Source organism: Sarcophilus harrisii, chromosome 5 (genome assembly GCF_902635505.1).
Source record: "Sarcophilus harrisii chromosome 5, mSarHar1.11, whole genome shotgun sequence".
NCBI classification, from domain to species: domain Eukaryota; kingdom Metazoa; phylum Chordata; class Mammalia; order Dasyuromorphia; family Dasyuridae; genus Sarcophilus; species Sarcophilus harrisii.
In genome coordinates, this window is record NC_045430.1 from 91656661 (window position 1) to 91728749 (window position 72089).

The following is a 72089-nucleotide window of genomic DNA, read 5'->3' on the forward strand; positions in this document are numbered from 1 at the left end:
CATCAGTTGGGGAATGGCTGAATAAGTTATGAATGTTATGGAATATTATTATTCTATAAGAAATGATCAACAGGATGATTTTAGACAGGTCTGGAGAGACTTACATGAACTGATGCTGAGTGAAATGAATCTAACCAGGAGATCGTTGTTCAGGGCAACAAGAAGATTACATGATGATCAATTCTGATGGATGTGATTTTTTTTAACAATGAGATATTTGAAGGTAGTTTCAATGATCTTGTGATGAAGAGAGTCATCTACACCCAGAGAAAGGACTGTAGGAATTGAGTGTGGATCACCACATAGAATTGTTTTTCTTTTGTTGTTGTTTGCTTGAATTTTATTTTCTTTCTCATTTTTTCCCTCTTTGATCTGATTTTTTTTGTGCAGCAAGATACTTGTATAAATATATATACCTATATTGAATTTACCATGTTTAACATATATTGGATTACTTGCCATCCAGAGGAGGGAGTGAGGGGAAGAAGGGGAAAAATTGGAACACAAAGTTTTGCAAGAATCAATGTTGAAAAATTATCCTTGCATATGTTTTGAAGATAAAAAAACTTCAATAAAATTTTTTTTAAAAAGAATTTAGTGTAATGCTTAGTACATGGTAGGTACTTAATAAAATGAATAAAATGCTAGTTCCTTTCTCCACACCCACTCCCACAGGTTTTATTGGGATTGGATCTTTTTTCTTTTCTTTTTTCCTCCAGAGGGTGATATCAATGTTGTCCTATAGATAGAGTAGTGGCTTTATCTATTTATCTGTCTACCATTGGGTAAAGCATTTAAACTCTTTTAGCCCTAATTTCCTCGATCTCAAAATGAAAGGATTGGACTAAATTACCTGGAAGACTCTTGCATTCTTAAATATATGCTTCTGTGATTCCCTCCCTCTCTTGATGTTAGCAATAATAGTATTTTACCTGCCCTACTCATTTAATGTTGGAAAAAATAAATTAAATCTTTATAGCAGCCTTAGTGAAAATAATAAAGTGGTATTTGGGTCCTTAATTGTCTCTGCTTTTTTAGCAGTGGAAATCTAATCATCACTTCAAGATTAGCTATTTCTAAACCGTATGTGTTGGAATACACAGGAACCATCTGACAGTGGCTGCTGGAAATCCAACTCAGACCTGCAGAATGAATCTCCTCTTGTGAGAGGATGATACAAGGAGACTGAAAGGCAGTTGCTGTTCTCGGACCTGACTGAGAGGCCGTCGCATTGTCTGACCTCTCTTCTTTTCCCTTTGCCTACCAATTTATCTCATTCCCAGGTGACAGACACACCTGTGTCAGCAAAGGCAGCCTTGCAATTCAAGATGTTATGATCCACAGTTGTGGAAGCTCTCATAGAATCGATCTGTCCCTTAACAAATATGTTTGAAATAGACGCATAGTTTGAATAAAATACATATTATTGAACCACAAAAAAATAGAGAAAGAAGTGGATTCAGAATTGGCCTGAATCATTTCATTGTAAAACTTTATTTTCTATTTTCTAACAATGGGATGGTTCAGGTCAGTTCCAATAGACTGCATCCAGAGGGAGAACTGTGAGGACTGAATGTGGATCATAGCATAGTGTTTTCACCTTTTTTGTTAATGTTCGCTTACTTTTTGTTTTCTCTTTCATTTTCTTTCTGTTTTGATCTGATTTTTCTCATGCAGCATGGTGATTATGGAAATATGTGTGTAGGAATTGTACATATTTCACATATGTTGGATTGCTTGTTATTTAAGGGAGGGGTGGGGGAATTGAGGGAGACATAATTTGAAAATCGAGGTTTTGCAGGGGTGAATGTTGAGAATTATCTATGTATGTGTTTTGAAGATAAAAAGATAAAAAAATTGGATTCAGAGAAACCAGGTGAATTTATATAGAGTAAAGTGAAAGGAACTACAAGAACAATTTATAAGATATATAAGATCACCACAATATTGTAACAGAATGATAATCAATTCATTGATCAATCATGACTTCAGAAGAGGAGGATGATTCAAAAACCATCATAACCTAGCAGTTTTGTCCTAAGATTCCAGGCTTCTTACATCTTATACCCACCCTATTTCCTCTCTACTCCTCAGATGTGAGCATTTTCTCTAGCTGTTCTCTCAAGTCTCTTCTTCCTAAAACTTGATAACTGACCTCCCTTGCTTCCTTTAAATCCCAATTAAAAATCCCACAATGTCGGGAAGCAACTAGGTGGTTCAGTGAATAGAGCATTGGATATGGGATCAGGAAGACCTGAGTTCAAATGTGGCTTCAGACACTTACTGTATGACTTTGTGCAAGACTTGATCTGTTCATCCTTAATACACTGGAGAAAGAAATGACAAAGCATTATAATATTTTTGCCAAGAAAACCCCATATGGAATCATGAAGATTCAGAAATACCTGACCAACAAAATCCTACTTTCTACATGAAGCCATCCTAAACCCCTTCTAATTGCAGTGCCTTCCTTCTTTTAATTCTTTCTTATTTAGCTCACTTTGTATAAATTTGTATGTGTCTCCACTATTAGTTTGTAGGCTACTTGAAAGTACTTACTATCTTTTGCCTCTTTTTATATTCCTAGTGCTTAGCACAATGTTTGGCACATAGACAAATGTTACTGATTGATTAATTCTACCATCTTAACAGATGGACCAAGAAGTACAAAAGGAGATATACGTTTTCAGGCTCAGCCAAAGCTTAGATTTATTTCATGAGATCATACATATTTATTGCAAAGAAAGGCTTTTACATTTCTTTTGACAGTGAGGTGGGGGAAAGTTATGAAGAGAAATGCGAGAATAGTAAGAGTGGTACCAAAAAAAAAAGTAGAAAGAAAAAATATCAGTGAAAATTTTGTAAAAAAAAAAAAAAAAAAAAAACTAAAACTAAAAAGAGAGCAGAAGGAAGTTCAGAAGGATACATAGAGAAGAGGGACAATACTGGAACTTCTGAGTTAAATATATGCTTTTTTTTTTTTTTTTAAAGAAGCTATTTAAATAAAGAAATAAAGATTTATGGTGTCTTACACAATCCTCTTCTTCTTTATATAAGGAAGCATTTGTTATTGCAGATGTTTATCAAATTTTGTCAATAAAAGAAAAAAAAAAAAAGACTCACTAATTCCAAAGAATTCACAAATGTATGGATGCCTATGTACATATATACATAGATAAATACAAATACATATATACTGTAAGATTAATAAAGACCAAAAAAATGAATGAAAGAAAAAATGTCTTCTCTTTCTCTTTCCTTCCTCCCCCTCTTAGGACAAGATGAAATTCTTGTGAATTTTGAAAGGTTGGACTATCTGGAGTTCCCATTGAAATCAGTAGCAATGTCTATTGCCTCTGTAGCCTTGTGTCTGGATCAGGAGCAACCAATGGCAGTATCTGCATTGGAAATTAAGAAGCACATTGAGAACAAATTGGATACAGTAGGGAAAAGTAACTTCAGAACTTTTAGGGGCCTACTAGAGAGATAAGCAGAATTTCATTAGGACTCCATGAAATGGAAAAAGGACTTCTTGTAAAGAACATATGAATATATCCTTTAGTTATACCCGTTGCCTTAAAGAATAATATTTTAAGAACTATTTGTTGGATTGAATGAAGGACTGAATGAATGAATTGTAGTTCTTGTCTTGAACTAAATTTAATTAATTCATTAAACTGTCAGCACATACAAATTAGTTGAATTTGGTTTCCTGGTGTGAAATATTACTTGTGGGAAATCCAAAGAACAAAATCTTTCCCTACCAGGAGTGTCCTGACTGCCAATAGGCAGGTAAACCCAAAGATAATGGGAAAAGTATCACCTTCCAGATGCCCACAGCCTCCATAGTTGTAGTCTAGACCAAAATTCCTGGCATAGTAAAATCTGTTTTAACATCAGAAAATGAAAGCTTTGTATGGAAATGACATTAAAGAAGTTGTGTTAGCTTCTGTTTTGCCAATTCTTGCCTTAAGGACTGTGGGACTTTTCTAAGTGATTTGCAGCTGGGACTTCCTATCTATGTGTATTAGAAAAAAGCTCCTTGAAAATAAGGACTGTTTTGCTCTTTTTGTACTTTTCACTGCTTAGTTACTTTTTCACTTAGCAGCTTAAATGCGTTTTTATTCATTTATTCATTTGCATCTTCTCCCATTCCTAGAGTTAAGCTCTTTAAAAGGAAGGGCTGTTTTTCATATTATATCTCCTGTGTGGTACTTGACACAGTAAGAGTTTAATAAATGTTTTTTTCTCTTTCTTTATTAGGATATAAACAACTCATTCACTAATGTTTGCTAGCAATATTAATGAAAGTACAAGATAGAAATTAGTCACTTGTCAAAAAAGCACTAGACATGAGTTCTAAGGTATAGATTTGAATCCTGGCTTATTTATTTACTAGTTGTGAGACTAAGGCAAATTACATAATTTCTCTGAGGTCTCCTTATGTTAAATAAATAAATGTTAAAATGAAGTACAAAAAGATACAATTACATTTGCACTAGCTCATTTCATCAGCTTATTCTGAGGTGTTTTCATCTTTGAAAATTTTAAATCTCTATATAATTTAGAGATCTTTTGATGTCTTAAATGGCACTAAGAGTAATTTTTTTCCGTTTTAAAATAATGAATTTGCTAATCATTCTTCTTACAGAATTCTAGACATAATCTTTGATAGAAACATAGATGAAGAAAACCCAAATTACATGGAACACCCATATTGGTCCTAACATATTGGCTTATATTCAGAGAAAAATAAGTGACTGAGGGGAGGAGAAATGGGGTAGTTAGATGGTGATGATGTGGATTTCTTAACCAAAGACTGTAGAAACAAACTTTGAGCCTGGTTCAAAAAACAAGGAAATAACCATAATAGTGAAGAGTTGTTTTTATAAGATATGAAGTCATGAGCCTGGGAAGAAATAAAAAAAGATGGATGTAAATGTCCTTGTGAAGATGGCAAAGACACATAAGAGAAGGAAGCAGTGGGTGTGACAGATATTTTTCCATTATGACTAACCTATAGTTTCTCAAATATTGCTAAATTTCAACAGGCCCTTCCTTTTCCTCCTTGAGTTCTCATTTCACAAATGACATCACACAGATATCTATAAAGGGAACATTCCTTGGGAGAGAACATTCCCTGTTTGGTATGGCAAAGGTTCACTCCACCAGGATTCAGAAGACCATATGGGTGGTTGAAATGAGTAGGTCCCTGAGTTTAATGATTTAGAGAATTCTGCTGAATCCAGGGTACTTTATGGCAAACCGGGCAGGGAACAATAATAGCTGTTCCTGATTAGCATAACTTGTTTGATCACTAACTTGTAATTTATTGCAACAGTTCGTTGGGTATAGTACTTAAGGTAGTTAGATGGCACAGGATATACAGTTTTGGTCCTGGAGCCTAGAAAACCTTAGTTCAAATGGCAACACTTAATCTCTATTTGCCTCAGTTTCCTCAACGGTAAAATCCTTGAAGGGGCGTGGTGGGGATTTGTAAAGTGCTTTTGTTTTTTCCTAAGTCACTTACCTTTGGCTCATTCATAGCAAATTTTATCTTCTGACTTGTGATGAAAAGTGAGTCTGAATGCAGATTGGAGCATATTTTTCCATTACTTAATTTCCTTGTTTGTTTATTTTTTTCTTTTTGGGGGGGAGCATTTCTTTTTCACAGCATGACTTATATGGAAGTGTGTTTTACATCACTATATTGTTTGCCTTGTCAATGAAGAGGATGAGGGTGGGGGAAAGTAGAAAATCTGGAACTCAAAATTTGAAAAAAAAAAAAAGAATGTTATAATTGTTTTTACAAACAATTAGGTAAAAATTAAATATTAGATTGTTTAAAAAAATGTATATTCTGCTCTTCTTGATACTGGGGGAGGATGGGGAGAGAGACTAGGTTCGACAGGGGAATAACAGTTTCCTATCTGTCTTCTTTCTACAATTTGATTATTAAAAATCTGGGCTCTAGGTTTTAAATGGCCAGAGAGAAAGCTTTCAGATGAACTAAACTGATTCCTATTAGTTCTTCAGATCCAGAAAAAATGCAATTCATTAATGGAAAATGCAAGTAGAATATCTGAGATAAATTGTCCTCAACTAACCTTGGGGGAACAGAGGTGTATTAACAACCCCTGACACTAATGACAAACCTATCATACTTCAGTGAATTTAATGGGAGACTTGTTTCTAATCCATTGCTGTGATGATGGTGTGATTCAGAAGGAAAGCAGCCCTTAACTCCTGTCCCACTCCCCACCACGCACTAGTGAACACGTCCCATTTCAACTCTGACCAAATAGTACAGAAAATGACTTAAGAATAAAGATTTCCCTAACTAATTAATAGCTCATTAATATCTAGAACTGACAGATATATGATACCTATCTACTTTTCTATAACAGGTCAAAGATGAAATTTGATTGTCCTTGGGAGCCAAGGAGGGCGTGGGTCAAGTTTATGAATTCAAATCTTACATTTTTCTGCCTAGGGCTAGAATTTGACGTACTTTTTTACCTTATCAAAGAAGTCGGCTCAGGTCTTATATAGAGGGAGGAACACTCTCAGGAGAGAGCAAACCAGTTTTGCACCATGGGGAAGAAGCGGGCTGACACAGAGGCTGCTCCCAGCTGTGAGCTAAGTAAGTAGTTACAGAGCAGCCAAGCAGCAAAGACCTGCCTAGAGAAGCCGAAAGGATACTCCTTACTTAAGCAGGCAGCCGTGGAGGGGTAGAAACATTCAGCCTTTTTTCTGTTATCTCTTTGGGTTTTCCTTTCTACCTCAATCAGACATTTCTGAAGAAAAGTTTCCTATCTTGAGAAAAGTTGGGGGCAAATTCTTCCTGAATCTCAGATGTCTGCAAAGATTCAAAGTCTTTTCTGATTTCTGTTTTTTTCTTTCTCTCCAGGAGAAAACTATTTTGAGGCTTTCGGAGCCTTGAGGATAATGGCGGGGGTGATTCGATTTTGCTTCTCTGTATGTGTAAGCTTCTGTTCTGCTTTTTTTTTCCTGCCTTGCAGCTTCGTGTCCCTCCACTTCAAACTTTGAAGATTCGCTCTTAAAGATCTTTTTTTTCCCCCCCGAGCAGTTTGTGTAAGGCGTACCAAGCGGCATGAATAGGCAAAGGAGCAATTTGATTTTCCTGGCTGCTTCCAAGTTTTGTTTTTCCTTAAGTTGCCCCCATCCCCAACAAATAACCCTTAAAAAGAAACTTTAAAAGAAATCACGTTGTATGTAGTTTGTTTTTAAATTTTAATTGTATTTTATTAGATTATTTATTTGCGCTTCCTAAAAGATGACCCAGAAACCAGCTGATCCCTGCTTTTCCCTCAGTGCTTCTGGGGTCACTTCTCCAGCCAAGAAGAATCTGAGGTTAGTTATCTGTAGCCGAGTCTTGGAAAGTCACAAGAAAAGGAGAAACTGTAGGGGCGAGGTGAGCTCTACGAAGCGGAGGGAGCCCTGGCTCAGGGGCCCGGTGCGGTAGCAGTTGGTGGCTTGTGTTCCTCTCCGGGATGGAGAAGGATGCTACGAAGTGACAGCACAGGGGACCAGGGGAAACGGGGAGTTGTGTTTCCTCCCTTGGATGCAGCGTCAAGATGTGACGCCCGGAAGACATCCCTGTCCCCAAACGGCACCGAAGTGAGGGGGCAGCGAGAGCTCGCTCCTGCGGGAGGCTGCCTGTCTCCGGAGCGGATGCTCACCCGGGACACTTCCCGCTCCGCAGCCGGCTTTTAGAGTCGGACCACATTCACTTGCGCCTCTCTCCTCCAAACGCAGCGGGGCGCTGCTCCAGAGGACGTGCGCCTTGTCTCTTTGGCTTTGCCACGCGGCGTAGCTGGAGAGTCCGCCAATGAGAGTGCGCGGTCGCAGCATCGCCGACCAATCCCAGTGAGGCTCGGCGGGACGCGCGGGCTGGCGGAGGGGGGGGGAGGAAAGGAGGATGGTAAGGGGAAGGGAGGGGGAGTGCCCGCGATCTGAGAGCGCTGGCTCTAATGGCTATGCCGGGAGCGAGAAAACCTGTTTACCAAGGGCTGCCCCGCAGGTGAGCTTTCGGGCCCCAAGGCCGCCGCAAGGTCAGAGGTCAGGGCTAAACTGTCAGGCGGCCACAATCCTGTTATCTTTGTGCGTAGTGCGCGGCTCCTGAGGGCCGGGGTCCTTGCAGGAGCGGTGGTTCCTACGGAACTGGAGGTGGGGAAGGGAATGGAAGTACAAGTGGAGGGCTTCCCCCCCCCGCATATCCCGTGACCCGCGGCCTGGCGCCGCCGCAGTGGATCCCGGCCCAGGGCAAAGTCCCGCGTCCCAGAAGCCCCTCGCCCGGGCGAGCTGCGCAGGCGAGAGAAGCCGGCTCGCCTCGAGGAGGTGCGCGGGGGATTGTGGGGAGAGCGCGGGGCTGGGGTTGGTGGGCAAACCCCCTCTCCCTCGCCCCCGGCCTCCGCAAAATGCGCTAATTTCTCCCCTCCCCCCATAATAATATAAAGAGTGTTATAATATGATGTTTTGGAGACTGCCCAGCAATTTGCAAAACCATCTTTTTCTCCTAGAAGTAGGCGTAGAAGGCAGGGGCAGCTATCCTCGTTTGACAGAGGAGGAAACTGAGGCAGACAGCGGCGTTGAGGGCGCATTGGAGCCACCTGGGGGCTTTTGAGCTGGGATTCGCACTAGGGACAAAAGCGAGGGAACTGGTTTCTTAGTCATTGACAATAACGGGAGGCCCCCTACCTCAGTGTCCCTGTCCGTCCAATGGGAAATTCGAGGACGAGAAAGCCACTTTGAAAGTCTGTTTGTTTGTTTTAAAGAAATCTACAAAAGTTACCGATTTGTAGCAGGGCTAGGAAAGGGTTTGTTGGAAGAGAAGTTGACCGTTTATACCCAATAAAGGGAAAAGCTGATAAGCTTCCAAGAAGGACATGAGCTGTCCCGGGGAATGGTTGTTTCCTTGTCATTGAAGGCCTTATAGTAGAGCATGGGGGGACTTCCTGGAAGAGAGGGTTCTTGCTAAAGGTGGGGGGAGGGACTGCAAGAGGGACCTGCCAAGGCCATACCAGATTGCTGGATCTAGAGTTTGCCTTTGGAGAGTGTCAGGTTACTGACCCTTGCGGCATCCAGTTAGACCTGCTAGTTTAGGAATAATGCCCTTTCCTTTAAATCTAGTAAGTTTCTGAGCGAGACCTCGGGTGTGTGATTTTCCTGGCTGTTTGATTCCCTTTGTTCCCTGTCTTGAGTGTAACACCCTCTGAGATTTTCTGTAGATCTCTGTGATCTCCCATTTTCTCTCCTAGGTTTCTCTCCCCTCCCCTCCCCTGTGTGTTGGATAAAGCGTTTCTTGCTTCTGGCTTACACCATTTCTTAGGCTGTTTCTTTACTAGATAACATCTGTACTTGGTTCTGTTCTACAGGAGGGAAACGAATGTAGGAAGAAGAAATACTAGGATTTTGCAGGCTATTGTCTCCTATGTTCCTGGAACTACAGCTGGGAGTTGAGAAGGGGATTTCCTGAAGCAGTGAGACAACATTTCTTAGACTCTGTAGGGGGGAGACCTGGGAGAACTTGCATTGCAACCTTTGGATATTGTGAATGCTGATAGGTAGGCCCCAAGAGGATCAAAGGTCATAGTAGCTCAGTGGATGGCATCCCTCATGGAGGTGATGTCAGTTTACCCCTGTAGTTCCTCCTTTCTAGTTTAAAGAGCTCCTTGACTCATGTTATCTGTTTGATTTTCACAGTAACCCATAGGGCAAGCAGTATCATTTCTGTTTTCATTAATCAAGTGAGTGACTTGCCCAGGTTCACACAGTCTGTCTGAGACTAGATTTTAATTCAGATCCTCCTGACTTCAGGGATGGTGCTCTCTCCACTGGACTATCTAGTTACCCCAATAATTAGCATTTATATAGTGTGTTCAGGGTTGCAGATTGCTTTGTATATAATATCTCAGGACTTCTTAAAACTTTTTCCACTCGAGACCTGAGAAATTTTTACATTGTCCCAGGCATGTAAGTATACAAATCAAACATTTACTCTTAATAAATCATATTTCTGCTATCACCCACATTCAATTACGAGAGTCCTTATGGGATCAAAACCAGGGTTTAAGCAGCTAAGTATTATCTTACTTGATCCTTACAAATAAACCCAATGAGATAGATAAATATTTTAGGTATAAATAGACTAAAAGTAAAAGGAGTAGGATTTGGACCTGTGTTTCTGGAATTTTTGTTTACAATTTCCATCGTATAAGGGTAGAAGGGTGGGAAGTAAACCCCTGGGGCACACAATTGGAGACCATAGTGTCAGACTCAGGATGCCTATCATAGGAAGGGAGATTATTGGCTTGAGGTTTAGCATTGGGACAGATGCTCCCTTCCCAAAGAGACCCCTTCCTCCTGTCATGTCTTTAGACAGATGTTATACCTTCTTTGATGCTCAAAAGGCTCTCCTGCCTCAGGAAACTATTTGAGAGGCCATAATGAAAGACTTTTCTGTTGCCTGAATTTTTCTTCCCAGGGAAGTTGCTGTTTATATAGTTAACAGTCAGGAACTAATCCCTAAATGAGGAAGTTAGAATTTGCAGAAAAGGCATTGTTTATTACGGCAGTGCCGGGTTTCAGCTGCAATCCACACAACCACATGGAATTTAGTTACTTAACTCTCCAATAAGGCAGGGAAATTAAATTCTTATGACTAAAAGTCTGCTGATAGTATGATGAAATGGGAGAGCAGTCTCTTCCTGAAATGTTCAGATGAAGAAAAGGGACAAGATCTTTAAAGCAGATAATTCATTTGAGGTGAGGTGGGGATTAATTTAAGAGTGCCTTTTGGATTAATTTAAGACTGCCTTTTGGCATTTTCTTTTTTTTCCCCCTCAAACCTTTGTGGTTTGTGATAGAGGCATTTTGAAAAATGGTCTGCCGACAGAAGTCAAGAAACAAGACATTTCCCTCTCAGTTTCAAATCAGTCCTTTACTAAGCCTTCTTTGTCCAACTGTAAATTGGGATATTATAATGTAAAAGTGTTCCTTACCTTGTTAAACCTTTTAGTTTAATTAATTTGTAGTGGAAGTGGAAGATAAAGAGCAACTCACATCAGAATGTAGAAATAATTTCTGGACTTTTTTCTGCAAATGACAAAAATCCAATTTTAAAGCCCTTGTAAGTACAGAGTCAGACCATATTCAAAATGTCCATTTTCATTGACCATATTAAAAAATGTAACAAATGCATCTCACCCAGATGATCCTCCCATCTATAAGGAATTTTCTTTATAAATAAATAAATATGTGTATAAATAAATAAATATGTATCACATAAAAAAAGGCAACATGAAAGAAGAGGAATGGAGAATAGAAGGGGGGGGGAAGTGTTAGAGAAAGAGAAAAAGGAAGAATCTCTGGTAGGATTTGAACAGGGACCAGCTCCATTCTATCTGCTGTGCAGCCCAGCAACGTAGGAACTGGGAAGGAAGATGATGTTACTCCTGATTTCTTTGTGCTTCAGAAGATAGCCTCAGCATGTGGAGTTAGAAAGACCTGAGTTCAAAACCAGTCTCGGACACTTCCTAGCTATGTGACCTGGAGCAATTCAGTTCATTTCTGTTTGCCTCAATTTCTTCATCTATAGAATGGATACTTAACAGTGTTGTTGTATTAAATGAGATAAAGTATTGTTAAGTCCTTAGAACAAGGCCTAGCATGTAGTAAGCACTATCTGTGAGCTGTTTTTATTTCTGTTATTCATATTTGATAATGACAAACTCATTTTGATGGGTGAACTGATGATGAGAAGGTCATCTTATTTCTGAAGCCAAGGGAATGATTGGTCTAGGCAAGTAGTTTTTTGTTTTTAACCTTTTTTGTGGCCTGGATCCCTTCTTTGAGTGTGTTTAATGTATAAATAAGATACTTAGAAATACAAAGGAAACCAATTATATTAAAACAAAGATGTAATTTTTCCTCTATCCAAGTTCATGGATCCCTTGAAATCTATCCACTGACCCTTTTTAGGTTTGTGGATTCTAGGATATGAACATCTGGCCTAGCATTTACTGGTAATCTAAGGAATTTTGGGTTCCTTTGGGATGTGGAACACTATTGAATCAATCAGCCTTAGGTGAAGATATTTTCTGCAAGGATAGCTTAGTAAATAAGGATATTTTTTAGGAGAAAAATAGTTGTGGTTGGAATGAAAGTACAAGAGGAAATGCAAGCTCTGAGAGTCGGGGGTGAGCCAAATGATGGGCTTTAATCTATAAGAATGTGACTATTACCTTGGAAGTTTGGGGTGTGGTCAAGGGCTGGACTAGCCAACCAAGAACAAGAGTTTTGGACAGATACTAGGCCTTTTAATTTGAAGACTCCTGGTTGACAGGGGAGCTTCACTCCTTTTCTACTAGCCTGGCCCCTTTCCCTGATATTGCTAGAATCTTTATCAGTTGTCCTCTCTAGGCACATTGCTCTTACCACCAGCCCAAGTTCACTTTTTTTATTTTTTATTCTCACTGGATCAGAGATCCCTGTCAACAGCAATAGGATAGACGTGTCACTCAAATGAGAAAGTAGCCCAACTGTTGGAAGAAAGTTGTGTTTACCAGCCAGGCTGGTAACTCGTGTTTAGTGCAATGGCTGTAGAACTTAAGTTAGGAAACCTAAAGAAACTGGCAGTACTTGTATCCTAATGACCAAGTGTGGGAGAGATTGGCTGACTTCCAGCTGCTCTGGGAGGGATTGGCATTCTTAAGGACATTGTACAATAGCTGTATTGTACCTGGTCAACAGGGTATGTTTGTGTGGCTGTGGGTCTGCCCATTAATGCTCCTTCTTTGGAGCATTTTCAGAATGTGATTCTTAGCTTGAATAAATGAGAAAGTTCCTATCTATTCCTGCTTCCCCAGTAAGATGACAGTATGGAACCTTGTTAAGGGACAGGTCAATTCTCCAAGAGCCTCCACATCTGTGGATCATACCATCTGAAGGAATTGCAAGGCAGCTTTTGCTGACACAGGTGTTGACAACTGGAAATGAGATAAATTGAAAGCAGAGAGAAGAGAGGTCGGACAATGCAACAGTCTCTCACTCAGAGAGGTCAGAGAACAGTAACTGCTTCTCAGTCTCCTTGTATCAGTCTTTCACAAGAGGAAATCCATTCTCGGTTGGCTCTCCAGCAGCCACTGTCAGGTGGCTTCCATTCTGTTTTTCCAACAGCTCCCGTGTATTCCAACACAGCCTCTGCTTTCATTTAGCTATTTTGTATCAAGGCTTCTTGAAGGGAAGAGAACTACAAGTTTCAGAATTTAATGGACTTTATAACTGGACATTTCATGTGTTTTTTGGGGTTTTTTTTTGGAATTTTTGTGGGTAGTCAAATTTGGTTTTGGAAAATCTTAATCCAATTACCTCCACTGAGTAAAACCATGATAGAATCAAAAGGAGTAATTATTCCTAATAAAACTAGTTAAGTATTTCTATTTAACAATATGGGACAGAGAAAACCAGTAATTACCACTATTATTCCTTTGGACTATTAAAGTATCTCTGAAGGAGTTATTGAGCCCTTAAGCTCCTGGGAAATCAATCCTTTGTGAAAAACCCTTCAGCAGATGCTAAAAGCTTATAAAAGAATAGGATCTGTTTCTTTCTCAGAGAATAACATTTTAAAAGAGAAATGCAGAAAACACAGTGTGTTTTTTAAGGTCGGATAAATTTCTATCATCCTTTTACCAGCAATTCCTAGCATGGATCTGAGGCTTCATGGAGCCTCATTGGATAAATTACACAGTGGTAACAAGCATGTCAGCAAGGTGGCTTTTCCTAAAAGGTCCCTGAAATTCCTATCCTAATATCCAACTAATTTGTTTTATACATTATCCCCAAAATCTAAATGATCACCAAAGTTAAGGAGCCTTTCTTCTCTTTTTTTTTTTTTTTTTTTTTAATTTTTTTATTTAATAGCCTTTTATTTACAGGATATATACATGGGTAACTTTACAGCATTAACAATTGCCAAACCTCTTGTTCCAATTTTTCACCTCTTACCCCCCCACCCCCTCCCCTAGATGGCAGGATGACCAGTAGATGTTAAATATATTAAAATATAAATTAGATACACAATAAGTATACATGACCAAAACGTTATTTTGCTGTACAAAAAGAATCAGACTCTGAAATATTGTACAATTAGCTTGTGAAGGAAATCAAAAATGCAGGTGTGCATAAATATAGGGATTGGGAATTCAATGTAATGGTTTTTAGTCATCTCCCAGAGTTCTTTTTCTGGGTATAGCTAGTTCAGTTCATTACTGCTCCATTAGAAATGATTTGGTTGATCTCGTTGCTGAGGATGGCCTGATCCATCAGAACTGGTCATCATCTTAGTATTGTTGTTGAAGTATATAATGATCTCCTGGTCCTGCTCATTTCACTCAGCACTTCTGAAGTCTTCCAGGCCTTTCTGAAATCATCCTGTTGGTCATTTCTTACAGAACAGTAATATTCCATAATTTTCATATACCACAATTTATTCAGCCATTCTCCAACTGATGGACATCCATTCAGTTTCCAGTTTCTAGCCACTACAAAAAGGGCTGCCACAAACATTCGTGCACATACAGGTCCCTTTCCCTTCTTTATAATCTCTTTGGGATATAATCCCAGTAGTAACACTGCTGGATCAAAGGGTATGGAGCCTTTCTTCTCAAGTTGCTTTGGATTTATTTGTTTATGTGTTTATTTTAAGGTTTATGGAGAGATGAGGAATGAAAGAAAAAAAAAACAACAGATGAAGAGACTTTTATTCAGAATTCTATTCAGATTGTCACAGCTAAAATCAATAAGTCTTAAAATTAGATGCTACAATCTCTAGATTTAAAAAGAGCCTAATTTTGAACAGGATTCTAAGATCTGTGGTGATTTGGGACAATTCGTTTTTGACCAGTCACATGTATGATACAGTGGAATTGAGTTTTTAAAATATGTTATATAATATGTACTTTATAAACACCAAGGTGTCTTATGAAATTGGTTTTGTCCATTTAAAAAGATTCAGAGCGTAAGTTTTTTATTTATATTGTCATTTTAAACTTCCATTCTGGTTTGTTTTATAGAGATCTTCCTATGATTATTCATCATTATTCATAGATATCACTGCAGTTGGTTTAGCTGTTTCTACTTGATGGACTTTTTAAAAAAATTTTATTTTATTATATATTATATATTTATTATTATAGCTTTTTATTTACAAGATACATACATGGGTAATTTTTCAGCATTGACAATTGCAAAATCTTTAGTTACAATTTTTCCCCTCCTTCCTCTCACCCCCTCTCCCAGATGGCAGATTGACCAATACATGTTATATATGTTAAAGTATATGTTAAATACAATATATGTATACATGTCCATACAGTTATTTTGCTGTACAAAAAGAATCGGACTTTGAAATAGTGTACAATTAACCTGTAAAGGAAATAAAAAATGCATGTGGACAAAAATACAGGGATTGGGAATTTTATGTAGTGGTTCATGGTCATCTCCCAGAGTTCTTTCGCTGGATGTAGCTGGTTCAATTCATTACTGCTCTATTGGAACTGATTTGGTTCATCTCATTGTTGAAGAGGGCCACATGATGGACATGTCTCTTTCCAGTTCTTTGCTCTTTAAAATATTTTGAGCTTTTTAAATTTTTTATCTCAATGAAATCTGGAATATCTTGGTCAAAGGGCACGGTCATTTTAATCACATTCTTAGCACAATTCCAATTCGCATTCCAGAAAGTTTAGACAAACTCATAATTCCATCAGGAGTATATTGATGGGCCTTTCTTCTCACAATCATTTCATCATTGATCATTTCTGCTTTGTGTCATCTTGGGTAATTGCTAGGTGTGAGGATAAAAGCCCCGTGGATTTAATCTGTGTTTCTCTTATTAGTGGTTTGGAATAATTTTTATACGATTTGATAATATTTTGCTGTTATTTTAAGAGCTGTTTATTCATATCCATTGGGAGAATATATGTTTTTAGAGGGTTGGGTTTTTTTGTTGTTGTTTTGGAGAGGCAGTTGGGGTTAAATAACTTGTTTATAGTCTCACAGCTAGTAAGTGTCAAGTGTCTTGAGGGTTACATTTGAACTCAGATCCTCTTACTCTAGGCTGGTGCTATATCTGCTGCAACACCCAACTGCCCCCAAGCACGTTTTCTGTTTTAAATGATAGAAGTTTAGAGTACCAGCTTTTTAAATATATATAAGCAAAATTCCTCTCAGTATTATGTCCCCCTTTACCTTCCCAGAGAGCCATCCTATATAATAAATATTCATTTTATAGAGGGGGAAAAAAAATGGGGAGGGTGGAAATCAGTAAAACCAATTAAGGCATTGAAAAAAATCTGAAAGTATATGCTGTGCTCTCCTGTGGGCTTTTTACCTCTGCAAAGTAATGAGGGCAGGAAGGTCTCCTAATTTTTCTATGTACCCTTGTCTCTTCAGATTCTGTGGTCTTCACTTTTGTTTTGTGGTGATTTTCTCCATTTACATTTTTGTCTTTTACATTGTTGTATATATTGTTTTCATGGGTCTGCCTACTTCACTTTGCATTAGATCATGAACATCTTTTCATACTTCTATGTATTTATCATATTCATTATTTCTTAGGATATTCATATGCCTTGATTTGTTTAGTTACTCCTCAATTGATGAACATCCATGTTGTTTCCAATTCTTTGGCCAGCTTTGTATTAAATGACAGATTTTCCATTACATTTTAGACTTATGAAATCACTGATTACAAAATTGCCTTTCTGGGAAATAAAAACTAAATGTTTCTCACAAAGAAGAAAGAGTAGAATTTTTCTTAATCTATTCTAAATTTTCCTTAGAATTTTCACCAGCTATGTGAGGTGTATTAAATGACAAGAGCAAGTATGTCCTGAGAGTACTGGGTGTGTCCAAGTATGCATCTCTCTCTTCTCGCTACAGATAAATGGTTTCATTCACACCCATGGTCTTTCTGTGCAGCCAGATATATCAACTAGTTTTTCAACCGGCAGATGGGTGGGGAGACCATGAAAGTTCTTGGAATTCATTTTAACTATTCAGGCTAACACTGGACATCTGCTTTCTCTGCCCCTCTTGGGCTTTCTTGGTCTCTTTCTAACTCTATTTTTTTTTTTAAACATTATTCATTTCTGAATGTATCCCACTTCCTGATACCCTTTTCCTACCTAGGACCTTTGATTGGAATAATCATTTAAAAAAGGGGGGAGAGGGGGAGGAGCAGCTAAATAGCACAGTAAATAGAGCATCAGCCCTGAAGTCAGGAGGACCTGAGTTCAAATCCAGATTCAGACACTTAATACTTCCTAGCTGTGTGACCCGGGACAAGTCACTTAACCCCAATTGCCTCAGCAAAAAAAGAAGAGAAAGAAAAAAAGAGACAAATAGGGGTAGAGGGGAGGAGTGATTTTATGATGTGGAAGACAGAGATGACCCTGAAGTCCAAAAGCCTGGGGTCAGATCCTGACAAGGCAAGTCACTTTATCTCCCTGTCTCAATTTCCTCCTGCAAAATGAGAGATTTGTGCTAAATACTTTGTTAATGCCAAATCCAGTTGCAGCTGGATCTGAATATGTTCTGTGCCATGTTCTATGCCAGGACTTAACCTCAGCAGTGAAGAAAGAGGTTAATTTTCTCAGTTTTACTTTGGGGACAAGTGTGATTGTTATCACACATACCACTTCTGGCAGGCTTGTTTAATTCCCCTCCTCCCCCACACTATTACTTATTTTATCATTAAGTAAGTCAAGTTGGAAAAGCACTTATTAAGCACATACTATGTTCTGCACACTGTAGTAAATTCTATGGACCGTGCTGAGTGCTGGAGGTACAAAGGCAGGCAAAAACAACCCTGCTATCAAGGAAGAATAGGATCAGATCACATACATCTTCCCATATTTCCCTTTATTCTTCACATACATTGTAAATGGTACAATTACATTCATGTACCACATGAATATAAACTTTTGTTTAGCTATTTTCTTGTCATCTGGTACTTTATTTCTAATTATTGCAAACACATAAAATGCCACCTGTCTTATCTACAATAACTTTGGTGCAGCCTGCAGTAGGGGTCTGCCTTTTAGCTGTTTCTCTCTTCTCTGAAATGAAAATGTGTTCTTTTATCTGTTGAATTCCAGCATGAAATCTGTGTCAATAACAGCAGTCCTCACAGTGACTTCTTCCCTAAAAACAATACCATGTTGACTGTGGACTTCTACAAGGGGGTGAGTGTCTTCACATAAGGTCCAGGGTTCATAGGAGCAGATCTTTATTTTTAAAGTTTATTTTTAATACACATTGCTTTATAAATTATTTTGGGAGAGAAAAATAGGAGCAAAAGGGAAAAACCATGAGAGGGAGGGAAAAAAAAAAACCCAAAAAAAAAAAAAGAAATGAACATAGCATATAATTGGCCTTTATCAAATATTTGATACAAAGATATTTTTTTCTCTGACATCAGCTTCCCTTTACTAACTACATTGATATTTGTTTATGCAAACATTTTTCAATTTCCTGCAATTGGTTTATTTTTTTTTTTTTAACAAGAATCTTGTTAAAGGATTCTTCTAGCTATAGTTGTAAAAGATGCTTCCATTTTTTAAAATGAACTTTTAAATTTTTTTCAATTACCAAAAGACTGGCTCCTTTCCCTCCTATCCTTTCTTAGTTCTCACTGAGTAAGAAAGAAAAACAAAACTCCTATTACTTTTTGTCAAGCAAAATGACCACATTTAGTGATGTTTAAAAATTGTATGTGTGTGTAAAAGAGAGGAGGAAGGGAGAAAGGGGAAAAGAGGAGACTTGGAGAGACAGACAAACAGAGATAGATTGATTTAGCACTGAATCTTTCACCTCTCTCAGGAATCATAATTCATCATTATGCCATTAAAAGTTTCCAAGTCTTTCAGAGTTAATCTATAGAGCCTATTTTGCTTAAACTTAATCCCTCCCTTAATTTATTCTCCCTCAGATTCCCCTTTTCTCTTTTTCCCTTCCACTCCTATTTCTCTGCTGAATAAAATGTGTTTCTGTAATTGTGTGCACTTGTAAGTCTTCCCTCTTGATTAGTTGAATCTGTGAAATTCAAGTGTCAGCCTACCCTTTCCTCCATATTTGCATAGATGTACACTTGCTCATCTTGATTATATAAAATGATTTTCCCTAATCTTCACCCTTTCCATTCATTTAAGATCATTCCCAGTTCTTCTAATTAGACTTTTCTCTATGACCATTGGCCATAATAGAATTCAGAGGGGACATAAAGTACTATTTCCCTTTATTAGAATGTAAGGATTATCCTGGTTTAAGTTCCTTGTGATTGTTCATTCAACTTTACCTGTATTTCTCTTGACTTATTAAGAGTTTCTACATAAATAGGGTCTTTTCATTATGAATGCACATGTCATAAAAAATATATTCTCCCTCCACCTTATCCTAGGATTATATTCACTTCTACTAGGGTAGACAACCTTCAGGCCAAAAAAACTATTACCCTAGTGGCTACAAACCTGTCTCCCTGTCTTTTTTCTTGGATTTCTCATCAGAATTTCTGCTAATGTATCTTCAAAGTCCCCAAAGGGATTTGGGATGAGGGGTGGGAAGGGGTGGAGGGAGGAGCTTTCTGTAATTTGTTCCTTGCACTTATCTTGCCCCTTTATCCATTTTGCTTCATTTTTCTTTTTTTAGTTATGTGACCTTTTATATTTTATTTGATTGCCTTTTTGGAACTTATGGTAAAAAATGGGATAAGTAATGGTTTAAACCTATTTTTGGCCAAATTTCTTTCCAATATTCCTAGATGGTTTTTTTATGTTTTGTTTTGTTTTTTAAACAACAAGCACTCTTACCCCAAGTAATTTATATTTTGGAGTTTATTAAACACTGGGCTATTGACTTCATTTTCAAGGAACTTCATCAAGCATATGCAAAAAACACTATAAAATCAGAAAAATGGAATTTCCATAATCATATAACTTGAGATTATTGTCCTTGAATAAGCTTAGAACAGCAGATGTCTTCCATTTAGACAGTTTAAGAGCTTTACGTAGAGTGTTATTAGAAAGTTGACTTGATCTTCCCAAATGTTAGCCTAGAAGCTTTTGATGGGTTCCCAACAGTAAATACAAGCAAAGCTTTTGCAATCTTGAGAGTAAAGTGTAATGATCCTTCTTTCCCCACTTTTTATCTAAAATGAACAAATCACCTTTTAGGGTAATTTTTACACATAAGAGATAAACTAGTCCCATTAAACCTAACTTTAAATTGCTATGTTAAGGCTACTGGTTGCAGAATAATATTTTCTTTTAGGAGTAGAGATTAAAATGCATAGATATTGAGTCCAAAGATGGAAGTTTTGAAGAGCAAGAACTCTCTATTTGACAAAAAAAAATGGGAAAATTAGAAAGTAGTTTGACAGAAACTAATTATAGACCAACATCTCATACTGTCTACCAAGATAAGGTCAAATTGGGCACATGATTTAAACATAAAGGGTGATATAACCAAATTAGAGGGTTGGAATATTTTATGGGTAAGGGGGGAATTTATGACCAAAAAAGATATAGAGAATTTAGGAAAGGAAAATGGATAGTTTTGATTATATTAAGTTTAAAAGATTTTGTACAAACAAGACTAATACAGCCAATATTTGAAGGAAAACAGGAATCCAAGAGTAAGTTTTACTGATAAAAGCCTTCCTATTTATATGTAAGGATGATGTTGTTCAGTCCTTTCAATTGTGTTTGACTCTTCAGGACTCCATTTGGGATTTTCTTAGCAATGATACTAGAGTGATTTGCTATTTCCTTGTCTTGCTCATTTTACAGATAAGGAAATTGAGACAAATAGAGTTAAGTGACTTGCCTAGGCTCACACAACTCATAAGAGCTAATAAGCATCTGAGGCCAAATTTGAATTCAGGAAGATGAGTCTTCCTGACTCTAGGCTTGGCACTCTATCCATTGCACCGTCATTTATAAAAAGTAAGAGCCATTTTCCAATAATCCAATGATTATTTTATAATCGAGTTTATAAAGGGCCAATATTCTTGCCAAGAAAACTCTAAATGGATTTGTAAAGAGTTGGGCATGACTTAAAAAACCAGACTCAAAATTCATACATTATGGTAGTTCTCAGAAAAAGAAATCAAAGCTATCTGTAGTGACGTGGAATTCTGAGGTGTCACCTTACATCCATCCTATGGGCTAACATGATAGGAAAGGAAAATAACAAATGCTGAAAGGAATGTGGAAAAATAGATACACTAATGAACTGTTGATGGATTGTGAACTGATTCATCCATTAAGGAGAATCCATTTGGAACTATGCTAAAAGAGCAAAGAAAAATGAAAAAAATCTATGTGGGTAAAATTATAGAAGCTAATAATTGTAAATGATACAGCAGCAAATAATTGGTAATTGAGGAGATACTATGAGTTAAGAAATGGCAGAACTGATTTGATAGGTGATTGTGATGGAATTTTGTTGTAAGAAATGACAAAAAGGAGGGACAGCTAAGTGGCACAGTGGATAGAGCACCAGCCCTGAAGTCAGGAGGACCTGAGTTCAAATCTGGACTCAGACACTTAACACTTCCCAACTGTGCGACCCTGGGCAAGTCACTTAACACCAATTGCCTCAGCAAAAAAAGAAAAGAAATGACAAAAGGAATAGTTTTAGAAAAACTTGGAATGACTTTTGTTAATGAAAATGGACGGCTAAGAGGATATTATTTATAATAAACAGCAATATAATGATGACAAATTATGAAAGTCATATCTACCCTGATCAGTTCAGTGATCCAAGACAATTCTGAAGAAGTCATGATGAAAAGTGCTATCAATCTCCAGAGAATGAACTGAAAAACTCGTTTGAATATAGATTGAAAGATAGTTTTTTCACTATTTTTGTTTTCTTTTCCCTTTAAAAAATATTTTTTGCAATAAAACTAATATGGACATATGTTTTGCATAATTTGCATGATTTCACAGTGTTTCACATTGCCTTCTCAATGGGTAAAAGAAGGAAAGAATTTGGAACGAAAAATATTTTTGCTGAAAATGCAATTGTGTGTTGGCTGTTTAGTTATTTTATGTATATTCACCAATGCAAGAAGTGGATCTTGAATTGGTAGCTGGGTCTGTTGCCACTAAATAAAACTATGCAACATTCAATTACTATTAGTAACCAAATTTGATGGAGATTTAGGTAACATTTCTACTTGATACTTTCTTCAGAGCCCAAAGGAAATTATATCCAGTAAACAGTCTGTAGAACACATAATTGGAAGAATTAATGATTTTGGTTGTTTAAATTATGGTGCAATTTATTTTCTTTTCCTTCCTCTCCCTTTAAATATAAGTGTAGCTTTGAGGCTGAAGAGACCAATCTCTTTATATTCTCCTCTTTTCTGGTCATAATGTATCTTCTTGCAGTAGATTTTTAAAATTGCTATTTGCTAAGCAATTATGCTTTTCCAAATGCTATTTTTGCTTTCCAGATTACAGAAAAAACAAGAACCTCCGCTGTCCAGAAACTGCCATATTTATGTTGTTCCAGAAACACATGTTTTCCAGATAGCATATTAAAATTTTTGAAACTGATTTTGGAGACAGATCTTTCAAAAATTTATTATATACTTCCCTTTTAAAAAGAATATACTGATGTATCCATCCGTCTTTTCTTTATTGTCATTGTTCTTGTTTATAGCAGCTTCATTTTGCTATTTCTCAACTGCTTTAAGCTTGGAAACCATATTAGGAAATTTATTAGAACTATCTTTTGTAATAAAGATAATATATTTTGTCCGAGTGAGGGCCTGAAATTCCTTCTGAATAGAGCTTTCTGACTCATCTCTTCTGAGTGATCAGAATTTTTTTTTTTTTTTTTAAATTTCTTTTCTGGTTGTGGATTCTGTTTTAGATATGTGAGATTCCCACATGGTTGAACATAGATAGGTGAGCTGTTAACTTTAACAGACTTGAAGTGGATTGGATATTGTTGTTCTTTATAGCTTTTTAGAGTTCAAGTCAATTGACTGAGGAGTGCTATTGTTTGATAAATATGCACAGAACAGGAGATGCTTTCAGGAATGACCCTTCTTATGATTATCATTATTTGTAGTTATATTGGTGACATTCGAATGATAGCCCCATGTTGGGTTAACTCGGTCACAGAAAATTTAAATACTATAAAACTTTTTCTTGTGGCAAATTCAAGAACTTTCCTATCTTCTGATAACTTGAGAACTGTCCTTTAAAGAGCAACAGAATGTCAAGGTTGAAGAACAGAAACTGAGAGGTCAAAGTAATTTATTTAATCTGAAAAAGAAGGGACTAAAATGTGTTGAGAAGGACTCAGAGTAGAAAACTTAGCATTTCCTCGTGGCCCCACAGGGCTGAACAGAAGGCAGGAAAGCAAAAGTGACTTTAGATGTAGTGAGAACAGATGTAAAGACCTTGGCTGTTAAACATGATGGAGAGGAGGCAGCCAAAGTAGGATGCGTAATTTTTCTCTGGAGAACAGAAGAGACTGCCATCTCTATTTAGAGGGTTTGAGTTTAGAGAAAGATGGCAGGTATAACTGCTTTCCTATTTAAGCCCTTGACGAACTTTTTTAGACCTGTATTTTATATATGATGCATATGTTCCTAGTTTAATGGGTTTTTTTTTTTTTTGTAGCACTGCAATTGTATGATTCTGATACTTGTCCCTTTATACTTACTCTTTACTTCCCCAGATTATGAAATCTTGATTGCAGATATATTTCTTACAAATTGAAACTCTTCTCATTTGATTAGATATTGGTTTGATCAGACTCCAAAAAGGTTTTTTTCAAGCTATCTCATGATTGTTCATGATATTTTTCAGAAGTGGACATAGGGGTCACATAGACTTACAAAGCTGAAATGTTGACAAGTGTTGATCCCAGTGCTTGTTGATTTATTCTTATGCATTTTCTCTCCCCTTTCTAGAATCCTATACTAAATCTTTGGATGTACCGGCGTCCACCATGACGTTAAGTTCTAAAGAGAAGATGCCTGCTGGTAATTTGAAGCTTTGTGTTATTTATTGATGAAGTTCAAAATAGTTTTGTAAATCATGTCTTTTATCCCCTCCCAGCAATTTTTCTTCTAGATATAATAATGATGTCCACAGGTTTGTTTTTCTAAAAGGAGAGAGTTTTAGACAGTAAGTTAAAATGGATTGCCATCCTGCAGTCCTCTGAAGTAAGACATGGGGCAAAATGAGGTTACAGGCTTGCCAGGGAGCTGTAATAAATGCTCTGTTTGGGGTTATATCAGATTTTCTTTTCTGGACATGGCCCCCAAGGCACCAGAGTGTAATTGAAAGCCTTGTCTGCTCTCTGGCTAGAACTGTTGCATTCCTTATTGTTCTGGTTGCAAACAGTGAGGAGCCTTTAGGGGTTCTAAGAGATGTTTATGAATATGTAAAGAATGTCTCTTGCTTAGTACCCTCCTTCTAGCTGCTTGAGCTATGCTGAGCTGTAAAAGTTTCAACTCTGAATTCCTAGAGAATAGAATTCTATTCTCTTTTTCTAGATCATCCTAAATATACTGTTTTGAGGCCATCCTCTTAGCTTTTTAGTCATTCAAAGATGATGATGATGATGATGATGATACCTAATACTTACATAGCAGTCTTAAGATCTGAAAAGTGCTTTTTGTTATCTCACCTTTAAGGTAGGTGTTGAGGAAACTGAGTGAGAAGTGAAATGACTTGCCCATAGCTAGTAATTCCTGAGGAAGCATTCAGACTCAGGTCTCCTTGACTCATGTACTCAGTACTTTGTCCATTCTGCCATGCAGGTTCTCCTGTAAAATGAGAGTTTCTCCTGTCTCCCTTTCCCCCTTCTCCCCCTCAAACAAACAAGCAGAGAAACTTGAGTATAGGGTCACATGTTTCATCTATCTACTCTAAGCAAACATGTGGGCATAGTGGTGACTTTGGAAGCCTGGTTTTCATGAATGGAGTGAGCTGGTCTCCTCATCCCCCTAACTCTTCTTCTAGCCTCTGCTCCCTCCCTCTAAGATAATTGCTGAATGCGGAAGGAATACCTAAATAGTAGTCTGCTTTGAATCACTCTATCTTGAGGCCCTGATCAACATGTGAGTGGCCATTGCTGACTGAGGCAGGAATAAAGGGACACAGAACACATGAGAAAGTTCTGTACTCGTTGACTTTCTGTGTGTCAAGAGTTCTTTGGAAGTTTTATTTTCTGGGAAGCACCTGGAACCTGAGACATAATGGTCACGGAGTATCTCCAGCGTGAGTCCTGCCACTTTCCTGCTTTGATATTTCTTTTACTGTTGGGACTTTTCTGCTGAATTTGAGAGGAAAACTGCAAATACAGTTTTTCTTCTTTTTGGTTCTGGAGGAGGGCATAAGAAAGTTCTATGAGAACTGTTTTCATTGGTCTGGATGAGTTATATAGCTTGTCTGCTGCTTTGTCTTTTTATCTTGTATCTCTTTACATATAGAATCTTTGTACTGATAATAGTGATATGTCAGAGTATTAAGGGTTTTATGGGGGGGGGGGGGGGGTAAGATCCTTTGAATTTCTCCCTAAAGTGTTTCCATTTTTCATATGAATTTAGAAGATGGTTCTGGGGACCATGGGGACACTGCCAGCCTGAGTGCTGTCAACACCATCTACAGTAATCACTCCCCTTCTGAAGCCTCTGCATTTCAGGATGCACCCTTCACTACCTACTTTGATGAGAAGATCTTCATTCCTGAGGAAGAGGTTGGTAAACTTCTCTTTCACAGAGAGATGCAGAGAACTTAGGTATCCTTGGGTTTCTTACAGTTTCAGGTATAAAAGTTCAAAATAAATATTCAATAAAATTCAAAACAATTTTCACTCCTGTGAAGTTCTGAACTTTGGCAAACATAAAATTGAACTTTGGCTGTTAAGATTCTGCTGTATAGGATCCAGTCTGAAGAGGAAGGAGCAAGGTTGCTCCTTTCTATGAGCCTCAAAAAAAAAAAAAAAAAAAGCTCTTTCTTTCCCATTTCTGGTGGCTTTTGGGCTGTCTGACTTGTACTTGGGGATTGTTGGTCTTATAGGAGTGTTCAGGGTCTTCTGCCTGTTGTGTGACCTCCCCACTCCAAGGGAGCTGCTGCTGCAGTGGAAGGGCCACTTAGGGCCCTTCACCTCTGACACAGTTAAGAAGGTCATTAGTCCTCTTCTGTTATAATAATGGTTGTGTTTTCCATTGGGAGCAAAGCTGAATTTGTCCTCATGTCTTGTTTCTTGTATAGCATTCTTGTTTTAGCTTCCGGAAACTCTGGGCCTTTACAGGGCCAGGCTTCCTCATGAGCATCGCTTATCTGGATCCAGGGAACATAGAATCCGATTTGCAGTCTGGGGCCGTGGGCCAGTTTAAGGTGAGTCTCCAGCCTCTCCCCTTTCTCTGGGGCTCATGGCTTCTCAGGTTTGAAGACCCTTGGCAGTCTTTGACCAGCACTGTGAGGTACAAGTCTTAGAGAATGGGTCTCCACCACAGGAAGGCCTGGCTTCAGGTACTGATTGACACATGCTGGCTAGGTGGCAGTGACCCTCTGGGCGGTCATCTCTCTAACAGCAGAAGTTTCAGGGAAGGTGTGCCTGTGTGGAAGGGGTAATGTCCTCATCTTGGAGTTCCCTGTGCCAGTGAAATCTCGAGTCAGGCCCTAGTCCTAAGCCTAGCCTGGTCTTTCAGTATTTCAGAGCCTAGCATTTTGGGGGATCCCCAAAAAACCCTGTACTTTCAAAAGCAAAACACTTCTCATCAGGTTCCTGTAACAAAAGAAGGGATTGTATTAAAATCGGGAAAATGGAGCTGCACAATATGACAGGGATTTTCTCAGGCCAGGGGTGGGCCAAGGCTAGCTAGAGCCAAGGTCTCCCACTTGTCCAAGTCTGAGGATATCAGGTCCTACAATTGTCTAATGAGTAGGGAATTGATTCTTCCTAGTTGCTCTGGGTTCTCCTCCTGGCCACCCTCGTGGGGCTCCTGCTGCAGCGCCTGGCAGCCAGGCTGGGCGTGGTCACGGGCCTGCACCTTGCTGAAGTGTGTCACCAGCAGTATCCCAAGGTCAGTGCCAAGCCACCTTCCTCCCTCCCCTCCTCTAGAATCCTGCAGTGAGCTGCAGGAACATCTCTCAGCCCAACTGCTTTCTGGCAGTCCTTCCTCCCTTTGTCCTTTTCACCTTTGCTGTCTGTTCTTTCATGTGAACAGCTACAAGTTCCTTCCACATTTTCCCTTAAATGGTCCTATAATCTCATTGATCCAGGAATTGTTTTGGGGTTTTTAAAAATTTGCTTTTTAAGTTATGGAATGTAAGCATTTCTATAACAATACAATTTTAAAAAGATGATTGGATATGAAACTGTAAATCTACTCTGCACAACTTGCTGTCCTTTGAAATAGATAACAAAATTATCATGTAAATTTTTTTTTTCTCCTTCTCCCCCCCATGGCTACGATTACCTACAAATAGTCTATGTATACAGATATATCTACATAGATATATCATATATACATAAAAGACATATGAAAAAAGAAAGAACTGATAAGTAGGCATATACTTATCAATTCTTTTTTCATATGTCTTTTAGACATATGACATTATATAGTTCATATTTTTTGGTCTTTATTTTTGAGGTTCCAGTGACTTGTCCCAGGTCACACAGCTTGTAAGTGTTAAAGGACTGAGACCAGGTTTAAATTCAGATCCTCCCTATTCCAGGCCTGGTGCTCTATTCCACTGTACCATCTAGCTGCCCCATTAATTTAGCTTTTTATAATAGTCAAAAGTTGTTCTGAAAAAGAGTTCTCTTGATGAATATTAATAACTTAACATTTATGTAGCACCTTATAGAGTTTACAGAACCACCGTATAAAGATTAAGTCATTTGTCATAGTAATCCCTTCTATCCCTGTGCTTTGGGGAGTGCAAATACTGTTATTTTCATTTGATAGAGAAGGCAGCAGGCCTTCTGAGATAGGTCTGGGTTTTGACCCAGAGCTGGGACAGCAGACCCAGGCCTTGTGCTTGTATCCCATGGCCTAGCTGCCTGCGATCCCACTGAGGGTTGGAGAGCAATCCCTGGGCTTCTTTTTAATTTCTCTGCTCCAATGCTCCAATACAGACATGGCCCTGGGTCTTTGCTTCACATCTAATGATGATGGATGCTCTCCCCTCTTGTCCAGCTTCCCCGGCCCCTGCCCCTATTCCTTTGTGGGCCCTGCCTTCCTGAGCTCTCGCACTTGCCCACCTACCTTCAGATGGCTCCTTTCCTCTTGTTGTATTTCTAGGATGTGGAAGAAGAAAGCCCTTTTTCTGTCCTTTGAGGCTGGCGTGGGCCATAAATGTCTCCTCCTTCATTCTAGCTCCCATTACCCATTCTTCTCTGTGCCAGCTAGAATGGATTCCTCTTTATCTGCTGCTCTTCCCCTTCTGCCTCTGTGAGCCCTTTTCCCTGTGCCCAGAATGTTGTCCTCCTTTGCCTATTTAATGTCCATCTACCCTTTAAATCTCAGATCAGATGCTGGCTCCTCCAGATATTTCCCTGACAGACCCTCTGCATCTTCCTTCGGAGGCAGCTGGACTCAGGAGGCCCTTAAGTGTGGGGGGGGAAGGTGGGGGGAGGAGATGGTATTTTTGAGCAGCCGGCTTCTGTCTGGGCTGTGAGCTCATTGAGCTGGCCTGTCCTGGTCCTCTGGACTGTTCCTCCCTGGGGCCCTAGTATGCCTGTAGGCTTATTTGCTTGCCTGTAGACTTCTGTTACATTGTCCTTGGGTGTTTTCCACCTTGTTTACTTAGAGGAGACCCCTTTTTTTCTGCTGTAATCCTGTCATTTGCTGTCCTTCTTCCCCCTTTGAAATGGGGCTCTGCACTTAACAAGTACTTAATATATTTTCATCCCTTAAATATAAATCCCTCAGCCCCTCAGGATATTTTCATCTGGGCAGGATGGTAAGGGGTCCTAAGGAGTGCCACGGAATGAATAAAAATAGCAGCTTCCTTGTCCTTGTCTCTCTTCCTACAATCCCCTGATGCCCCAATGAAGGAAGCACAATTGCCTCTCTGTAGCTGAGTCTGTTTAAGGAGAGGTGTGAGGAGGGGACAGATGGAGCCAGAGATGTGGTGTTTGGCTTCATGTAGCTGGGTAACTTGTCATTTTGCACATGGGCCTGTATAGGGTATCCCTCAAGCCCTAGTGCAGCTGTTCAGCTTTAAAGGATTTAAGAAGTTCAAATGGCACTAAGGTTTTGGGGACAAATTGTATATATGTGCAAAAATCCAAGGCCCTTCAAGGAAACATTCTCTGAAATATCAACACAACTTGATCTCTCCACTGTTTGTATTAAGGTCCCCCGAATTATTCTGTGGTTGATGGTGGAGGCGGCCATTATAGGCTCCGATATGCAAGAAGTCATAGGGTCAGCTATTGCGATCAGTCTCCTGTCTGCTGGGAGGTGAGTTTTTTCCCCTAGAAGTTTGAGTCACCCTCAATATTGCAAGCCTTTTACTGAGCCCCCCAGTGAAGAAAGGTTGTGGGACAAATTGAGCCTCATGGGGAAATGTAAGTGAAATTGTTGTGAACAGGGCCGGGCCAGCCTGTGAATGCCAGGAGAAGGGCTCTTGAGCCTCTCCCTGCAGTGGCTTCTGTTGTGAAAACGGAGGGGAGGCCGTTGGCTTTTCTTGTTAGTGGGCGCTGTCCTATTCCCACTGGAAGAGGCCCAGCCACGGCCACTGGGTACCTCCAGAATTTGGCCCCCCGTGATTTGCAGGGGCAGGCTCTCCCACTCTCTGTCCCCCCTTCCCTTCATCTTCATTTCTGATCTCTGGCCTAGGGTTCCTCTGTGGGGTGGAGTTCTCATCACCATTGCAGATACCTTTGTATTTCTCTTTCTGGACAAATATGGTAAGGAGCAGTTGTGGGGTCAGGGAGGAAGCAGTACTGGAGGAAAGTTCAAATTTTGCCGTAGAAGCAGTCTCCTTAAGGAAATCTTTCCATGTTTTTTTCCATAGGTTTGCGAAAACTGGAAGCATTCTTTGGCTTACTCATCACCATCATGGCTCTCACATTTGGATATGAAGTAGGTTTCACAGATTGTTTCTTAGCTTCTGAAACCAGTTAGTTTTTAGAAATGGGAAATGAGCTTTGGATGACTCAGTACCACACATGGAAAGCAAAAACCATCCTTATACGTGGCTTCCCAGATCCATCAGGAGGAGAGCAGACTTCTGAGGTTGTTCTAGATCCCTTGGAATCTGCTTGGGATCTGTCCTGCAAAACTTGGACTGCTCTGACCCTGGATCAGGCCTTGGGCAAGGGAAGTCAATGGATAGGGTTTGACCTGTATAGCAACCTGGCAGATTTCCTTAGCTTCCTGAGTGATTCTTGTCATTTCCTCACAAAATGCATCCCAAATCAATGCTATATCAGGAGGTGGGAGAGGCTTCCTTGTATTTGTGCCAGAAAACAGATTCATGGAGCTTTCAAACATTCATTCATGGAACCCATGGCTGGGCAGGGCAGGCATGGATATGTAGGAAAGAACAAAACGGCCTCTTCCTTCTGAATCCTTCTTACAGATTGATTTTGCCTAGTTGGCTGGGCAGAACTGAGCTTTTGAGCTGTCTGTAGCTCTAATTGCATGTAGACTAAACCTCAGGTTCTGAGGTAGATTTAAATGATTTTTTTAGATTAGATTTTAACCCTGTGAGGCTATGAGGTGCTGGGCGCCCTCCTGTCTCCCATGCTGTGCTCCTCTTCCTTCGGGATGGTACCCAGGGCCCAGGCTCGAAGGCCTGCTAGCCCTACTAGCCCTACTGTCCTGGAGAGCAGAGCTTCATTCATGTCAGAGTAGCCAGGAATAATGGGTACTGTAAGTTCCTCTGTAGCCTGGGGCTGGAGCACCTGTTGGGTGATGGGTACCTGACCTTGTCCAGGATAGAGATGCTAACCACTCTGGTATTGATGTTCAGTATGTTACAGTGAAGCCCAACCAGGTTGAGGTGCTGAAGGGTATGTTCATTCCTTCTTGCCCGGGCTGTGGCACCCCGCAGATTGAGAAGGCCGTGGGCATTGTGGGAGCTGTCATTATGCCCCACAACATGTACCTGCACTCCGCACTAGTCAAGGTAAGTGAGATCAGACCCTGAGGGTCCTGTAACTCGGAGTTCTTTCCCTCCAATAACAAGGGAAACAGATTTAAGTAAATTATCTGTTTCCTCTTAAAAGATCAGCTTTGGAGGTTTTGAAAAGAGCCAGGGTCTCTCTTCCTGGGCTGGAGGTTTTTTTTGACATGATTGAGCCGTGTTCCATGAGACTGCCCAGTGGCACTAGAGGTTTCCAAACTGAGGTTTAAGGGCATTGTAGAAAGGCCGAGTGCCTCCTGAAGCAGTTTTCTTGTCCTCTCTGAGATCTCGGGGGAGGGGGGGATTAGGATGCCAGAAGCCATCAGGGCCTATCATATGTCCTTCATATGCTCTTCATGCCCTAAACACTTAGCCAAGAACAGGGTCCCCAACTGGGGTTTCCTGGTATCTTTTGCCTCCATACCCTTTAGCAGAGTCAGGTGAAGGTGCTAGTAACCTTGTCAACCGGCCAGGGGAGGCAACCTTCAATGACCCACCAGCGTGAGGGGGCCTGGTGATGGGGCAGGCGATCCAACAGCTTCCTCCTCCTGTTGGGGGTGAAGATGGGCTTGGTGCAGAGGGGAGGAGGGATGGGCAAGATTATAAAGGAGAAGCCAGAAGTCAATTTGTGGTGGAAAAGAAAGTGAGAGGGCTGCCTCGTGGCCACTCCTGAGAGCCAGGCACAGACAGCCACTTGGCTGCAGACAAGGGCTCTGATTAGGATCTCCATAGAGCTGGAAAGGAGAGAGAATGATTGTACCCTAGCAAGTCATAGAGCAGAGAAGGAGAAGAGAATGTCCTCTTGCTGGTCCACATAATTCTATTAAAATTTTTCCCCTAAAAATGCATTTATTTCAGTTCTTCAGTGCTGCGGAACAGTAGAGACAGTTGAGTTGAGATCCAGTACAGGATAGCCATTGTCCCCAGTCACTTAGCCTCTTACACTTTCCTCACTATAAAATCGAGATAGTAACTGCACCTTTGAATTTATAGAGCACAGGGTGATTTCTCTCCTTCCTGCCTTCTGGCCTTGTCTTTTGTCAGAGGAGAGACCTTCTGGTTGGTTGATTGAAATCAGAAATGTCAAAGTCACATAGGAAATGCTGAATATCAGCTGAGTGGACCCGGATTCGAATTTGGCCACAGTTTGTCTGCTGTGGGCCATGTGACCCTGGGCAATTATTTGTTTCCATTTTACAGATGAGGAGATGTCTTAGTTTCCTCATCTGTAAAATGAGAGCAAATAATTGCACCTACCTCACTGGATTCTTGGGGTAAAGTGAGCATTTTGCAAACCTTAAAGCCATATGTAAGTGACAGCTATAGTACTGTTGTATTGAAATACAATTATCAAAATGAATATTTTAAAAATTATTTTTTAACTCCAAGTTAAGCCTTCTTTTGGTGACGTCTGCACTGATAATTACCTTTTATTTCTGTATTTTATCTGCACTCTATTGGATACCTGTTTTTCTTCCTGATGACATAGAAGCAGATTTTACACAGGAACTGTTTGTTCGCGTTTGTCTCTGTCCTTCTAGTCTAGCACATGAGAGGTGCTTGTTAATTGTTAGATCACCTGCCCATCACCAGGTTTCCCCCTCAGGTTGGTGGGTTACTGAATGAAAGCTGCCTCCCCTGGACTGAGCTCACCACTGCCTCTCTCTGCCTTTCCAGTCCAGGCAGGTGAACAGGGCCAACAAACGGGAGATCCGGGAAGCCAACAAGTACTTCTTCATTGAGTCCTGCATTGCCCTCTTTGTCTCCTTTATCATCAACGTCTTTGTCGTCTCGGTCTTTGCCGAGGCCTTTTTTAATCAAACCAACATGCAAGTGGTGAGTGAGTGTGAGACACAGAGGCCGAGGGCTGAGGGAGACCTCACCTGGGGAGCGAGGGGCCAGCCTCCCAGAGAGACGGAGGGAGCAGGCCAACACCCTGCTTCTGGGGGTGGGGGCTCCTGAGGGAGACTCCGGTCCAGCCTTTGTCCAAGCAGGTCCTTTGATTAGCTGTCTTATCTGCAACAGCTTTGCTGGAGCCTGCTGTAGGGGTCTGCCTTTTAGCTGTGTCTCTTTTCTTCTGAAATGAAAGCATGCTCTTTTATCTATTGAATTCCAGCGTGAAATCTGCCTCAATAGCAGCAGTCCTCACAGTAACCTGTTTCCTGAAAGTAATACCACGCTGACTGTGGACCTCTACAAGGGGGTGAGTGTCTTCACATAAGGTTGTGGGCCCACAGGAGCAGGTCTTTATTTTTAAAATTTATTTTTTAGGAAACATTGCTTTATCAATTGTTTTGGGAGAGAGAAATCATAGCAAAGGGGTAAAACCGTGGGAAAGATGTGTTGATTTACATTCATTCTCCTTAGTTCTTTTCCTAGGTGTAGATGGCATTTTCGGTCCAAAGTGCATTCCCATATTCCCAAAGTACAGGTGTCAGGCTGATCAGACAGCTATAGGCACTTGTAAAAAGTAAGATCAAAATTAGGTCAAAAAAGGGCCGGAAGAGTCTAGAGTTGGGTGGGAAGGCTTAAGGATAGGAAGGTTAGTTTCCCATCAAAAACTTCTTTAAATTTCTAAGTCCCCAGCCTCTTGCTTTGTGTGGGTGGGGTCCATTATGATGACCATGCAGAGAAGAAGAAACCAGGAAAGGCGTTTTTCAGTTGGAGAAGTGGGACTTGGACTCCACCTCACATTTACCTTTTCCCTCCTTCTCTTTCTCCAGGGTGTGGTTCTAGGATGTTACTTTGGGCCTGCAGCACTCTACATCTGGGCAGTGGGCATCTTGGCTGCAGGCCAGAGCTCTACCATGACCGGGACCTATTCTGGCCAGTTTGTTATGGAGGTACATGCTGTTCCTATTGGATTAGGCAGGAGAGCGGAGGAGGGAGGAGGGAGGTGAGATAGGAAAAAGAGGCTTACAGCTTTCTTTTTTGGGGAGGAGGGAGGATGCCAGGCAATTGGGATTAAGTGAGTAACCTGAAGTCACACATCTAGGAAGTATCAAGGATATGGATTTGAACTCCAATCCTCCTGACTCTAGGGCCAGTTCTCTATCCACCACACTACCCAGTTCTCCTTTTTTTCCCCTTAATTAAAAAAAAATTTATTTAGAACAAATTACAAAAGAAGAAAAAATGAAATAGAAAAAGGGGAAAAAATGTTTTCATGGGCTTAGCAGAACATCAGGGAGGATTCACATTATGTAACAGTCTCAAAATTTACTTCCTTCTAATTTATTCTTCTGTTCTGCTGGTTTTTTTTTACTTTATTCTATTTTTACTCCTTCCACCCCATCTCTCCCAAGCAGACTTCAGTTAAGCACGGATTTATTTATGTCTACATACACATACACAGATCCATATACACAGATACACATACTTACAAGCATATATTCCCACATATTGCCCCATATGTATGCTCATATACATAAACATGCTTCTAAACCTATATTAAACTGACTGACATTAAAGGTGGATTTCGCACTTGACTAAATCTTAAGTTTGGCTTTGTCTGATATCAATAATTATTAACTCAATTATTTTTTTCTAATAAATTTTACTCCCGATTATTTTTATAGTGTTTGTGCATAACTCCTATTTCCTATTCCTTCCAACTCCTCTACTTGAATTGTGTTCATTCACTTGTCTTGCTGCTGCTCATCCTCACCCCAGTCATGAATCCTAAACTTTTCCTTCCCTCTTTAGGGATTCTTGTTAATCAACACGCCTTATCCTGCTCCCCTTACTATGCACTTCTATGTCCCCACATTGTCCTCTTATTTTCATCTTATAGATTTTGGAAGTTGTTATACCCTTAATGAGCTATTTTTCCCTATTACCCTCTATTCCTGATATGAGTAGGTTTTCAGAACTACCATCTCTCCTCCCTGCTCTGATGCCTCTGTATTTTATAGCTTACCACTTACATTTGTTCTCACCTCCTCCCCCCTCCCTGAGATTTCCATCTGCTCCTGATTAAACTGGGATGGGAGGTGTTTAGCTCTACCTGTTGTTCCTTTCTCCAGGGATTCCTGAACCTGAAATGGTCACGGTTTGCGAGAGTGATCTTGACACGTTCTATTGCCATCATTCCCACACTATTGGTTGCAGTCTTCCAGGATGTGCAGCATCTGACTGGGATGAATGACTTCCTGAATGTGCTGCAGAGCTTACAGGTGAAGAGGCAGCGTCCTGGACTCTGGATTTTGGGAACCCCCTGGGTATAGTTAGGACCCTGTTAAAGGCAAGGAAGGCTGAATGAGAATCAGCATATCAGCTCCCTTCCTTGGCAGTGGGGAAAGCCTGAATGCCCTGCCTTGGCTCCCTGTCAGACACCACCTCCTTGGCTGTAACTTTTCAGTGGTTGCCCATCTTTGATTGTGTTTCAGCTCTCTGACCTTCAATTTCTTCATCTGTTAAATGGAAATGATAATACTTAGGCTGCCTCAGAGACTTCTTTGAAAAATGTTTTGAGGCCTTTGTTTCTTACATTTTCCATCTTCTCCAGAAGCTATCCCTTGTAAGAAAGAAGAAACATGTTAATCAGTTTAGCAAATGATCAAATCAGTATGACCATGTTCCACACTCTTACTTCTCTGTGGGATTGTTCAAGGAAAGTATTTTTTAGATGAAAAGGTGCACAATTATAATCTAGAGGACAACCTGGAATAAGCATGGGAAAAAAGAGATCAAATATGTAAAAACATCAGCATGAACTAACAGATGACCATATTAACCAATCTTTATTGAGCATTTTCTGTATGCTTAATGGGGAGTGACATAATTTACTAATGTCATTAAGAGTTCTGAGGCTCCAAATAGCTGCTGATCTGCCTGATCCTCTGTGGCAGAGATACTCATCTAAAGATAGGACAGGCCATACTTTGTGGCAGACTCAGTCTCTGCTTTGCTCCATTGCTTTTCTTTGTCTTTTGCTCCAGGGGCTCCTCCATCCCTTGTATCAGTACAGAGTCTCCAGGTGGGCTTTTAGGACCAGTCTTTATCACCCTCCATCTCCAGCCTTATTGCCCCTCTCTGTCCCTACACATTCTGCATCCCAACTATGCTGGTCCCTAGCCTTCCTTCTCTGGTTCCCTAAACCCCCTAAGTACTGTTGCCTACAGGAGACTTAAGCTGTTCCTTCCACTTACTCACAACCCCCTGGAAAAAGTAATTTTTATTTATCTTGTAGCCCAAACTCCTTGAAGGAACACTTTTTTATTTTCAGTTTTTTATGCTGTTTGGCACATAGTTGGCAATGAATACATTTGGTCCTTGAATTGAATGAATACTCATTCTGCAGAGATGGAGAAGGACTGTGTTGTAAAGATAAGGTTGAGTAAAACATTTCTTTACACGATCAGTGCTAAGTGGCAGTGCTGGCTGTTCTGGGGAGTAGAGCCAGGGTATATGTCAGACCAATAGGAGTAATTATGTGTAACTGGCATGGTAATTGGGTAGGGTTTTGGGAAATGGGAAAGAGGCTAGAGATAGAGATGGTCTGAGTATGTTTTCTCTTGCTTTTGACTCCCCGGTGCCTGTCACTTGTGGAATGATTCAGATACATAGGGCTCCTCTCTTTTTTTTATTTAATAGCCTTTTATTTACAAGTTATATGTATGGGTAACTTTATAGCAATGACAATTGCCAAACCTCTTGTTCCAGTTTTTCCCTCTTTCCCCACCTCCTCCCCAGATGGCAAGATGACCAGTAGATGTTAAATATATTAAAATATAAATTAGATACACAATAAGTATATATGACCAAACCGTTATTTTGCTGTACAAAAAGATTCAGACTCTGAAATATTGTACAATTAGCCTGTGAAGGAAATCAAAAATGCAGGTGGACATATGGGGATTGGGAATTCAATGTAATGGTTTTTAGTCATCTCCCAGAGTTCTTTCGCTGGGTGTAGCTGGTTCAATTCATTACTGCTCCATTGGAAATGATTTGGTTAATCTCCTTGCTGAGGATGGCCAAGTCCATCAGAATTGGTCATCATATAGTATCGTTGTTGAAGTATATGATGATCTCTTGGCCCTGCTTTTTTCACTCAGCATCAGTTTGTGTAAGTCTCTCCAGGCCTTTCTGAAATCTTCCTGTTGGTCATTTATTACAGAACAATAATATTCCATAATATTCATATACCACAATTCATTCAGCCATTCTCCAACTGATGGGCATCCACTCATTTTCCAGTTTGTAGCCACTACAAAGAGACCTGCCACAAATATTCATGCACATACAGGTCCCTTTCCCTTCTTTATGATGTCTTTGGGGATATAAGCCCAGTAGTAACACTGCTGGATCAAAGGGTATGCATAGTTTGAAAACTTTTTGAGCATAGTTCCAAATTGCTCTCCAGAATGGCTGGATGTATTCACAATTCCACCAACAATGTATTAGTTTTCCCACATCCCCTCCAACATTCTGCATTATCTTTCCCTATCATTCTAGCCAATCTGACAGGTGTGTAGCGGTATCTCAGAGTTGTCTTAATTTGCATTTCTCTGATTAATAATGACTTGGAGAATCTTTTCATATGACTAGAAATAGTTTCAATTTTTTCATCTGAGAATTGTCTGTTCATATCCTTTGACCATTTAGCAATTGGAGAATGGCTTGATTTTTTTATAAATTAAAGTCAGTTGTCTATATATTTTGGAAATGAGGCCTTCATCAGAACCTTTGACTGTAAAAATATTTTCCCAGTTTATTGCTTGTAGGGCTCCTCTCTCATGAGAGTTCTCTCTTTTTCAGCTTCCCTTTGCTCTCATCCCCGTCCTCACGTTTACCAGTTTGCGCCCAGTGATGAATGACTTTGCCAATGGACTGTGAGTATGCCATAGATACTGCTCTCCAACTCCCCATCAGAGGTGCCAGTGTCCTTGAGGAAGTAGAATCTTAGTGACCTAGTGACCCTAACAAGGGATCATTCTGGGAATCAAAGACCTTTTGGAGGGCACTATTTAAAATGTGGAGAGTATTTTTCCCCTCGGGGATCTATTGTAGTGGTGTTGTGTCATTATAGTAGTGGTGATGTGGGAGAAATTTTATTTAAGGACCTACTGTGTGTAGGGCAGAACACTTTGCTGGGTGGAAAAGATAAAAATAATTGAGACTTTGTTCTCAAGGACTCTATAGTTTTTACTGTGCAAAAATATAAGTAATACAATTAACACAAGGAGAAAATGTCCTACAACCAAGTGAGATAGCCAGACATAGGACTATTTGAGGAAAATTACTTTCAGTTGGGAAATCCAAGGGACGTTTCATGCAGGAAGAGGGATTTGATTTGCACTTTGAGGGAAAAGTGATTACAACATGCAGGATTGGGGCCAGGATCACCTATTCCTAGCATGAGAAATGGCTTGAATCGAGATGAAGAGGCTCAAAGAGATAAGGCAAGAAGAGTAGAGTGTGGTTGCCTGGAATAGAAAGTATGTGAAAGAATAAAGTGGGAAGTGTGGATGGAGAAGATAAAGCAGAACCCTGTTCAAGTAAGTCTGTGACCCTAGTGTTAGGTCTTTTTGACTTGTTTCAATTGTAGTGGGAACCACTGAAGTCCTTTTTTTCTTTTTTTTAATAGTAAAAGAGTTATGTGATTAGTGCTGCATCTCAGGGGGGTCTTGTAAAAAATGGATCTAAAAGTAATAAATTAAAGGCAAGAGAGGAATGGTTCTGTTCAGACAGTTTTATGAAAAAGAGATAGGGGAGTTTTGAGATGGAAAGATGGAAAGGAAAGAATCCCAGCAGATATTATAAAGATAGAATTGAGAGCTTGTTAATTGATGAGGTGATGGCGTGTAAAAATTCAGGATTCTGAGCTACCATTATGGGTGACTAGGAGGAGCAAGTTTGGGGAGAGTGGGATGAGTTGATTTTTAGACATGTTGAGTTTGAAGAACTTGTGAGCTATCCCCAAATGTGGTCAGTAATTGAAAATTTGGGGCTGGAGCTCTGATGATTGAGCACAGAGACATAAAATTGGAAGTCACCTTCAAAGAGGTAAAGAGTGGATGAGATTTCTCAAAGGAGACTGGAACAAGAAGAGAACAAGAACTTGGGAATATTCCTCTTTAAGGAGAGGAGATCATGGAGTCAACAAAAGAGCCTGAGATCAGAAGGAAACCCCGGGAATTCCCTTCTGTGGAAGCCAAAAGGGATCAGACTTAGGGAGGTGTGCCCAAGGCTGAGACAAGAAGATGAGGTCATTATTAGATTTACTGAGTGGTGATGGTGGAAAAGTTGACCTGAGTGGCTGAGGTCCTAACAAAAGAATCTCTGCAGGCTCTGCCCAGGAAATTCACTTATCCTCTCTGCCTTCCCCAGCAGAATTCTTTCTTGGTCTAAAGGGCTTCCTCCTTACTTCATGATGCCAGCCAGGGAGCTGAGCATCCTCTGACTGACTTCTATATTCAGAGGTTGTAGGGATAGGTGGAAAGTTGCTTCTTTTAGTCCTGTTGACTTTAAGACACTTAAATCTCAAGGTGTCTCATTGGCTTCTCCATGGAAAGCCTGTGTGAGAGTTTAATGCAGAGCTTTGCTACATTTTCATACCAAAAGAACACAATCACAGCATTGTAGCTTCAGAAAGGACTTCAGGCCAGTCTAGTCTAACACATCTGTAAAAGGAGCCCTCTGTCCCATTAGCCTCCGGACAAGAAAAGGGATTGTCTGGCTTCTGCCTACAGACACCATCCCTTCCCTACCCATTTTTGGGCAGCTTGAGTTCTTAGGAAGTGTTTCCTGACATCATCAAGCCAAATTGTACCTTCCATACTTTCTTCCTGGTTCTATTTCAAATTCTTAAACTGCCGTCATGTGCCATGTCTTTTCTGCATGCCCATTTCCTTCAGTATTGCTTTTGCTTCCCCTGAACTTAAACTCTGTGACAGTTTTCTCCACAGCAGGCTGCTTTCTCATTTATAAGGGCAAACTCACAGTGTTGGAGCTGAGAAAATCCTGAGACATCATCAGATTCAGGGTCCTTGTGCTTATAGAAGGGAAACTGTCCATTGAACTAGGGGCAGAGAAAGCCAGCCTTGACGACTAGATTTCTGACTCCCAAGTCCAGGGTTCTTTCTGCCATAGCTGCCCGGGCATCAAGCGCTCGGTTTGGCCTCTTTCTGGTTTCCACAGGTCATTTCTTGCCTAGCCCCAGGAGCCTCTGCATCTACCTTGGCCAGTGGAAAAAGGCTCTAAAAGACTGCTGAACCCCTCTTTTTGATTTTTATGTCTGCTGCACTCTAGGGAGGCATATTGCAGCAGGACACAATGTCAAAGGGGGAAACTACATAGGTAATGGAGTTTCCCAGGACTCCTAGTTCTCCATCTATACTCACTGCGAATTAAGCCTTGTTCTTTCATTGGCCAACAGTTCCATCTGGTCAAAGATGCTAGATTTGTTTATATTTAGATCTAATGGTTCTGTGATGGACTAAGTTTGGCAAAAGTTTGTCTCAATGCTTCTACAGGCTGTTCCTCATACTTATACTTAAGGTAATTTCTTACTTTCTGCCTCTAGTTTGATTCATGCTTGCCCATGGGTACCAAAAGACCTCTCAGGCCAGAAGTGAAATGAGCTCTCTGAGGTCCCTTAGAGTGGCTATGTCTAAGAGAGAGACTTAGGCTTTCAGAGGAGCCAGGAGAGAAGTTGACCGGGATTTCATGTGAAAGGCACTAGCTTTAGTCATATACTTCTATGATAGAAACTTAATTACTGGAGAGTATTAATGTATTTGAGGGCATCCTCAATATACCCAATCGCTAGGTAATTTCTGGCACATTAAAAATAATTATCTTTTTTTTTTTTTTTTTTTTTTTTTTTTTTTTTTTTTTTTGGTGAAGCTTTATTGACTGTAAGATACTGTGTAAATCTGGTTTGTAATTAAAATTTCTCCTCATTTTTTTTTAAAGCTTTTTATTTACAAAGCATATGCATGGGTAATTTTTCCAACATTGACTCTTGCAAAACTTTTTGTTTCAAATTTTCCTCTCCTTCCTCTCATCTCCTCCCCTAGCTGGCAGGTAGTTCAAATATATGTTAAATATGTTGAAATACATGTTAGATCCAATATATATATATAGTTATCTTGCTGAACAAGAAAAATGAGATCAAGGAGGAAGAAAAAGAAAAACTGAGAAAGAAAATATATGCAAGCAAATAATAACCAAAAGAGTGAAAATGCTATGTTGTATTCCACACTCAGTTCCCACAGTCCTCTCTCTGGGTGTAGATGGTTCTCTTCATCACTGAGCAAGTGGAACTGGTTTGAACTGTCTTATTGTTGAAGAAAGTCATGTCCATCAGAAATGATCATTGTATAGTCTTGTTGTTGCCACGTACAATGATCTCCTGGTTCTGCTCATTTCACTTAGCATCAGTTCTTGTAGGTCTCCCCAAGCCTCTCTGAAATCATCCTGCTAGTCATTTCTTACAGAATAATATCATTGTTATGGAATATTATTTTTCTATATTGGATCTAACATGTATTTCGACAAAAATAGGAAACAAGAAAGAGACCTGCATATGCCAAAATATTTGTGACAGCCCTTTTCATAGTGGCTAGAAACAGGAAACTGAGTGGATGCCCATAAATCAGAGAATGGCTGAATAAATTGTGGTATATGAATGCTAGGCCCAGTAGAAACACTAGGTGGGTCAAAGGATATGCACAGTTTGATAACTTTTTGAGCATAGTTCCAAATTGTTCTCCAGAATGCATCAGTTTTCCCACATTCCCTCCAACATTCATCATTATTTTTTCCTGTCATCTTATTCTCCCTAATTTTGAAAACTCGCAGATCTTTGACTATTGTGGAACAACTATTTCTGCAGTGATATTAATCAACTCTTTTTTTTTTTTTTTTTTTTTTTGCAGGGGCTGGAGGATTGCAGGTGGAATCTTTGTTCTTCTTATCTGTAGCATCAACATGTATTTTGTGGTTGTCTATGTTGAAGACCTGGGGAACATGGCATTATATGTGGTGGCTGCTGTAATCTCTGTGGCCTATCTCTGCTTTGTGTTTTATCTGGTGAGTGATTCCCAAGGAGTATTGGGGGAAGGGACCACAGCTAGCAGGATTGTGGAGACTTCCATTGTATTATTGGATGGGGTTAACATTTAGAAACAGAGACAATGATACAGTGTTGCATGTTTCTCAAACTTCTAGGCCCTTTGCAAGATTTACAGGAAACTAACGATTATTTTCCCCTAAAATTCAGCCTTGGTTCCTAAACCTGCCCTTTCTAAGCCTTTTCTTTGAGGTTTCCTTTCTGGTCCCCCATCAAAGGCAAACAGACACTAAGAATCAAGACTCCCAGAAAGTTCTACTGAAATTCATCCTCTGGGTCAAAAAGAGAAGCCACAGAGGCCTTTCTGTCCACTTTTTAGGACCTTTTAGTTCATTATTTCTCCTAGTTTACTTGGAGCCTTCAAAGTGAGAGCACAGTCTGTCTGTCTGTTCCCTTAGTCCCATAATGAAAAACACCAAGGCAAGAGTGTTTTTTCTGGGTGGGGTTCAGGAGACCCATGACCTTGGAGGTGGGGAAAGTAATGTCTTTCTTTTCAGTAACTTTTAATTGAAATTTAACATTTTGTTCAATCATGAATATAAGCAGTACACAAATATTCTGGGATGGGTTGAATAAGTGTCAGCAGACATGAGGCTCTATGGTCCCAGAAGGTACCACTCTGGCCAACATGAATCTTCACTATTCCATCCTTCAGTGTACCCTCAAGGCCATTCCTTCTGTCACCACTGCCACATGGCCTCAAGTGCTCCCCTGGCCTGGCTGGGCTTGAGTTCTTACTGCAGCCAGACATAAGCTCAGCCCCTGCACTGATCCATTCAGTGGGCCTGGAAACAGTTGAGTGTCACCTTTCCAGCTCTAGCAGTGTGCCCTCACAAACTGGACCTTTGCCTGTGGGAGGCTGGAGACCCCTAAGTGTCTGGGCCCTTTGCTAGAATTCTCTTCCCTGCACACTTCCCTTGTCTCCTGACTCCATCTCTCCCAAAGTTCCCAGTCATTCTGGGGCAAGCTGTTGTGCTTTAATTTTTTTATGTTTATTGAACACCTGCCATCTGCACAGGGCCTTGTGAAGCACTGAAGTAGCATGCTTCAGAGTAAATAAGTAAGCATTGTCCTGATGCTTCCTGGGAAGGAGAATGGTCTCCTTGAATAGCAGAGTTCTTGGGTAAATAAGGAGGTACCCATGTACTTCTACATGAAATAGACCCCATGTGGCAGAAGAATGTGGACCAGTCATCTAGGTTCAAGCTGGGCGGTTCTGCTGCCGAGATCAGCCTTTCCTTCCTTCAGTGTGAGTGACAATTTTGTCTTCTCTTTCAGAGTTGGCAGTGTTTGATTGCTTTGGGTTTGTCCTTTATGGACTGTGGACAGACGGTAAGCATCTCTAAAACCCTGCTGACTGAAGAAGCCGCTGCTGGGTACATTCGCTAAGCACTGGGTTAGCCTGTTTGGCTTTCGCAGGTAGCCATCAGAGCCAGTGCGTTTCTATGGTTTACTGTGTGAACTTAGCCACATGTATGTGCCATTGCACAAAACTCCGGGGTCCCCTTGGTTTTTTTCCTTCAGGTCCACTATGTATTTTGGGGATGATTGTTCTGCAAAGATGTTAAAAGCATGGATTTTTTTTTTAATTTGTGACCTTCCCCCTTTGAACTGTGGGTGTCATCCAGGTTGGGGGTTGGGAGTTACTTGTGGGCTTTAAGATGCTTTTGCTGCTATTATAGAAATACTAAACACTTCCACTCCAACATTAAGCTACAGATCAGTTGCTTGAGGAGAGCCAGATTTCCTTGTCTTTTCTCTTGAGGAAGATATTTAGGTGCCCCTGTGAAACCCTTTCATTTTCTGATTTTTAGTTATTTAAAAAAAGAAAGAAAGGGAAAAAAAGGCAGGAAGGAAAGAAGTAAAGAAACCATGGCCAGAATTGCTTGGAGCTATCCTATATTTACTAGTCAGGCCTTTCATCTGACTTAGGAAGCATAACAAGATTATGCAGGATCAGATTTCTCATCCCTTTGTCACTTTAACTTTCTTCATAAATGATAGGTAGGAATGAGGAAACACTTGCACACTTCTTTTTTTCATAAGCTTTAGATGGTTCTCCATTTTGGGAGCATTCTGATTTAATACCTTTTATGTGAAGCTAGGGTTATTACAACACACTTCATTCACACTTAATCTTTGGCACTTGAAATGGAATGGGTGGTAGGTGAGAATCTGATTTTGGCAGTATTCACAGCTGTTGATGATTTGGTGATGATGGATGTTAATAATGATCTCATCAATTTAGCAGACAAAAGAAAGCTCTTTTTAAAAATATTTTCATTTCATTTTTTCCATTGAATAAAAGTCAACTTTCCTGGCCCCTCCCTCCAAAACCCTCCAAAACATTTGCAACAAATGTGCAATAAAAATACTCCCACATTGGCTATTCCAAAAAATAAATGTTTTGTCCTGCTCCCCAAGTTAAGAGATTCTTGAAAGACCATAAGTCATTCTGCCATCTGCCTTAGACCTTTTCAGGCATTATGTGACTTGAAAAGACTGATCTAGCTATTTCTTCCCTTCACCCAATGTGCTGCTGTAAGGTACAGAGAATACTAATGTCCCATATAGTGCATGGTCTCCAGTCAGGCACTTACACTAATTTTCCTCTTTGTCTGCCTCTAATATTTTTAGTTATTAGAAAAGATATGGGCATGGATTTGCGGGACTTGAATTCTTGGAGTTTCCTTTCCAGAGCCCCACTTGTTCATGACGTGCCCTTGTTTGAGCCCAGGCAGCATCATTCTTACCTGGTGCATCCAGCACTAGGTACACATAGGATGGGTTGTCACTTGTGTCACACTTGCACAATTAGAACACTAAGAAGAGCTCAGCACAGGCCATGGATACTGTGTACAGGCTTGGAGCACAGAGCGGCCTTTCCAGTCATTGTACCCCTATCACACGCTTGCTCCTGCTCCCCCCCCCCCACTGCCCCTGCCCTCTGCAGATCTCCGAGCACCCACAGCAAGCCTGTGCTTGTTAGTTGCAGTGAGGGAGGTTCCAGGGAATGGAGGTCTTTTCTCAACATGGTACCTGATAAGCCTCTCCATCCATTCTCCTGCCTCAGCTCCTTGAAGTTTCAATTGTAGTCACAGACAAAAACTCAAGATGGTCAGTAGAACATTCACTTCCAATTTAATGAGAAAAACTCTCATTCCCCAGATATAAACAGTTAAGTCAAATCTTCCCAAACCAGGATACAAATCTCATTTTAATTAATTCATGTGTATTTAGGGGTGGGGCATTAGCAATTTATGTATTTGAACCATGTGCATAAGCTTTTTGAAGAGCAAGATTGTTTGATTTTTGTCTTTGTACTTTCAGCACCTTGCAAGGTGCCTAGTGCATAGTAGACCCTTAATAAATGCTCTTGTGTTTGATGCTCTCCTCTAGCTCTGTGGTCTGTGATAAAGGCAATTTATCTGAGAACAAATCTGTGTGATTTCTTGTGGGTTCCTAGGGGTCCCTGGCAGTCAGGAGTTTTCTTTGTGAAACTTTCACAGATTTTATTGACCATGAAACACTATGTAAATTTGATTTGTAATTAAATTCTTTTTCCAATTTGTTTTCTTGGGTGTGTTTTTTCCCCAGTGTGATAATTTGTTAAGAGGCCTTAGTGACTCTATATCTGTCCTCATGTTCTAACTTCAGCTATTTATTAACTTGAAATGAAGTCATCATTTTTATTTAGAACTGGTAGAGAAAAGTGGCTCATAAAGTCCAAAGAATGGGCTGCTTGCAGTCAGGACCGGCCAGCCGAGTCGAACTTGCAGATCAGCAAGTAGTGTTAAAACACTTTGTGCAGTTCTACATAAAGGTTTTCTCTGCCATACACAGTGAGCCTTTTGTGCATCAATGTGAAAAATCACATCATTAGCAGGTGTTTTAATCCTACAAAACATGTCAAAAATACAAAGAATTTTTTAAAATGTATTTGAAGAGTGATTTCTTAAATGTGAGGGTTTTGTTTAGTTTTTTTGAGGCAGTTGGGGTTAAGTGACTTGCCTGGGTCACACAGTTAGGAAGTATGAAGTGTCTAAGGCCAGATTTGAATGCAGGTCCTCCTGACATCAGGGCTGGTGCTCTATCCACCGCTCCAGCTAGCTACCCCTTAAATGTGAGCTCTTAAAGAAACTTCACAGAAAAACAATTCACTGTTTCCACTTAGAAGTCAGTGTGAAGGCCTCTGCCTTCCAATATCTCTATATTGGAATCTGGGAGGAGAAATCAGATGCCAGCCCTGATTATTAGTTGTGTGATCTAGACACATTCATTTTACCTGCACCTAGTGGGGGCTTCCCTTCCTTTCCTTCCCCTACCCATGTCACAGTATGGTTGTGGGGAAAGTGATCACAATGTACTAGGAAGGAGCCTAAGATCTGAAGTCACAAGGTGGCCTACCTATGTAACCTTGGGCACTGTGGGCCTCAGTAAGTTGTTCTAAAACTTCGTGGGGTCCATTTTCCCCTTTGGAGTATTCTTTCCAGAGTCCCACTTGTTCAGACAATATTCTGATTGTTTGCACGTGGCACCAGGTACAGACTACATGGGTTGTGACTCGTGATAGTTGCACAGTTAACTTTAAGGAAAGCCCAGTTCAGACTGATATATCCTGCTTTAAAAAAAAAAAATCTGGGTGTTACAAGTGACCCCACCAGAGAAACCCTTGGTAAAATGCATTCCTTTCTCTCCACCTGATTGACTTGTGGTTTAAGTGAGTCTCCTAAGAAAAAACTCATACTAATAGGAAAGATTAAGTCATAAAAACTCAAATTAACAAGAAACATTTTCTGGGGTGGGGCCCAGTAGAATGTCCTCTATCCCTTGCTCCCCAGCTGCTGGAAAAGTTAGAGAAAAAGATTGGTGAGTGTTTATTTCTGTCATCACCTGTGAATGCTGCAGTATTAAGAAGGTCCAGGCTCATGCTTTGATTTCCAAACACTCAGCTATTCAAAGGCATAAACTGACTTGGAATTTTAATTTCATTTTTGACAGTGCTTTTCAAAGCACTTTGAGGTAGGAAGTACATATGATATTCCCATTTTATAGATGAATAAGTTGAGGCTCAGAAGTAAGTTAACCAAGAACATAGAGTGACATAGTTCTGCTGAACTGGGATTTGATCTTGTCTCAATCCTACTCAGAATTTATTCCATTAATCCATCCTATGTCCTAATTATCACATATTGGATCAGTTGATTTATATTGTGGCTACTGGGAAACAGCCAGTGATAGACCAAGAACTGTTTGCACTGTCAGGACGACCTCAGTTTAAATACTACCTCAATAGAACAACACCAAACACTTATTCTCTGAATTGTAGATTGCTCACTGATAAATTCTACCTCATAAGTGAGAGGATGAATGGAAATGTGTGTGGAATGCTTTGCAAACTTGAAGGCATTAAAAAGAATAAGTTTCAACCTGATATTAGAGGTGCTCACTTTCCAATAATGAGCTAAAAGGAGTTCATGGGCCAAATGTCTACCTTTGCTATGAAGGATGAAGGATTGAGTCAGTACACATAAATAAGCATATCCATGCCTGATAAAAGTGCCTACCCTCTTCACTCATTGAACCATCCCTACCATGTGGAGCAGCATATTTCTATGAAAAAGACTATTTCTTATAAAATCCTTCTAACATATTCCTGTGAAAAAAAGATCAATCTATATACAACATGAAATTCATATTGAACTCACAACCTGTTTCAACCACAGTATTTTGACCTGGTTAGGCTGGTATTGGACTCACCAACATTCAGATATCTTAGGACAACCACCAACTTTTTAATATCCCTGGCTATATCTGCAGTACCATCAATTTTCAACAAGGACAGAAACAAAGAAAAAGAGAAGGGAGGAGGTGAAAGGGGAAAAAATTGCTAGGAAGTTACCTTTCTGAATGACCAATAGTTCTCTCCTTCTTGATCTCCCCAGCCTAAAAAGAAAGATGAATGAGATCAGCAATAGACAGACTTCAAGATTTGTCTTTGCAGGATCAGACATTGATTCTGCCAACAGCATTTCTAACCCAGCAGTCTCACTTTTGTGAGAAGTGGGATATTGCTCCCAGGGAGGGCTGGACTCTGGAAGAGTATCTTGTTGCAGACGTTAGCTGTATGATCCTAAGCAGATTTCCTTCCTTATCTGCAAAATGGGAAGGACAATTGGACTTAACCTCTAAAATCACTTTCAACTCTAAATGTTCTCTCATCTCTCATTTCTGTTGTTATATTTGTGGTCAACCATGACAAACTTTCCCTTCTCCAAAACTGATTTTTCTTCTGAGATATCAGTAATAGATTTAGTGTGGCAGTCCCTAAGAAATAACTAGGCTGATACACTGTTTACAATCATTTCATATTTGGGATGAGTCTGGCATTTCATATTTGGGATCAGTCTGACGCTGAAAAATATCTCTGACTTATCTTTTATTTTGCTTTTTCTCTTTGCCTTTAGTACCACCTAGGACTGAATTCTCATCCTGAGCTCTTCCTCTTGAACAACGTTGACACTGACTCCATCCTCTCAAGATGACAGCTTCAAGAGACTATTGAAATAATATTTTCAAAAACTCTTATGCCAAGTGACCTGTTACATAATAACTTTGTTAGTTCAGAGGTGAGTTTTTGTTCAAGGAATTTGAACAAAAGTCAGAGATTTCCTTATGGGACGGCTATTAAATGCCGACCGATATAAGTGGAGGACAGAGAACTACTCACCTTGTAAAGGTGTAAACAGTCATGAGAGCATCAAGAATCAAATGACTGCTGGATTTTGGCCTTGTGCCCTATGGGCTTGTGTTGTGATTTCTGACTTTTTTTTTTAGAAGTTATAATTTATATAATTACATATAAAGATATAAATATTTGAGTGGAATTTTAAAAATTTTATATAAATTGATGATTGTAGTTTTTAAAACTTTTTAATGCTTAGAGAAGTCAGATTACACTGAACTCTCTGGATCAGAGATGAGAAAGGAGAATTAATGGGGCTTTTAAAAGCTGAATTAGTCAAACTGAATCTCCTTTAAAATAATGCTTCCTATTAGCGCAGCTAGATAGCACAGTGGATAGAGCACCAACCCTGAAGTCAGGAGGATCTAAGTTCAAATCTGACCTCAGACAACTTAGCACTTCCTAGCTGAGTCCTGGGCAAGTCACTTAACCCCAATTGTCTCAGCAAAAACAAACAAACAAACCAAAAATAATGCTTCATATAAGAAGTCAAAGTTATATTTAAATTGGTGAAAACCAGACTATATACTTGGTATTTGAAAGAAAAATATTGTGCCTAATAATCACTTCTTTTTTCCAAAGGATCATCTACCACTTCTTGCCTGTAATATTTAAGCTTTAAATTATAAAACATCATAATGTTTGCTAAGATCTTTAATTTACTACTTCCAGATGTCACATCCCAGATGACCATTAGCTTATCATTTTTTCTGGTCAAAAGTCAAAAGTCTAAAGCCTTAAACTTTTTTAACTTGCACGGGACATTTCAGGTATTCTTTGGAACTGCCTACCATTTCTGATATTTTCATGTCTTTATGTAAACACTCCATACAGGCCCAAAGTTTGCTTCCTGTGGTTACTGGTATTTGTTTTACCAACAGCTAGATGTGATCTTAAATGTAATCTTTCAGGAGTGAGATTTCTGGGCATTGTGGCAAAGTGGACATTGACAGTGGCATAGAAATCAGAAAACTTGGATTTTAGCCATAACTCACTTGTTTTTGTGGCCTTTACCCCTCCAACTTGGTTTCATCATCTGAAAAGCAAACAAAACATTTGAATTAGATAATTTTTAAGCTTTCTTCTAGCACCTACATTCTCTGATTCTGTGATTATCAATCTGCTATCTCTTGAAATAGATTAGCTGATCCAAGGCCGTTTAAAAAATTCATTACATTTCAAGTCAACTTGTTTTTAAAGCATAGTTTAAATTTATTCACAATTTACTTTGTTATCTAAGGCCCTAGTTCCCTTTGTTAGAATTGTTAGCTTGAATCTTGTTTGAAACTTGAACATTCCTTTACACATCAGAAATTCTAGAAATTCTTGAGTATTTATAGCATGCTGGTTGTTTATTAATAGTAGAAGTAGGGTTAGGGGAAATAGTTTGAAATTTATTAAGCGTCTGAACCATTTAAGTGAAAAAGTCTTTTGTTTTGTAAAATATTTATTAAATACCTGTTATATTTCTAGGAATCCTTTAAGCCTGGTATCAGGTGAGCCCCAAGATGGGATCTCTGCCCTCAAGAAGTTTCTAGTCTAGTAAATTGGAATGTAAAATTGATTCTGAATTGGTCTTTTTGAACTCCAGAGTTGCTTTATGACAATTTAAGTACTCCTGTTAATTTTTGAAAAACTTGAATCTAAAATGTTCATTTTTACAAATGCTCATTTCCTTTATTAATTAGATTGTTTCCCTTAGTCAAAAAGAAGTATGAGAAGGGGAGCATCAAAACAACAAGCTTCCTATTGGTGGCTCCTATCATTGGGTTTTCAAAAACAGGCTTAAAGAATTCTTTCCAATTTTTCCTCTTTTCCATTGGAGTGGAGAATTAAGAATAAGTAAGAGTCAGTGGCATACCTCTCATTTTGCATAATGACTCAATTCCTTGCTATGGCATTTTTGTGAATCAGATCATTTCAAATGCTCTGGAGTTTTAGACTCAGAAGGGACCCTTCACCCCTTGCTTTCCGTAACTGGCATCCTACAATAAATGTATTACTTTCAAAGGCATCTTGGTTCATTTTTAGACAGCCTTAATTAAGGTCTTCTTTATTTAAACTGAAAACTGCTTTCCTGCCCACTAAAGATAAAACCTTACTCTTCTTTTAGCTGACAGTCCCTTGGATCTGTTTGTTTGATGAATCAACAAACATTTAAGTATTTACTGTAGCAAAACTGCAACCCAAAAAGTAGAATGCCCCTGTCCTCAAGGAACTTATATTCTAGTGGGTCATAAAATAAACACAAATATAAAAAATCAAAGAAGCTACCCCAGATATTCATGGGGACTAAATGTGTCCGACCTGTGGCAGAACATTCTGAACTTATATTGGTCTGATCAGCCACAATTGGACACACTGTAAATTGACTCTAACATAGTGATGTCCAGTATGAAGGACCACAGCCAAAATGTCAACACATTTTCTAACCTTAGTTCCAACTCTAATCTTAACCCCAGCTCTATCCCTAAACTTGTTCTGTATATGTACAATGTATGTAAAATGAACACAAGCTAGCTTTGTGAGGGGAGTACACTAATGGCTAATGAGACTTTCAGATGCAAGTGCTTCTTGAGCTGAGGCTCAAGAGGACACCAGGAATTCTGAGAGACAAGAATGAAAAAGGGAATACCTTTGAATTATGGGAGAAAGCTAGTGAAAAAGTATGGGTATGGGAATATGTCTTCCTCATTCCAAGCCTGCCTAACTACATACTGATACAACTTACTCCACTTTAAATGCCCCCCCCCAAAAAAAAAAAAAATATCCAGAAAGAAATTGCAGTTGCTTCTCTTAGAACATGAGATCCTACCCAAGGTCTATAAACTAATAAATATTTTTTAATTAAAAAAATTTTTTTTTGATAATTGAATTTCAATATAATTGGTTTCCTTTGTAATCTAATTTATTTTTAAACAGAATAGGATTAGGAAGAATTTCTAGAACTTTACTGGACTTATTGTGCCAAAAATTGTTATAAAATCTTAGCGTTCCATTCATCCACCTATCTGTTCATCTATCTTTGAGACATTAAATCCCCATTGAGGGGGAGTTGCTTGTGATTTGTCATCGTTCATCAATTGTACCTTTTTTCCTTGAGAGTTCTCAAGGAAACAGTCTATTTCTGAATGCCATATCTGGTAAACATGAGCTGGAGCTTGGCTTGTTTACTTTTAGGTAAATCAAGGGCTGGCTACATCTCTAAATTTTAGAAGTAGGTATTGGGAGGTTACATTTCACAACTGCTGCCCAGAGGATGGAACTCTTTTCTCGAATATCACTGGAAAAGTCATGTGTGTGGTCTTTTAAGTATGAAAATATAGGGATAAGAAAATGGTGGTTTTTAAAGTTTTATTGATGTATTTTGTTTTTACATTGCAAATATTCTGTTTCTCAGGAAGCCTTTTGTAACAAAATTACATAAAACATAATAAAAATGTGATTAAATGAAGCAATAACTTGAGCAGACTTGAAAGATATGCCATGAATCCTTACAAATCATTAGCATTTTTACATAATACCAATAATACCCAGTAGAAAGAGATAGAAAAAGAAATTCTGTTTAAAAGTGCTACAGAATGTATAAAGTACTTGCAAGTTTATCTTCCAAGATTATACCATGCACAAGAATTATATAACTACAACTATAAAAAAACAGTTTACTGAAATGAAGATTGATTAATTGGAAAAAATATTAATTGCTCATGGGTTATATGAGCTGACAGGAAGAATTACTATTTAAATAAATTTACTTATTCAGTGCTATCACAAAGGATCTTTTTATAACTACTAAAGGTCTAGAAAAAAATAAAGATAAAATTATTTCAGAAAGAGATCAAGAATCTTAAGAGACAGTGAAAAGAAATGGATACAAAGGAAACTTAGTTGTTTCAGATTTCAAACTATACAACAAAGTAGTAATTTGTCAAAAACAGTTTGGTTTCTGATTTAAAAACATCATTAAGTAGAACAGATATAGTCTATGACAAATATATTTAATACCTTAAATACCTTAATATTGTAATGCCGGAGAAACTGAGGCAAGATAGAGAGTTATTAATATTTAATTTGAAAGGGAGAGATTTACTGAGACCAAATGGATCCATGCTTTGGTCCCAGGGCTAAATGAGACTATCTGAGAATCCAGCAGCGAATGTCCGATACAAAATTCTTTTATAGGGTAACAAAAATGATGACATGATGGGGGAGGTACCTGAGATGGATATGACCTAATGGGAGGAGGCACCTGATATTCTAATGATGTCTAAAATGGTTAAAGACCTTTATCCCATCAAACATTAAGAGGGAATGATTATAGCCTGAGATCTTGAGATCAAGTAACTGAGGTAAGTCAATTAGGGAAACTGGGTCAGGACATTAAAAGAGAACTGTGGCAAAACAATATTAAATAAACACAAAGATCCCAGCTACTGGGATAAGGAATCCCTTTTTGACAAAAAGTAATAGGAAAATTTAACATGGGAGAAATTAGAATTAAATGAGTATCTTATACATTATACCAAGGTAAACTCCATATGGGTACATGTTATATCATGAGTAAAAGACATCTATGGAAAAAATTACGTATGAGAGAAAAAAAGTTCATGACTAAAGAAGAGATGGAAAGGATTATAGAAGAGAAAATGGATTATTTTGATTATATAAAATTAAAAAGTTTTTGCACAAATCCAATAAAGCTGAAATAAAAATGGAAACAATTAACTGGGACTAAAATTTTGCAATGAGTTTTGCTGATAAAGTTCTCATTTTCCAGCTAGATAAATAATTGATTTCAAATTTATAAGAATGAACCATTCCCCAGTTAATAAATGGTCTAAGGATTTAATGTCATTTCCATTGATAGAATTTAATATTGAATTATTTCATCATGATAAGGACTTTGGTGATGAGAATTTTCTTTTTCAGTGGCTGCCAAGAAAGGAGCTGTAGCATCTGCAGAAGTTAGTAGCCAGGTCACATCTTCACAGGAATTGATTCCCTGAATGATGGCTGAGGCATCAAGCCCCCTGCCTGGGCAGAGAAGAGGTTGGAGATAGAGGGGGAGGAAAGGACAGACAGGAAGTACTAGCTGTTTTTCTGGAAGCCTGATAGCTCTTGATCCCTTGGAGTCAAGAGTTTTTGGCTCTAGCGAAGTCTGAGGGGAGGTGATAGTCAAGGTGGTAGTTTGACCTACCTGGCCCCTACTGCCTCCTAAGGATGTTAGTTCTATAGGAAAATGCAGGGACAAGTTGTCATAAAAGTGTGTGGAAGATATCAATACCTAATAAGAGCTGATGCTCATTTAAAAGGGTCTAGTGAATGACTAAGTTTAATATTTCTTTGAATACAAAAGAGAAGGAATTCATAATAAGAAATGGCAGATGTACCTTTGTTTAATGTCCAGAAAATAATCAGGTAGTAATTAAAAAAAAAAAAAAAATACAAAGAATCCACCAGTATAGTCACTTATTTGCCCTAGACAGGTCCAAATACAATAGTTTAGCTAACATAAAAGTTAGTTAAATCTTTTCCTATTTAAGGAAGACAAAGGCAGTGGAGTCTTCCATTTAATATGGATATAATAGGCTTTCTCCAGCAATCAGAATATTTAACTACTAGTTAACATTTTCTATAGTACCCAATGTGGCATAGGTTACTTGTGTTCTTTAAAAAAAAAAAAAAAAAAGTATTTTATTTTTCCAAATATATATAAGTATTCTAAAAGAAAACTGCTTTGGTTGCTAAGCTAGGTCCTTAAGTGAAGCCTTTATCAATGTAAGTGCTATCTATGGAAACCATAATAGACTGGCCATTTTCAGCAAATAGTTTGGAAGCTAATTTCCAAACTTGGATTCTGTAATACCTCACCCCTGTAGGTTTTCAGAATATGTGCATCACCCCATTTCATCCTCCCAATAATGTTATGAGGTAGGGATCCCATTCCTAGAACACTCTCCTTCCTCCATTCTTACTGTCTGAGAGTCATGGTTCATAGGAGCTTACAATCTAATGGGGGAAACAACTTGTAAATATATACAAAATGAGCTGTACCCAGGATAAATAAGGAATAATTAACAAAAAAAAGGGGGGGGGGGATTGGAATTGAGGAGGATTAAGGAAGACTTCTGTTAGGTGGGGTTTTAATTGGTACTTAAAGAAAGCTGGGAGATCACTAGTTAGGAACTAGTTAGGGTCTCTGACCCTTTTCCCTCAAATCTCTCAAAAAGATAGATAGTGGTGGTCAGAGTCCAGAGGCTACTCAAAACTGCTTATTTAGTTAAGGAATGTGGAGCAATAAAACCTCTTCTGTTGCTCCTCATTTGTCTTCTGTAAAAGCCCCTGTTGACTTCTTATCTTGTCTCCTCCCTAAACTGACAAAATTTTGTTAAAAGACATCCTGGGTCATTATTTGTACCTATTTTTCTTTTTACAAGACTGCTTCCTTATCTCTCCAGTATTTTTCCTTCCCCACTCCCCTGCCTGTTAGCCTGCTGCCTGAAACTTAAATTTCAATATATAAAGTTCTCTCAACTTTTATTAATTAGTTAACAAAGTATCTAAGATCAGATTGGAACTCAGGTCCTCCAGAGCTCATACTCTAACCATTGCACTATCTAGCTCCCCCCCTCTTTGAATTCTTTCAAAATAACTATGAACTCTCAGACACTGTCAGATTAGAGGAAGGAGAGTGTTCTGAGAATGGGGAATAGGCAGAAAAAATGCCTAGACTTGAGTGAAACAACTGTGAGGCCGATGTCACTAAATCAAAGAATACATATTAGGGAGTAAAATGTAAGAAAACTGGGGGCAGCTAGGTGGTACAATGGATAAAGCACCAACCCTGAAGTCAAGAAGACCTGAATTCAAATGTGGCTTTAGATACTTAACACTTCCTAGCTGTGTGACCCTGGGCAAGTCACTTAACCCCAATTGGAAAGGGGACTAAATTATGAAGGGTTTTGAATGCCAAAGAGAACATTTTATATTTTTTCTTAGAGGCTATAAGAAACCACTGGAAGAGTTTATTGAGTAGGCAATGACATGATCAAACATTTAATTTAGGAAAATCACTTTAGTGGCTGAATGGAGAAGAAATTATAATAGGGACAGAAGAGGCAGGCAGACCCACCAGCAAGCTACAACTTTTCTCAACCATTTGTCAAAGAATGGAGCACTCTCTTTGTTTCTAATTATTTGCTTACCACAAAGAGTTTCTGTGGATATTTTTATATGTATTTATGTGGGACAATATTGACCACAAAAACAATCAGAGACTCTCAGAGTAAGAAAAAGCAAAAAGGGACTTATTCTGATCTCAGGAGAAAGGGCATCTCCCACGTGACAAGGTGTTTATCAGCAAAAGGAGTGCAAAGTAAAAACGGCAAAACACAAGATTAAATACACTGAATGCAGAAGCCTGCCTGACCTTTTCTCCCATTGTTTGGGGGAGTTCAAGCTTTAATTCTAATCACAGAAATCTAACATAGAAACAATAATAAATTGTTTTTAAAAGAGATACTAATATGCTGATTAATAAGAGGTGGTGGGAAATGGGAGGGGACAAACACCTGTAACTTTTATCTATATCTTTATTATTATAAAGTTTCAAGTCACAATTAAGATATAGTTTCAGGCTAAATTCCCATACAGTATTGAACATTTGTTGTTTGTTTCAGTCTGACTTCTTTAGGGCCCATGTACAATAATGGGATTGCTGGGTCAAAGATTTACAGAGTCTTAAATTGAATCATTTTTTTTGCATAATCTCAATTTAAAATTGAGAACACTTAAACCAAGTCACAGCTTTACTAACTGTATCTTCTCTATTGTGGAAGTGGAAGTGAAGGATTTAGATATGTAAAGAGATGTTAGAAGAAATATTACAAAAGGCTGCAGATAAACTATGTTGCCTTTATTTAATCTCAGATGGCAGAAAATGTAAACCAAGACAAGTAAACAGTAGATCAAGACAAAGGGAAGGAAACTACCTTATCATATATATTAAGACATTAATATAGATAATATAACCTCATTTAGTGTACTAATGAATATGGTACAACTCTGTACATTTATGTTCATGTAATAAACTACAAAAGGATCATTATTGTCTCATTATGTTATTCATAGAATATTTGTTACATAATTATTTAACACTGTTGTTTTAAGATAACAGAGACCATTTCCTTTCTAAACTAAATTGCCAAGCATTCCAGCTTTACTGAGGAGAGCACAACTTTGTTGGGCTGGCCATATTGTTTGAGTGCCAAAGGTACACTTGCCAAAAAGATTATTTAATGGAGAACTCACACAAAGCAAGCACTCACAAGGTGGTCCGAAAAAATGATACAAGGACACTCTCAGCATCTCTCTTAAGAACTTTAGAATTGACTGTACAACATGAGAGACACTGGCACAGGATGGCCCAGCATAGTGTTCTCTCATCAGAGAAGGGGCTGTGTAAAATGAGCAAAGCAGAATTGAATTAGCTGAGAAAAAATGTGAGATCTGCAAAGTTAGAGAAGTCACCCTAAATGAGACTATTTGTGTCTGACCTGTGGCAGAGCATCCTGACCTGGTAGTGGTCTGATCAGTCACAGAGACACATTAATTGGAATCTAGTGGTGTCCTTTTGGTCCTCTTAGAATGAAGGGCAACAACCATTAATTTTAAATTTGATCAAATTCTATTTCTGATTTAATTTGTATTATACCAATATATTTTCTCTTTATTCACAGAACATAGGGAGAAGAGGGAGAAATCCACCACCAAGATAGAAAGAGCCCATTGTTGGTTTATAATCTCATTGTGGAGGAATAAGATTATGGAGTGGGATAAGGAAGTGTTTAGAGGCCAGTATTCTTTTGATTGATTTCTTACCTTCCTGTTTCTACCTCTACTTACAATGTGTCTGTCTAGTTGTAGTAGTAGCTATCTCATTAGAGATTGCTCTCATCTCCTATCCTACTAAGACTTAAGGTATGAATTAGGCTCCTTCTCCTATCACTTCTCTGAGAGTTTCCTTCATGGGAATTGATTAAGTAAAGTTAACATGTTTGATATTTCTTCTTAATAAGCATTTCTAAAAATCTTTTTTACTCTAGGGGGTGGCTTTGTCTTCTTTTTTTTTTTTTTGGTCACCCTAAAAAATGGAGCTTTAACAATGCTTAGACATTTAGTCTTGAACACTTAGATGGCCCACACAAGAATATAGGGAGAAAGAGCAACTTTGAATTTGCTGAATTCCCAGGTGTTTCATTCTCATTATGTTAAAACAAACTAATCTTATTTTTGCAATCTCCACTTAGCTGCCAACAAGCAACCAACTTCCCTTCTTCTTTGATTCTATTTCTCTCTCATTTCTTTCATCTATTTGTTCTTGCTGAAACCCAGTCTCCCCCAATGCACAGCCTTTCTGGCCACTCTTTCCAGTATTGGTTGCAACCTCCATTTATTCTTCTTTCCTCGTTGCTGAAGATGAAAGGATTAGAATGCTCCTTACTCCCCATTTCCACTTTCAGGTTCTCCCTTTTCCTCCATATTTACCACCCAATCTACAGACTCCCAGGTTTTTCTCTTTTTCCTCAATGAGTGTTAGCTGGCTTGCAATTTTTCTCTCCTCCCCAACTCTTGCCCTTGTAATGCCTGAGAAACTGAGCAAGACAAAGATTAGAGAACAATTTAATAGTTTATTAAATGGAGAGATTTACTGGGACCAAATGATCCATGTTTGATCCTAGAGCTGAACGAGATTACCGTCTCAAAGAATCCATCCCTGAATGTCGGATAACGAGATTCTTTTATAAGGTAACAAGAACAATAACATAATGGAGGAGGTACCTGGATGGGGAGAACCTAATGGGAGAAAGCACCTAGGATGACATAATGGGAGGTACTGGTGGGGAGGCTCCTGATATTCTAATGATGTCTAAAATGGATAAAGAAAGGTTGCCCACTATCACTGTTACTATTTAATATTGTATTAGAAATGCTAGCTTTGGCAACAAGAGCTGAGAAAGGAATAAGGAATAAGGGTTAGGAATAAGAATAGACAATGAGGAAACCAAATTATCACTCTTTGTGATGATATGATGATATACTTAGAAAACCCCAGAGATTCTACTAAAAAGTTATTAGAAATAATCAACAACTTTAGCAACGTTGCTGGTTATAAAATAAACCCACATAAGTCATCAGCATTCTTATATATCACTAACAAAATCCAACAGTCAGAGTTACAAAGAGAAATCCCATTTAAAGTAACTACTGATAGTATAAAATATTTAGGAATCTATCTGCCAAGGGAAAATCAGAAACTTTATGAGAAAAACTACAAAACACTTTCCACACAAATTAAGTCAGATCTAACCAAGTGGAAAAATATTAAATGCTCTTGGATTGGGCGAGCAAATATAATAAAGATGACAATACTACCTAAACTAATCTATTTATTTAGCGCTATACCAATCAGACTCCCAAAAAACTATTTTGATGACCTAGAAAAAATAACAACAAAGTTCATATGGAAAAACAAAAGGTCAAGAATTTCAAGGGAATTAACAAAAAAAAAAAATCAAATGAAGGTGGCCTAGCTGTACCAGATCTAAAATTATATTATAAGGCAGCCATTACTAAAACCATCTAGTATTGGCTAAGAAATAGACTAGTTGATCAATGGAATAGGTTAGGTTCAAAGGACAAAACTTTAATTATCTAGTGTTTGACAAACCCAAAGACCCCAGTTTTTGGGATAAGAACACATTATTTGACAAAAATTGCTGGGAAAATTGGAAATTAGTATGGCAGAAACTAGGCATTGACCCACACTTAACACCATACACCAAGATAAGATCAAAATGGATTCATGATCTAGGCATAAAGAATGAGATCATAAATAAATTGGAAGAGCATAGGATAGTTTACCTCTCAGACCTGTGGAAGAGGAAGGAATTTATGATCAAAGAAGAACTAGAGATCACTATTGATCACAAAATAAAAAATTTTGATTATATCAAATTGAAAAGTTTTTGTATAAACAAAACTAATGCAGGCAATATTAGAAGGAAAACAATAAACTGGGAAAACATTTTTACAGTCAAAGGTTCTGATAAAGGCCTCATTTCCAAAATATATAGAGAATTGACTCTAATTTATAAGAAATCAAGCCATTCTCTGATTGATAAATGGTCAAAGGATATGAACAGACAATTTTCAGATGATGAAATTGAAACTATCACCACTCATATGAAAGAGTCACTACTCTTTCACTACTGATCAGAGAAATGCAAATTAAGACAACTCTGAGATACCACTACACACCTATCAGACTGGCTAGAATGACAGGGAAAGATAACACGGAATGTTAGAGGGGATGTGGGAAAACAGGGACACTGATACAGTGTTGGTGAAATTGTGAGTACATCCAGCCATTCTGGAGAGCAATCTGGAACTATGCCCAAAAAGTTATCTAACTGTGCATATCCTTTGATCCAGTAGTGTTTCTACTGGGCTTATACCCCAAAGAGATACTAAAGGAGGGAAAGGGACCTGAATGTGTCAAAATGTTTGTGGCAGCCCTGTTTGTAGTGGCTAGAAGCTGGAAACTGAGTGGATGCCCATCAATTGGAGAATGGTTAGGTAAATTGTGGTATATGAATGTTATGGAATATTATTGTTCTGTAAGAAATGACCAGCAGGACGAATACAGAGAGGATTGGCGAGACTTACATGAACTGATGCTGAACGAAATGAGCAGAACCAGGAGATCATTATATACCTCAACAACGATACTGTATGAAGATGTATTCTGATGGAAGTGGATTTCTTCAACAAAGAGAAGATCTAACTTAGTTTCAATTGATCAAGGATGGACAGAAGCAGCTACACGCAAAGAAAGAACACTAGGAAATGAATGTAAACTGCTTGCATTTTTGTTCTTCTTCCCGGGTTATTTATACCCTCTAAATCCTATTCTCCCTGAGCAACAAGAGAACTGTTCGCTTCTGCACACATATATTGTATCCAAGATCTACTATAATCTATTTAACATGTCTAGGACTGCTTGCCATCTGGGGAAGAGGGTGGAGGGAGGGAGGGGAAAAATCGGAACAGAAGTGAGTGCAAGGGATAATGTTGTAAAAAAATTACCCTGGCATGGGTTCTGTCAATAAAAAGTTATTTTAAAAAAATGGATAAAGACCTTTATCCCATTAAACATTAAGAGGGAATAAGTATAGCCTAAGGTCTAAGGGGTCCTCAAACTACAGCCTGAGAGCCAGATGCTGCAGCTGAGGACGTTTATCCCCCTCATCCAGGACTATGAATTTTCTTTATTTAAAGGCCCATAAAACAAAGTTTTTGTTTTTACTATAATCCAGCCCTCCAACAGTCTGAGGGACAGTGAACTAGTGCCCTATTTAAAAAGTTTGAGGATCCCTGGGACTCTAAGATATAAGACCTTTATCCCATCAAACCTTAAGAGGGAATGGTTATAACTTGAGACAGAGTAACTAAATAGGACAATTAGGTAAACTGGGTCAGGACATTAAAAGAGAACTGTGGCACAACATCCTCATACTGGGAGGCTTCAGCATACATATCAATTCTCCCTTAAACATTCAACCCTTCAGTTTTTTGGTCTACTCACCTCTTCTGAGCTAGTCCTTCACTCTCCCTTAGTCACACAAAGAAGATCAAAAATTTGGTCCTGCAATCAATCACAAACGTATCACCACCTGGTTTAAGAATTCTGAAATTCCTTTATCCAACCAGAATTGTTGTCTTTTTACTTCTTCCTCTGCCTTCCCTTACATCCGTGGTATAAATTTTCATTTATACCATGACCTCCAATCCCTTGAACCCCAATTCTCTTCTAGGCCATCTCTCCTGAAATAGCCATTCTCTCCTCTTTTCCCTGTTTTGACTTTTTTTTTCCATTATAACTTTTATTGACAGTATATATGCATGGGTAATTTTTTTTACAACATTATCCCTAACTAATATGGCAGAAACTAGGCATTGATCCACACTTAACACCGTATACCAAGATAAGGTCAAAATGGGTTCATGACCTAGGCATAAAGAATGAAATTATTAATAAATTAGAGGAACACAGGATAGTTTACCTCTCAGACCTGTGGAAGGGGAAGGAATTTATGCCCAAAGAAAAACTAGAGATCATTACTGACCACAAAATAGAAAATTTCGACTATACCAAACTGAAAAGTTTTTGTACAAACAAAACTAATGCAGACAAGATTAGAAGGGAAGCAATAAACTGGGAAAATATTTTTACAGTCAAAGGTCCTGATAAAGGCCTCATTTCCAAAATATATAGAGAATTAACTCTAATTTATAAAAAATCAAGCCATTCTCCAACTGAAAAATGGTCAAAGGATATGAACAGACAATTCTCAGATGAAGAAATTGAAACTACTTCTAGTCATATGAAAAGGTGCTCCAAGTCATTATTAATCAGAGAAATGCAAATTAAGACAACTCTAAGATACCACTACACACCTGTCAGATTGGCTAAGATGACAGGAAAAAATAATGATGATTGTTGGAGGGGATGCGGGAAAACTGGGACATCGATGCATTGTTGGTGGAGTTGTGAACGAATCCAACCATTTTGGAGAGTAGTTTGGAACTATGCTCAAAAAGTTATCAAACTGTGCATACCCTTTGATCCAGCAGTGTTACTAATGGGCTTATATCCCAAAGAGATTATAAAGAAGGGAAAGGGACCTGTATGTGCACGAATGTTTGTGGCAGCCCTCTTTGTAGTGGCTAGAAACTGGAAACTGAATGGATGTCCATCAGTTGGAGAATGGCTGAATAAATTGTGGTATATGAATATTATGGAATATTATTGTTCTGTAAGAAATGACCAGCAGGATGAATACAGAGAGGCTTGGAGAGACTTACACGAACTGATGCTGAGTGAAATGAGCAGGACCAGGAGATCATTATATACTTCAACAACAATACTATATGATGACCAGTTCTGATGGACTTGGCCATCCTCAGCAACAAGATCAACCAAATCATTTCCAATGGAACATTGATGAACTGAACCAGCTATGCCCAGAGAAAGAACTCTGGGAGATGACTAAAAACCATTACACTGAATTCCCAATCCCTATATTTATGCCCACCTGCATTTCTGATTTCCTTCACAAGCTAATTGTACAATATTTCAGAGCCTGATTCTTTTTGTACAGCAAAATAACGGTTTGGTCATGTATACTTATTGTGTATCTGATTTATATTTTAATATATTGAACATCTACTGGTCATCCTGCCATCTGGGGGAGAGGGTGGGGGGTAAGAGGTGAAAAATTGGAACAAGAAGTTTGGCAATTGTTAATGCTGTAAAGTTACCCATACATATAACCTGTAAATAAAAGGCTATTAAATAAAAAACAACAACAACAACAACAACAAAAAAAAAAAAAAAAAAAAAAAAAAAACCATTATCCCTTACACTCACTTCTGTTCCAATTTTTCCCTTCTCTCCCTCCACCCCCTCCCCTAGATGGCAGGCAGTTTTATACATGTTAAATATGTTATAGTATATCCTAGATACAATATATGTGTGCAGAACCAAACAGTTCTCTTGTGGCACAGGAAGAGTTGGAGTCAGAAGGTAAAAATAACCCGGGAAGAAAAACAAAAATGCAAACAGTTTACATTCATTTCCCAGTGTTCCTTCTCTGGGTGTAGCTGATTCTGCCCATCATTGATTATTGGAACTGAATTTGTTGTGGCACAGTTCCCTTTTGATATCCTGACCTAGGAAATTGGGGAAACTAGTGTATTTTCTTAGGCACTTCTGCCCTACCCCCTATCTTACTAGTTCAGATTTAACTGGAAGTCCTTTAAACAGTTCTTTTCATTTTTTTTACTCCTTGCTTAAATTTACTGGATTTGCTGGTTGTGCTTTAACTTTGAAATCCCTTATTCAGTTGGGATTGCTTTGGCAGACTCAGTTTTTGTGATTATTTTTTAGAAACAACCAGAGATCAGATACCTGTTTTGGGACTGGCAGTCTCTCTGACCTGTTTCTCCACTCCTGTTACCCCAGGTCCTTAATTAGTATTTCAGCATACTTAAAAAGGACCTTGTAGTTGATATCGAACCTCTAAAAGTTTGGGGTTTGCTACCTTGGTCTAACTGCATAATCTGCTCAGAAATCTGATCCTTTCTGCAGCCCTGCCTGTTCCTCTGGGCAGGGACAGGTGGAGCTACTCCAGGCCTCACCCTTCTCCCCTGGAGCAGGCTGCCCCTCTGAATGGGCACAACTGTCTCCAGCCCTGCTGCTCTGTAAGCAGAGGCTGAATCGTGCATAAATGATCACAGACCTAACTCACAGTGAATTGTCCATATGCTCCCCAACTGCAGAGGATCTGACATGATTGTAATAAGGAACTTTGTGTATTGCTGATTAACTCTGGGGTTATCAGGGAGAGACTTGACCTTGCCATAAGTCCTTGCATTGTTCTAGCTTTATTTTGATTTTGATTTAGTCTATTTACTTCACATAGGGTTCATCAAAATTATGGTACTAAGACCATCTAGAGGAAGGTAGTTCAAAGATTTGAATAGTTAGAAGAGAGAGAGAGTGTGGAATGTTGTGCCACAGTTCCCTTTTTGATGTCCTGACCTAGTTTCCCTAATTGTCCTTACAGACAATTTCTTACAGAAACAATAATATTTCTTACAGAACAATAATATTCCATAACATTCATATACCCCAATTTACCCAACCATTCTCCAAATGATGAGCATCCATTCATTTTCCAGTTTCTAGCCACCACAAAAAGTGCTAGGTAGCACTTTTTTAGTTTTGACTTTTTGGTGAATCAACTCAATTCTATACTGTCTTAAGTCCCTAGGGCTTGTTTCATATTACAGTTATAACTTGCCATCAGATGATTTCCATTATTTCTCATTTTTTCACCTACAATGTAAGTAGAGAAAAATCACACAACCTTCAGACTGAATTCACTACAAATATATGTTATGTTAACTCAACTGGGCCCTCGTAACTGCTAGGCAATCCTACTATAACTCCTTTATGGACTCACTATCCCTCTTTATAACAACTCTTTTTCATCCACCTGTAAATGGTTCATGGTTTCCCCTTCCCTCAACTCTTTCTGCTAAGCCCCTGGCTTCATATTTTGCAGAAAAAAATTGAAGCCACTGAACCTCTTCTTTTCAGTTCTTCATCTCCTATCACTCAGGTTCCTTCTGCCAGTATCTTCCTTTATCTCTGGCTCATGATGAAGCAGCCTTACTATATAATAACCAAATATCCCATTGCATCCCATCTCCAATACTAATCTCTCTCTATTGGCTTATTTCCTATTACCTACAATATGCCCATGTCTTTTGCATCCTGAAAAAACCTTCACTTCACCTTTCCATCTTGGTGGCAGTGGATAGAATGCTGGGCCTGGAGTCAGAAAGTCCTGAGTTCAAAGACAGCCTCAAATACTTACTAGCTGTGTGGTCCTGGGCAAGTCAATTAATCTTGTTTACCTCAGTTTTCTCATCTGTAGAATGAGCTAGAGAAGCAAATGGTTAAACCACTCCAGTATCTGTCAGACTGAAAATTCAACAACAGCTTTACTGAGATAACTCGTATTTATTTCTTATAGTAAATAATATGCACTTTCTTTTAACAAGTAGACTATTTTTCTTTGTATGATCACCTGTACTGTAATGAACAGCCATCTTTCTTTTTATTTATTTCATATAATATATAAATATGGCTTGCTAAAAGGTGAATGATGTGATTTATCAATGCCTTTCAGAAGATTGATCACCCTACAGTGAATATAATGACCTACATGAGATGACACTGGGATGGTGGGCATTATTTATTTCTAAGATTACATTAGTTTTTCCTCAATAAATTCCCACAAGTTTGGAAAAAGTAGGCAATGTATACATCATGAGGCTTTGCCTAGGGAGAGCATCAGTGCAAAATAGCTTAATGCAAACAGGCAAATTTTATCAAAGTCTTTATATATAGTACTTTAGAGACTCAATCTGAAAATACAGACACATACACAATTACAGAAAAATTAAATCAGTTCACCTTTGTTCAAACTCTTCACACTAGATGCCAGGACTTGAAAATAGAAATCACATGAATGTAGAATGAAGCAGAGAGTTCTAGGGGTACAAGTTCTAGGATGCTACCCAGGAAGGAAAAGGTGGTGATCAAAGACAGAGAAAGCTAAGGTAACCAAGCCTTGGTTGCACCTCTCTTGCCTAATGCTCCCATAGAACAAGGATAGGTAGAACATGCTGAATCTCAAAACTGCCAAGAATGGATTCTGCCAACTTTATCCCAGTGGCAGTGGGAGAGAAGAAGAGAGAATTCAGAAAAGCATCTTATTTAGATACATGGAGAGCCCCATTCCTGTCTTCTAAGAGGATAAGAGATTAGGGGCAGCTAGATGGTACAATGGATAGAGCTTAGGACCTAGAGTCAGAAAGACTGAGTCAAAATATAACCTCAGGCCCTTATTAGCTGTATGATCTTGGGTAAATCAGCTTGACTTCTTTAGGTACCACTGTCCTAGGGAAAAAGAAACTTTCATATTTATTTTATTTATTATTATTATTTTGCTGAGGGAATTAGGGTTAAGTGACTTGTCCAGGGTCACACAGCTAGGAAGTGTTAAGTTCAGCTAGGAAGTGTTAAGTTCACATTTGAATTCAGGTCCTCTTGACTTCAGGGCTGGTGCTCTATTCACTGTGCTACCTAGCTGCCCCTAGGAAACTTTCTAGTTAAGGAGAACCTGCCTGTTTTAAATCTTCTCAGACAATAGCTTATTCAAACAGAATAAATATATGAATAATGTAATAAAGAGGAGCTACCAAAATGTTCTTCTGGGAGTCTGAAGCATCCAACAGCCCTTTTTTGGCGGGGAGGAGGGAATGTGCAGGGGATATGAGCATCAATAGCTCATTGCAGACTATATCTGTAATCATCTACACATACATAGGGCAGACAGGTGGATTAAATAGTGGGATGGATAGCAGAGCACAAGACTTGGAATCAGAAAGATTCATCTATCTGGTTTCAAATCAGGCTTTAGACTCTGGCTCTGTGATCCTGGGGAAGGTACTTAACCCTGTTTTTTCTGTTTCCTCGCCTGTAAAATAAACTGTTTTATGTGATTGCAAATGTATAACCTATATCTCATTATTTATCATTTTAAGAAAGTGGGAAGGGAAAAAGGGAGGGAGAGAGAATTTGAAACTCAAAACTTAAAAATAAATTGTTTTAATGTATAATGGGAAGAAATTATATCGATATACTATATATAAAATATACATAGATGCATACACATATAGACACCCAAACACACTCACAGATTTTATATATATAAAGATCTGGAGAAAGAAATGGCAAAACATTCCTAGTGCCTTTTCCAAGAAAATCCCAAATGGGGTCCCAAAGAGTTGGACAAAACTGAAAGGATTCATCAACACAGATGCAATAGTGTTTAAAAAAAAAAAAAAAAGGCACTAAAAAACAATGAACTTTCTGAATTTTCTTAGGTTTAATCTTCTGTTCCTTGTCTCTCATCTGGTCCAGCCAATATCACATCATAAACATATTAATGATTGTATGAAATGGGGCCTTTTTTCATAACTCTTCTTCTTCCCCTTCTGGGTCTCCCAGGAGTGAAGCTGGTCAGTGTAGAGGAAACCAAACTTAGAGGGCTCTTAATTGGAGAGGGAGAGAGGGAACATCCAGAGTCCAAGTACCTTTTTTGTCAGTATGGGAACCCAAAAGACTCATTTGAGTCCCAGACATAAGTCCTATCTTTTTTTTCCTTTCCTTTCTTTTTTTTTTTTTTTTTTTAAATAATAGCTTTTTATTTTTCAAAATACAAGCAAAAATAGTTTTCAACATTCACCCTTGCAAAATCTTGTGTTTCCAATTTTTCTCCCTCTTTCCCACCTCTCCCCTTCCCTAGCCAGCAAGTGATCCAATACAGATTAAATTTGTGCAATTCTTCTAAATGCATTTCCATTGTTATCATGCAAACACTTTTCTTTGCATAGTAAAAATATCAGAGGTTCAAGAAGAGAACAACTCTGGCTTGACAAACTAAAGGCTGGCAAGAAGTTAAGGAATTAAATGAAATTAAATATTTTAAAGTGCCTCACATATATGTGGGTGTGTGTGCTGTGGTTGGCCCTGGGAAAACAAAGACAAAAAGTAAACAGTCTGCTCCCAGGAAGCTTACATTATGGAGATAGGCATGGAGGAAGAAGTTGGGAGCTACATATAATAAGACAAGATAGCATTATGAAATAATGAGACCAGCTCAAGGGCCTTGTTGAGAAAAAGGTATAATGCAGGACAGGTGGAAACCTCGATTAATGAATTTTGAAGTTCATTTATTGATCTGAGAATCAGGGTTTATATACTCTTTATGCTAGTGTTGCATATAAGTGTGTATAAGTTACATAAATATATATTCCATTGTTATATTATAGTTAGACATTAATATTAAACAGTAAATAGCAATAGAAATCTGTGTATCACAACATAATCATAAATTGTCTACTTTGTGATGTATGTACTAAATTTATATCAAATATGTAATTATATCACTACAGCACCTTTTTCATTGATCAGAGAAATGCAAATTAAGACATCTCTGAGGTACCATTACACACTTCTCAGATTGGCTAAGATGACAGGAAAAAATAATAATGAATGCTGGAGGGGATGTGGGAAAACTGGAACACTCATATATTGTTGATGGAATTGTGAACTCCTCCCACCATTCTGGAGAGCAAGAGGAACTATGCCCAAAAGGTTATCAAACTGTGCAAACCCTTTGATCCATATTATATTCCATATTATCCATATTAATATATTAAAATATAAATTAGATACACAATAAGTATACATGACCCAAACCGTTATTTTGCTGTACAAAAAGAATCAGACTCTGAAATATTGTACAATTAGCCTGTGAAGGAAATCCAAAATGCAGGTGGGCAAAAATATGGGGATTGGGAATTCAATGTAATGGTTTTTAGTCATCTCCCAGAGTTCTTTCGCTGGGTGTAGCTGGTTCAGTTCATTACTGCTCCATTGGAAATGATTTGGTTGATCACATTGCTGAGGATGGCCAAGTCCATCAGAATTGGTCATCATATAGTATTGTTGTTGAAGTATATAATGATCTCTTGGCCCTGCTTGTTTCACTCAGCATCAGTTCATGTAAGTCTCTCCAGGCCTTTCTGAAATCTTCCTGTTGGTCATTTCTTACAGAACAATAATATTCCATAATATTCATATACCACAATTTATTCAGCCATTCTCAAACTGATGGGCATCCATTCATTTTCCAGTTTCTAGCCACTACAAAGAGGGCTGAAAAGTTCAGATCTTTTATTGTGTCCTTCAATATAGCCCGGTTAGCTTTCTTAGAGGCTTCTCTCTTTCCTTGGTTCTTGGTTCTCTTACAGCTTTGTCCCTTGCTTCTGCCTCTGCTTTCTTCAGCCTCCAGCCAGCACCTCCTTGCCTGGGGCTGGGCACCTTTCTGGAGAGCCTTTCAGACCAGCGTTGGTCTCAATGGGGGAAGTACAGGAGCCTAGCCACCACAGCTCTGTGAGATGAAGTGAATCTGGTTGCGCCTCCGAGAGTGGGCTTCTGCAGAACTGACCTACGTTCCCTTCTTTAATCTAATTCAGCTGAACCCTTTTCTCAGTGTTTTCAGCTCAACTCCCCGAGAGAGCCTCTGTCTGTTTCTTATATAGGACCTCTTCTGAGAGAGAGGGATTATGGGTTTCTCCCAGAGTGCTCTCTGGCCCTGAGAGCTTCAAGAGAGGTGTGAATTCGGATATCTCTTTCTAAAACCTGGAATCTCCCAAATGTGTGAACTCCAATGAGTACAGGTGTGAACACAAGCATTGTTTCTCAGTTCCACTTAGTACCTTGTTTCAAGTTGAGTTAACACTAGGATTCCAACAGAGACTGAATGTAATTCAACACATATTATGTTTACTTATTTTTTCTGTTTTTTTTAATCTCTCCCATGATTTTTCCCTTTTACTCTGATTTTTCTCTCCTAACATGATTCATTTATTTAATCTTTTTTTCTTTTCTTTAATTAAACCTTTTTTATTTTCAAAACATATACATGGATAATTTTCCCCATTTACTCTTGCAAAACCTTATGTTCCAAATTTTCCTCCTTTCTCCCTCTCTTAGATGGCAATTAATCCAATATATGTTAAACATGTACAAGTCTTCTATACATATTTCCACAATTATTGTGCTGCAAAAGAAAAATAAGATCAAAAGGGAGAAAAAAGAGAAAGAAAACAAAATGCAAGCAAATGACAACAAAAAGAATAAAAATACTATGTTGTGATTCACACTCAGTTCCCATAGTCCTCTCTTTGTGATAAAGAAATGGCTCTCTTCATCATCACAAGACCATTGGAACTGGCCTGAATCATCTCATTGTCCCAATATGATTCATAAATTAATGTGTATTAAAGATAAATAAATTTACTAGGAGACAAAAAAATTTCATTAAATATAAGGTTTTTCTTTGATCATGGTTTTCGGGAAGTCCAATGCTTCTTAAATTATCTCTCCTCTACCTTTTTTAAAGCTCAATTGTTTTTGGTAGTAAGACATGTTACATGTTCTCATTTTCATTGATTCTATTCTAACATTTCCTAATATTAGAAGCAAGTTCTAAATAACTAAATACGTTCTAATATTTCTTGTTTTGATACTTGGTTTATTTTACTATTTCTTGTCTCATGCAATCCTGGAGTTCTGATTGTTCATAATATTTTTCAGAGTCTACTACTTCAATAAGGTTTTCTTCATCTTCTAAGCTATTTATTCCCTTTTCATTTACTTTTTTGCTCCAGATGACTTATTTAAATTTTAGTTTCATTTTTTAAATCACTTATTTCATTTCTTGTTTCTTTTTTTTAAAAGCTTTTTATTTTCAAAACATATGCATAGATAATTTTTCAACATTGACCCTTGCATAGCCTTGTGCTTCAGATTTTCCCTTCCTTCCCCCACCCATTCCCCTTGATGGCAAGTAATCCAATATACATTATACATGTTAAAATATATGTAAAATCCAATGTGTGAACATATTTATACAATTCTCTTGCTGAACAAGAAAAATCAAATCAAAAAGAAAATGAACTTTCTACTTTCTTTCAGCAATTCTTAGTCCTTATGACTAAGTCATTTTCTTCTTTTCTTTTTTCTTAATAACTTTTTATTTTACCAAACCCATGCAAAGATAGCTTTTAACATGCATCCTTGCAACTTTTTGTCCTTTCCTCCACCCCACCTCCTTCCATAAATATCAAGCAATCCAATATAGATTCAATATGTACAATTCTTCTAAACATATTTCTATATTTGTCATGCTGCAGAAGAAAAGTCACATCAAAATGTGGAGAAAAAATGAGGGAAAAAAGCACAATCAACAACAACAAAAATAAGGTGAAAAAACTGTGCTTTAATTTATATTCCGTTTCCATAGTTCTCTCTCTGGACATGGATGACAGTTTACATTCCAAGTCTATTAGAATTGTATTGAATCAACTCATTGCTGAGAAGAACCAAGTCTACCATAATTGATCATCACATAATCTTATTGGTGTTTCATTCCACTAATTTCATTTCGTATCAGTTCATTTAAGTCTTTGCAGGCTTTGGAAAAATTTACACGAACTGGTGCTGAGCAAAACAAGCTGAAGAACCAGGAATACATTGTATACAATAACAGTCAGAAGATGCAATGATGGTCTGTGATTGTGATTCAGTGATCCAAGCAATCCCAATAGACTTTGGACAGAAAATGCCATCTGCATCTAGAAAAAGAACTATGAAGAAGGAATATAAATAAGTACATTATGTTTATTTCTTTTTTTCTGTTTTTTTTTTTTTCTTTCTCATGGTTTTTCTCTTTTGTTCTGATTTTTCCCCCTATCTAAATTAACTATCTAAATTAACATCTTATCATACATGATT

General features: G+C 38.6%; 1 protein-coding gene across 1 annotated transcript; it reads left to right on the forward strand.

Moving 5' to 3' along the window:
- Positions 1-6574: 6574 nt before the first annotated feature.
- SLC11A2 (solute carrier family 11 member 2) lies at positions 6575-51794 on the forward strand. Its single transcript, XM_031937888.1, has 17 exons — positions 6575-6643; positions 24020-24091; positions 25664-25812; positions 26331-26456; positions 27026-27145; positions 29427-29533; positions 29912-29982; positions 30090-30157; positions 31050-31205; positions 32880-33038; positions 33319-33405; positions 33926-34045; positions 35228-35377; positions 37965-38038; positions 42089-42242; positions 43561-43614; positions 48750-51794. The coding sequence occupies exons 1-17, from the start codon at positions 6595-6597 to the stop codon at positions 48825-48827; spliced, it is 1794 nt and encodes a 597-aa protein (XP_031793748.1). The 5' UTR covers positions 6575-6594; the 3' UTR covers positions 48828-51794.
- The last annotated feature ends 20295 nt before the right edge of the window (positions 51795-72089 follow it).

Coding starts and splice junctions, on each gene's coding strand:
- SLC11A2 (XM_031937888.1), top strand. CDS start 6,595: ATGGGGAAGAAGCGGGCTGACACAGAGGCTGCTCCCAGCTGTGAGCTA. Junction 33,039..33,318: donor ATCAAACCAACATGCAAGTG/GTGAGTGAGTGT, acceptor ATTGAATTCCAG/CGTGAAATCTGCCTCAATAG. Junction 34,046..35,227: donor CTGGCCAGTTTGTTATGGAG/GTACATGCTGTT, acceptor TCCTTTCTCCAG/GGATTCCTGAACCTGAAATG.